This window comes from Henckelia pumila, chromosome 3 (assembly GCF_033568475.1).
Source record: "Henckelia pumila isolate YLH828 chromosome 3, ASM3356847v2, whole genome shotgun sequence".
NCBI lineage: Eukaryota > Viridiplantae > Streptophyta > Magnoliopsida > Lamiales > Gesneriaceae > Henckelia > Henckelia pumila.
In genome coordinates, this window is record NC_133122.1 from 142,053,277 (window position 1) to 142,114,224 (window position 60,948).

The following is a 60,948-nucleotide window of genomic DNA, read 5'->3' on the forward strand; positions in this document are numbered from 1 at the left end:
GCTAAAGATCGTAATGTCGAGGGAGTCGTCAGGAACTTTTCTTATGTAGATCCTAGCTTTGGATCGAGTACCAGATGCCAGAGGCAGTGGCAGAAGAATGGTTGGGACAGACTTGACGCTTGAGTCTATACTATCTAGGCCATGATGACACACCTCTGAAGATTCTTCACTCGTAGTTGGAGAGATTGTCATTGAGATCTTATCTCATATATCGGGAGTTGCACATATATCAGTGACGCATCCGATCAAGTGATAAGAAATCTCTAGGTTTGAAGCATGAATAAGTACATTTTTCGGAGTTTGCTTGCATTGATGCAAAGCATGGCTGGATGCTTTGACAGATGAGAAACTTCATGTTCAAAATCAAGATGAGTTCGCTGATTTTAAATACTGTATTTTGTTGAAAATAGTATTTCAGTTGAAATGAATCATCAGACTCTGGTTGTATCATTTCAAGTTATTGGATTGTACATTTTTATTGTATTTTGGAAATACTGAATTTGTATTACATGAAATTGTAATAAAAAAATTGTCAATGACTTGAAACAATGATACATGTATTATTTGAGATTTGTCCAGCGTGGATAACTGCAGTGAATTTTGCTAAGGTTGGCTTGGCTGTTAGTTGATAAGTGTTCGACTGATGTTACTCATTGGTTTTGAGTGGGCCGATCGTAACTGATTTTCTTGTGCTTAGTCTAGGTATTTTCCTAGGATGACTTAGTTAGTCAGTGGACTAAGTTAGTGCCAGTGATGAGGTGATTCATCAGTAGGCATGGGTTTTGTTCTAGGTTGTTACCTTAGAACAGTAGTTGTTTGACCTTATTAGGTTGAGACCTTGTGATGATGGTTTTTATCAAGGAACCAGGTCGAGTATATGCCGAGAGTTGTGGACTATGACCATGATTAGATGTGAGGAGGCGCGACCCTATGTCGATGTACCTGAAAGCCTTTGCGCTTCGGGAGGGGCGGTGGGAAGGATACTCAGTCTAGGGATTTGGTAACAGTCACGACGGGGTATGGCCTTGGTGTAGATATCGAGTTTGATATCAGCGGTTTAGATATCATATGGATTTTTGTCAGAGATATTCTTTTGAGTTTCTGCTGTGAGAACCAGTCTTGGAGGGATTTTCTTGACAAGTAGGTACTCTGAGCAGATAGGTTTTGGCCTATGAGATACTGCTAGACTAGTAGATCTAGTAGGTAGTCGGATTTCTATCATTGTTGGCAGGAAGTGTCGACTGATGTCTTCAGGGATAAAGCATGGGGTTTCCATGGGATGGAAATGATCTACGTTGATAGATCGCGAAAGTTTCTTGGGTTTAGTTTGCCTTGGTGTTCGCTTTGAGTGAACAAATGCAGCGGGTTAGTAGTGCTTGGATGGCGCAGGACTTATGCCAATAAACTACTTTTAAACTGTTATCTGACGCCATCAGAAATGGATGTGAGACATCCGATGAAGATAAATTGTAAAAAATTAATATTAAACAGAAATTATTAAAAAAAATCTAATTTTTTAATTAAAAAATATTATTAATATATTCGGATCGGGTCGGAAATCTCGTCGGGTAGAGTTGCCTATCCCGATCCCGATCCCGAAATTGATTGGGTCAAAACGGGTCGGAAAAATTCGGGACAGGAAAAATTCGGGACGAAAACGGGTTGAGAATCGGAAAGGGTCGGGAATTTTTTGAATTTTGCAACCCCTAATGCCACGTAAGCATTTTCGAATAAAAATGGCCGAAATTACCAAAAATCGAAACATACATGACTAAAACTGAAATATAAAAACATAGATGACCAAAATCGCAAAGTGACAAACATACAGGACCAAATTTACAGTTTTTTTTATTTGTATATATAATATAATTCATAACTTTAAAATCATGACAAAGAACAACAAAATCTCAAGACTTAAATTTATGTTCACATATAATTAAAAATAGTTTTTTTAAAAAAATAATAATTAAAAATAGTTTTAGTTATGTTTGGTTGTGTTTTTTAAAAAATAAAATTTACTTACCTGTATAAAAAAATTATGATATCAGGCCTGTTCCAACAAGTTTTTGTTTAATGATTAGTTTTTTTATATTATATCATATTAGTATAAATAAATTAACGAAATACATATCTCACAATTTTTGCAATTTTTGCAATCAATAAAAAGCGAAAATGTGATCTTAGTTCTGATACCAATTATAGGATCAAGCGTTCGCCGTTTTACTAAAGTTATAACTGATGGTAATGGTACAATACTACAACTCAAATATTTTAAACATACAGTAGCTCAAGTCTCACGGTTCGATCGTTCTTCCAACAGGAACAATTATTGTACATTAACATAATTAAATTATAATTCATTTTATTTAACAAAATATGGGGGGAAATTGTAAAAGTTGAGTTTTTATGATAAAGCTATGAAGCAAAGATGAGAACACGACTAGGGGTGCAAACGAACCAAACCTGTTCGTGAGCTTTACGAGCCCGCTCGATAAATATTTGATTTGTATTCGAGCTTATCGAACTCGAGCCGAATTCGAACATGTTCGAACTTCTTTTCGAGCCGAGCTCGAGCCGAAATTACTCTGTTCGATAGTTCGCGAATAGTTCGCGAGCCTTAATATTTAATTAATATAATTATATAATAATATATATACATTTCGAGCTTTCGAACCATAATATCCGAATAGTTCACGAATAGGTTCGAATATTTCGAACCGAACTCGAACTCGAACTTCATTTCGAGCCGAACTCGAGCCAAAATATTTGAAATTATCGAACTTCGAATCGAGCTCGAACTCGAATGTACTCTTATCGAGCCGAATTCGAACCTTAAAATTTTATCATTATTCGGCTCGATTCGGTTCGTTTGCACCCCTAAACGCGACACCACGCATGTAAAAGATGAAATTTTTTTAAAAAAAAACATTTTTATAAATAAAAATAATTTTATAAGTATTTGTTCAAACCGAACTATTCATATTTCAAAATGTTTCCAAATTTTTCTTATTCGATGGATTAATTTTAAAATAATAAAGTTATGTACGTATGCATCGGTCCACTTATTTATTTCGTCGTGAATATTTATGTAAAAATAATAATTAGATCATAACAAAAATTACTGTGTTTAAATAAATATTTTGACGGGATAAACATGCATGTCACATCGCATGTGAAGAACATTAGTATATGTATAAAGTACATGATTTATTAACTAATTGACGCGACTTTCCGCGTGCTTTGGTTCAATAATAGCGGCTATATCACCCACGTTTTCAATGTATATTATTGATTTATTCATTTTTTATTTTTTTTTATTATTTGAGAATCTATAGTCGTAGCACGTCTAAGTAAAATTTTTGGATTAATACAATAATCTGTAAATTACATTAGATCAATTATGTGTAACAAACTTACCAAAAAATTATTAATAAGGAGAATCGAAATACTGACTATTGATAAGAAACAATATGCATCCATGCTTGTTTGTTTGTTTTTTTTGTTTTTTGCTTCTTATTTTTTTTATTAATTATATATTTAGTAATAATTTTGTCTATCATTTATTTGTATTCAACCTTTGTAATTTTTTTAAAATTGAAATTTAATTTGCAATTTTAATTTTCGATTTGATGATCTACTAAAACATTATTAGGTAACACAAATAAAAACATGTAACATAATTATCTTTGTAGAAATATAATTACAATTGACACAAAAGTAATAATTTTTTTCTCTGTGTTGGATATATATTTTAAATCAAATTCATGAATTATCAATCATATTCTGACAAATATATATATTGTTAGTGTTTTGTTCTTGCACTCAACTACATGAATAACTTATAAAATGATGAAACGATCATTATTAAAATATTTGATAATTAAACAAGTTTATTTAATTTCGATTAAACTTAAATAGGTCTACTCGATTTTTAATTAGACCGATTTTTGTTTGTCCATATAATTGAGGGGCTTCCATAGGCTCCACATACCCAAACGAAATAAAATAAATTGGTAACCACACTAAAAAAATTTTAACTAAAAAAATCGAACCTGTATAAAAAATAGGGTAAAATCCCGGTTCAGTCCTAAATATTTGAACACATTCTCGGTTCAATCCTAAATATTTTTTTGTTTCCTATTTCATCCCAAATATTTTCCAAAAGTTCCTGGTTCATTCATAAATATTTTTACGTTTCCGGTTTCATCCCAAATGTTTTTCAAAAGTTTTCAGTTTGGTCCTTCCGTATACTTGTGGGTTAAAACTAACATAATACATCACGTGTCATTCATAGGTTTTAAAAGCCCCAAAACCCCAGATTGAAATCCCTGAATTTCGTTTCACTTGTTCCATATATAGTTTTGTTTCTTTCTCAAACAAGTCAAAAAATCTCTGGTTACAGATGGCCTTTTGCCTTCCGTCAAGCGCCATGTTGGTTATTGGTGGTCCCTCGGAGACAACATTCAAGGAATGCGAGATGAAATCCGTTATTTGAAGAAGGAAAGACACGATATGGATCAAAGACTTGAAGAGGCTCGGCTTCGTGCGGAGAAAGCTACGAATGTTGTCGTCGATTGGTCAAATGAAGGAACTCTGAAGCTCGAGGAGGTCATGGGGATCTTGCGAGGGTACGCTGATCTTAAGGCTTCGAGTATAATCGTGCGGTACTCGGTGGGCAAGAATGCCCGGAGGATTGCACAAGGCATTGAAAAACTCCGAAAATATGAGAATTTCATCGTTTATGCTTGTCCCGCCCCTTCACCACATCCATGGCGTCCATCTATGACAAACCATCTATGGAGTTTGAATCCAGAGGACAGTTCGAGAAAGAAATCATGGAGTTTTTGAATGCTGACCATGTCCATTTGATAGTCATTTGTGATGAAGGAGGAGCCAAAAAGACAACCGTGATATAGAGAATTGTGAACAGAGTGAGAAACAAAACTATGGAACAAGTGAGATGAAATTCAGGGATTTCAATTTGGGGTTTGGGGTTTTTACAAGGTGTGAATAACATGTCATGTATTCTGTTAGTTTTAACCCACGAGTAGATAGAATGATCAAACCAAGAACTTTTGGGAAACATTTGGGACAAAATTAAGAAAGTAAAAACATTTAGGACTGAACCGGAAACTTTTGGAAACATTTAGGACAAAACCGAGAAAGTAAAAACATTTATGACTGAACCGAAAACTTTTGAAAAACATTTGGGACGAAATCGAGAACGTAAACATCTTTAGGACTGAACCGAGAATGTGTCCAAACATTTAGGACTGAACCGGAGTTTTCTCCAAAAAAATATAATATAATATAAATTTAAAAAAAAACACACAGTGGAGATCCCTAAGTTCTATGGATCGACAAACACAAATCAGTCTAATTAAAAAATTGAGTAGACCTATTTAAGTTTAATCAAAATTAAATAAACTCGTTTAATTATCAAATATTTTAGTAATGATCGTTTCATCATTTTATAAGTTATTCACGTCATTGAGTGCAAGAACAAACACTAACAACAAATATATTTGTTAGAATATAATTGATAATTCATGAATTTTATTTAAAATATAGAGTTATTTGCACTCAATATCCCTGTAAAATATTGAAAATTTACGTTTTTTTCCCTGTAAAATTTTGATAAGCATCTTCAACTCTGACCTTTTATAAAATTAGTACACATGCTCCTTCATATAAGTGATTATTGCGCACGTGCATCTCATGCGACTGGACAAATATTTTGATTTTTTTGCACCAAATACCCTTATGAAATATTAAAGATACATGTTTGACCCCTTGAAATTATAATTTTTAAATATATTCAACCCATAATAAATAATTTTTATTAAGATTAACTTATAAAATATTTACCAAACATTTATCATTTTATTAATTTTTATTTTTATTCTAAATTTATTATTCTTAATTAATTTGTTTCTGAAAAATATAATTACTTTATCTTGCTATCATTATTTATTAAAATCACTTCGTATTTCTAATTTCTCGATTAAACATAAATTCATAAACAAAGATTTAAATACTAAAAGAACCAAAACATTAAACCATGCATATTACTTTTCGTGAAGATGCATTGCATAATTTGCAATAATAATAATACACAATTTTTATTAAGATATAATTATAAAATATTTATCAAAAAATTTCATTTTACTAATTTTTATTTTTATTTAAATTTATTATTCTTAATAAATTTATATTTATATCATTATTTATTAAACTCACTTCGTATTTTCAAGTTCTCGATTAAACATACATTCATAAACAAGAATTTAAATATTAAACGCACCAAAACATTGAACCAAAAAATGATAAGTTAATGCATATTACTTTTCGTGAAGATGCATTGCACAATTTGCAGTAAATAATAATACAAAATTTTTATTAAGATCTAATTATAAATTAATATTTATCGAAAAATTTCATTTTACTAATTTTTATTTTTATTTATAATTGTTTCTAAAAAAATATTATTACATTATCTTACTATCATTATTTTATTAAACTCTCTTCGTGTTTCCAACTTCTCTATTAAACATACATTCATAAATAAGAATTTAAATACCTAAAAGTACCAAAATATTGAATCAAAATATGCATGAAATTATCATTTTGTTCAATTTTTGGTATTTTTCCGTATTTAAATCATTGTTTATGAATACATATTTAATGGATAAATATGAATATAATTATGGAGTTACTATATATTTTATTAGATAGTTTTTTATTGCACATTGTTTTAATTTCTTGCATATGAGTTTATTCTCAAATTTATTTGTTCTTTATTTAAATAATAATAATAATAAATTTTAGGAATATTAAATTTTATTACGAATTAGTGTATCTATACTATATATAAATAATCTGCTCATGAGAGAAAAGAGGACACTATATTTTCTTCTTCTTCTTCTTTTTTCAAAATTACCCTATTGATATTACATTTTTGTTCTTTCTTTTGTTTTTGTTTTGTTTTTTTAACATTTCAAATTTCAGTTTAGTACATCGATAATTTTTACATATATGATATTACTACTATTTGAATATAAATCAAATCAATCAAAAAATATTGTAATATTGTAGAAGCACGCAACTCGTGTCCATACTAGTACACTAGTATTATAAGGATTATGAATCGTTTTTTTTTTATTTTTGCAATATTTTTTAAAATAAAAATTAAGAATAAAGATTAATGAAAAATAAAAAATAAATATGAGTAAGAATAAACAATAATATATAAATTAATCACATAATAATAAATAAAAAAAAGAACCAACAATAATACAACGGTCAACGAAATCAATTTATTTATGTACCTTTGTGTTTGTGCATTTCTTTACCAAGTTCATTTACTATGCACGTTCTAGTTAATGGTTTTAAAAAAAAAAAAAAAAAAAAAAAAAAAGGTTACCGGCGAAGTAAGGGCGTCAATATTGAACACAATTCATTAATCCAATTTGAGTCAACTTGAAAAATATCAGGATTTAGAGGTTTTTGGGTTCAGGTTAAATCGAATTAGACCTGAAAGTTGACCTAAAAAAAGTAGGCAGGTTCAAATTGAGTTTGAATCAACTCGAAATGATCCAAAAATTTTATTATCATTATTTATATATATAATTAAGAAATATTGTTTACATTTTCATATTGTATGTATATAAAAAAAACACATTATTTTAGACGATTGTTTTTTCAGTAAGTACGTTTTAAATTCTCTAAAATTAAACTTCCGAATTTAAATTCTATGTAAGCTAGATTTTGTGATGTGTTTAAATTAAATATTATTATTTATATTGTATGTTTTGAATTTTTTACTTAGTTATTTTATTAAAAGAATTAAATCAGGTTGATTTAGGTTGATCGGTTTAATGAAGTTCAAGTTAGTATTTTTGGATTGATTCAAGTTTGGGTTAAAAAAAATTTTAATAGTGTATTTCGTCAACCGACCCATACACACCCGACTCATCCGAATATTTTTTTAAAAAAAAAAAAACAGAGTGTTGTATTTGATCATTTATTGTGCATAGCAGCATAAGGGTTTTTTATGGTCTTTTTGGTTTTTTGAGGAGATAAATGGAATTTTCTCAAAAAATAGTGAGCTTTTAATACTTTTGTATTTAAAAATTTTCCGCTGAAACGGTCTTTCGAAGAAAGAAGAAAGTAAAAATCCCATATGTTTTTTTATTCGTATTCAAAATTCCCATGGCCATGACTAAATGAATGACCTAAAATATTCAATGCATCACTGAATTTGTAGTCAAAATTTCTCGGGAAATTTCACCCTATTTGTATAGGGACTGTTTTAATAATGCATCTAATTTCACCCAACTTGTACTGCTTTAATAATGCATATAAAATTAAAAATTTATCAATATCCACTAAAAAAATAATGAACCTCACATGTATCCAATGGCGGAGCCAGAATTTCAGTTTCACCCAGGCTAAAATTTTTTAGCGAGAAATCCAAAAATCATGGAAGCTGAAAACACCGATTTTTGTAGAAAAAATAGTAAAATTTTTTATTTAAAAGAACCAAAAAAAATCGCATCAAAATTAATTACAAAAAAATTAAATATTTCTCAGCGTATATACAAATTTCATAATTATTTGGTCGATATATACTTTATAAAATTGGGAACATTATAATGTCAGAAATTTTATAAGATGGAGAATGAAGAATATGACACTAACACAATAGTAGATTTGAAAAAAACTCATTTTTTAATTTTTTTTTGGATTAATTTTGAGAACTAAAATATGGGCTACTTCATTTTTTTAATTGGACAATCCGGACTAATATAACATTAGCCCCAAAAATAACACTTCAAATTAATTTTTTAAATTTTTGGGCCATATAAAAATTTTAAAAAAATTTGAGCACGGGGCTTCGCCCAAAGCCTGCCTCCGCCCTTGCATGTATCGATAAGTTTCTATATTTAGATGTTCATTGGGACAGTGTGTACAAGTATGATCTAATACCAAATTTATTTATGTATATAAACGATATATGGTCTTTAATCCCTAGACATTAAACTGAGACATTGAATGCACTTTAGACACTACTTCCTTGGAGTAACATCGACAAAACCCTTAGGCACATGACAAGACGCTTATGTACTATGAGATATTTAGTGATTTAGACTTGATCGACTTTTCATTAAAGAAAAAATTACCATCCGATGCATGCATTTTACCCATGTAATACTTTCCTCAGAGGCTCGACACGCCCAATTCACAAGAATAAGAAAAGATTATTACCCCCTAACTATCTTCGCATGAAATGTTCTGGCCAAATGTGAAGGGTGAAATACAACATTCGTCAAAGGAAAAATTGAATAAATTCCTCACATAATTACCAAATGAAGGTTATGTATGGTGACTCCAAACACAAATTTTGTATCGTCAAGGACTTTCGATTTGGCCGCGGCCATCTCCTCGTTCTACCGACATCATTTGTTCGGTTTTTTTTTTAACTTGATCCAAGTCATTGAGTAAACTTACTAAAATATTAAATACCCCCACCGTATTAATTAACAGAATTTTCGTCACCGCAGTTCAAGATAACATAGGACATGAGACTTTGGAGCAAGTTTTATTACATTGATTTAGTTTCGTCCACCTTGGAAATTTTGGGATCTCAGTAACATGCGACGTTGCCTCCTCCTAGCATAAATTTATCGTTTATTATTACCTTTCCCACTAAACTCTCTACAAAAGAAAATGAAGGACCAAGAGGGAGGAACCGAGTTTGGGAAAGCGTACAAGCCTAAAATTTTATCCCAGAATGGATGGCGACGACTCCGCCGACTAGATTTTCATACTCAACATTTTGAAACCCGGCCTCTGCTATCATTGAGCCGAATTTTTCCTGCGGGTTAAGAGTAAAGATCGTAAAGTATACACGTAAATAAAAAACCACCAAACAAAAGGGCACTCAACGAGCTCTTGTACATCAACACAAAACCAGTAGCGCAATCGTGCATGCACTCTACCTGAGTGGGGAAACGGCGAACACTCTCGACCAAGTACTGATAAGATTCACGGTCACCTGCAACTAACTCTCCTATCACCGGAATGACTGAGAATGAGTAGAAATCATACCTAAACAGAGGACAAAAGAGAGCTCATAAGTCATATCATTGACGATGGCAACATATGCACTAAAACAATACTGAATGGTAGTCCGACGGGTCGACCTTTTATCAACCAGGACATCGATGATTATGCCTAAAATTAGACTGGTTCTTGCTTCACACAAATAGTTTTGAAGGATTCATCGCACAAAGGAATACTCCCCAATTTACTTTATATATGTTAAAAATGAAAAAATATATCAGGGGAGACGACCTTGAACAGGTTATCGATTTTATAAATGGTGTGTGGAAAAGGGATCCTTCTTTAAGCAACAAGCAAGATCGAAATACTTACAACTCTTTAAAAATTGGAAGTTCTACATGGCTCAGTTCAAGGCAAAGAAATCTTCCTCCCCGTTTCAGGACCCTGAAAAACACACCAATGACGTAAAAAACCAGAATGGTTTCAATTTTCATAGCACAGAAAAGGAAGATCATCCAGAAAAGCCATGACCTACTGACCAGCACCTTTCTTATGAACAAGAATAACTACACCTGATTGGGTATAGTTTTAAGTTGAGCAAAAAAATTTGATAAAATATCAATAACAGCAACTCATCAATGATAAATGCAGATATACAGTATACCCCACTCAACCACCTCACAGTGGTAGAAAGTTGTCGCCGCTAAGGCAAGAGATTGTTATGCATTATCAGGATATGACACTAGTTCTAAATACGTAGAAGAGGAAACTAACCTGAAAGCTTCTGCAAGAGCTTTTTCTATGTGTGTAACATTCCTAATGCCAAATGCAATTGTATAACCATCCATTGAGTTGTCTTCAAATTTTAACTCCTCTGCATCTCCTTCAACCCAAACAAGAGACTTATCCTCTCCAAAACCTGAATGCATATAGGCAATGCTGCTTTAGAATGACACACATAGTTCAATCTTGGAAAAAACTAGGCCAAAATGGGAGCATCTCGATTTTTTATATGTAATCAAAGGGAGTTGTATATTTATTTAATAAGTGAATATTATATTGTGGAAACATAATAGTACGCAACACTGCAACCCCGAGTCCCCAGGAATGCAAATCCTTCAATCAACTGGAATTTCAAAAGGTTTTGTATATGGTCCATCATATCCAAGGATAGATCAAGCAGGAAGCTCGGGGAGAAAAACGCTCACCCCACAAACAAAAAAGTTAGAATTTAATATATATAACTTTTATATGACTACAAGGTTTTTCTCCTAATATATATTTTCCTTGGTGAATCATTGATTAGTTTCAATTCATGAGTCACCTCTCCTTAAACCTAAAAGCATATAATTTTGCTTAAACATTTATTTTGAAATCCCATCAGCCGAAACTTTTCCTCATTGTGCACTGTGACAAGTAAATAATAATCAACGAATACATCATCACTCACCTCTCTCTTGAGCTCGCTTTTTCCCAACAGTTAACATATTGGAGTTTATATCACAAACAAAAATTTGAGTTTCTTCAGGCACATTATCATCTTGATCTCTCAAGGCTCGACGTCCAACATCGTTGATAGATTCCAGGATCCTGAAAGCAACATCCCCTGTAAAACAAGAGAAACTTTACTCGTGTCTTGGATATAATAAAAAGTACCTCCAGGTGATAAATAAATTTAAAATTCCAAGAAAATACAATTTTCTCTTCTCCAAATGATTATGCAACTAGCTTAACATTCAGCAACGTCCACAAATCTTTGATGTATGACGAGATATTGCTACACAGTACCATCTCATTTTTATGAGGTTCAATCAACAACAAAAAAGAAAAAACTTGATACAGGCAAAACCTCAAAATTAGTGAGTGAAACTTGCATGCATAGATGTAATGAACGAATAACACCCATATCATAATACAAGATTTACAAGCAAAAGCAGGTGGTCAATTGAGACCCATGGATGTTTCGACCCTTCATTGATCTTTACTGGAATCCCATGTTAATCTGCTTCATGCACGTACAAATCTACCTAACAGCACCCATCAAACACTATTAACATATTTGAAGCTCACCAGTCCCCCCCGCCACATCAAGGTGCTTCATCCCCGGAAATGGATTCAATATGGAAACCAATCTACGATCACATTTGAACAATAAAAACTCGATAGAGTCAGAATAAATACGATAAAGTATTTAAAGAAAGAGTGAACACTGTAGCTCATCCTACAATCAAAAGAGAAAACAAACTTTTCTTTCCATAATCTATGCATTCCACCACTCATCAAATCATTCATGAGATCGTAGTTTGTTGCCACGCTCGTGAAAACGTTACCAACCAGCCTACTTTTTTCCTCCTCCTTAACTTCCTTGTATCCTGGAAAGAACATCAACAATAGCAAACATTCAAAAATCAAGAGTTACTGAGTGGTTCCACATTCAATATGCACTTTGTTTCATTGCATAACACACATACATAAAGTCAGAAACCAAGTGCAACAGGGAAGACCTGGGCGGCCACCCTGTCAAGTAATTCTTTTTGAAATTTCATCTTATTTAACTTCATATCTCCCTCAATTTAGAACTTGACTTCTAGCCTCCCCTCGCCCTTCTGGGATAAATTTTCTGGTATGCCCATAAAATGCTGGATTACTAACTTTAAAACAAGCTGGATTAACCCATTAGCCATTTATTTCAAAAGGTTCAATGTGGAGACAATTATTTCGAGATAGCATATCTACAAGATTTTCGAGACGTCAACAACTGAATTTTCGAGATAAGCATATCTAGCTTAACGAGCCATCAGCAACCAAAATTCGAATTCTTGATAGTATATCTAGATCGCGATTTTCGAGATAGCATATCAATTCTTCTCAGCATCTATAAATAGCCCTCCAAGGCTTGAAGAATATCACACCAAAATTCGAGTTACACACTCTCTATGGTACTCCAAAATTTTTGAGCAAGAGGAAGGCTATTTCGAGCAAATGGCAGAACTCGAGAGACATTGCCCAAATTCAAGCAACAGTTCTCACGTCTTTCAAACACGTATCTATAAGTGGACTTTTCGTGTTAAAAGAATAAGTATGTTTTAAAGCAATCGAACAGGCTATGCTTCAATTGTTAACCAATCCTTTTGTTTCATTTCGTCTAGTTAAGTTTTGCTCAATTGTTTTAATTTAAGCCACTGTTGAGCACGTCTTACTTTTTTATTATGGCCTCGACCGGTTGATCATGCATGCCTTCAATTATGTTGAATACACCTTCATCCAATAATTGATTTTTATGAAAAGAAAATATGATTTTCAAGCGCTGTTATGATTCAACTTGAAATGAGAACGAAATTACAAAACATGATAAGATATGATATGACCTCACACTGTGAGATATAATAATCGTTATGTGGCCCTCACACGGTGGGATATAATATGGTCTCGTCCCTAAGAGGTTCAAGAGACTGCTTAGTATATAATGTTAAGATAAAATTTCAGTGCTATATGATAAATATTTTATCTTTATGATACGCTTTGATGTTTTGTTTCGAATTATGTTCATCCTATATCTTGACCTTTGTGGCCATATGCTATACGACATGACATTTTTGAAAACTTCATCTATACGTATTAAGTATTTGTCATGGTTGGTCAGCCCTCAGTTGCTAAATGTTTTCTCAAGCACTCACCCCTTGCATCGCTGCTGCCCAGATAAGAACAAAAGATCGGTTAGACGAGGAGGAAAGACTATGTTTTGGGGATGGCAAAGAGCCAAAGAAGATGATTTCAAACTCATTCATTTTAAGTTCTGCTGGATTTACCTTATTTCAGCCGTAGATGCTTCCACTATTTTGCTTTTGGATTTTTGCATCGTAAAGACAATAATTTTTATGAAATGAACTGGTTTTGGCTATTTTATCTACTACGAGACTTGTTGTTTTCGATGTTTAATTGTTAAACAAAACCTTAGCACGCGGGACATGACACATTTAACATAGGCGGCGAGCATAAAAACAAAAATACAGGCTTCCCAAACCAAAACACACGCAATCAATCACCCTTTCCCCCGGCCCATTGCATCAAGTCTTCCTTCGCAGATAGTATTTATCACAAATTTGGTAAAATTTGAAGAAAAAAAAAATCAGCCACGACCCACCAAAAGCAGCAGAAAAATACATTCCAGCACGCAAAGAAGATGGATCAGAGCTCACATAAGAATTTCCCCCATCACAAAACTCCATTCATTGTCAAAGTAAAACAGAAGAACGAGTCGTTGATCAGTAAACAAGCACGAACACATACACAAAGCTGAATTAATTAATCAATAGCTCGAGCAAAAAAGAGACTAACCAAAACTGGTCGAATGCGTGTGTAAGAAGGAGCAAGAATTATATAGCGGAACGAATGTATTCTTCCTCAAGCCGCGAGAAATCAATCTCAAGGCGGTCGCCATTGCCGGAACAGAGCAACTAAGTTCTTCTCCCCTCTTTTTCTTTCTTCTTGTTTAGTCAATTTATTTGGGCCCTTTGAAGTGATAATTTGAAGCTTTTAGCCCAAATGAAGGCCCATTTGTATTCTATATTCTTAGCATTCAATAAGTGGTCTCAAAAAATGGTGGTCCAATTTTTTATGCAATAATTATGAAAATTTAAATTAATTTATATTAATATTATTTTAATTGTTATTTTCTGATGTTTGAAATATTTTTATTCAACAAATTAAATATAAAATCAATAAATTAAACTATTCAAACATAAATATTTGGTGAGTGTTAGTATATTTTGCATGGTTTAATTTAATGAACACTCATCTTAATGTAGACAAAAAAAGCAGTATATCCGAATTGCAAGCACTTCCCTTTTTGAGGGACCAAATAATTAAAGCATTAAAAAAAGTTTATAACAGCGATTTCCATATAAAAGAAGTAGTCGTGGTAAAAAAAAAATCAAATGATCGGGAATAGCAAAAAGTATTTGAGATTATTTGACGTACTGAAATCATTCATGTGATCTTATAATATAAGCTGGTACCTTCTTGCTTTTTTATATAAAAATCGTATAAAAATTTACGTTATCAAATAAAATAAATCATATATTACATATATATATATATAATTTTTTATCTTACACATTAATTTGATGCGACATTCCATCAGATGTTCGCCCAAATATCTCAATAAATTTTTTTAAAAAAAACAGATATTCACATGTACATCTTAAAAAAAACTTTTTTTAAAAAAAACATATATGCACATGAATGTCTCTGAAAAAATTTAATAATAATAATAATAATAAATTGAATGATGTTCATATTTACCCAAACCATATCCAAAGATAACACATACAGAATTCAACGTAAATAAATAAAACTTAATGGTTAGCCCTACATTTGAGATGTTTTCTCAGTAGGGAGCTCGTGGACTCCCCAATCTTATAGTACGGGCCCTACCTTTTATCTCATGGGCCTCACTTTTACTGCACATATAGATTTACTCTTAATTCGATCCAAAAATATTAATCACCGTATGAAAATATTATAATAATAATATTATTATATAATATTTAAAAAAAATTTGAAGAGTATAATATTTAAATTTGAGTTGCATTGTCATTGAAACGACTCAGGAATCAACATCGCATATTTTGATTATCAAAGAGTTACAAACATAACTGCGACATCAATTATAAATAAAAAATTTACTTAAGTGTCATAATTTAAAAAATTAATTAAGTAAGAAAGCTACACACACTTGACTGGAACTTGACCATTGTTGGACACTTGAGTCTAAACACTCTTAATCACCAATTAAAACCTATACTTATCCATCACTAGCCGTAGACTTTTCGTAGGCCACAATGATGGGGGCCCTGATTTGGTACATAATCATTTTCGAATTAAATATATATCTTAAATTTATAATATTTTTCATTTTCAAATTAAAAAAAAAAAATCATCCCAATTTCAAAATATTACAAATTTACCAATTATTAAGAGTTAAGGCTCGGTAATTTATCAAATCAAAACATCGAAAATGTTCAAACGAAATTCTTGAATGTTTATATGATTTTAAGAAAATATATTATACTTAATTAAAAGATGTGATAATTAGTTAATTCAACAAAAAAATCAAATCATTAAGTTATATCTATTTAGTTACTGAGATAAATAAAATTAAATATTAACACCGATGTACATTCTTGATATGACCTTGATCATAATTGTTTACCTTATAATTAATTATATTATGTATCAATAAATCGAAATGGCCCTATCCGCTTTGGGAGTTGGGAAGCCATAATTATTGCACTTCCGTCAATTATTAACCATAATTATTAAGTTTAATATTGTTTATGATGATCACGTTTATTTTATTCATCCACTGCTGTAAAATCATGTCATTAAAAAAGCAAGCACTTGGATTAGTGCTATTACTGTGGATGGCTCAGGAATTTGGAAATATTTATTTAATCATTTAAATAACTAATGTATTTGGAATCGCGAAACTTCGGTTGTAATAAATACATTTTTTGGACAAAATTCAATATAAATTTCTGCTATTTTATTAAATAAATCAGTGAAAGGGACGGCAGATATTTACCCTTTTCAAATTATTTGATACCAATATTTCTTAAATAATAATAATAATAATAATAATAATAATATACTTTGTTATTCACTATTGAAGCCACAATTATTAGTGTGGTACTTATCCATTGATGCCAACTGTTGCAAATTTATTTTAAAAAGTGATACCAATTGTTATTGAACACACATTTTTATAAATAGTGATGTGTGAAAATGACTTCATGATCGAAGGGGTTATTAGGGCCAACTTAGCGCCATTTAAACTATTTATTATAACTTAAATCACACGACGTAAAATATATTTCACACGAATTATTAAAATTTTGAAAATATGGATCTGGAATAAATATGCATATATATATATATATATATATATTTTCTTTCAAGTGCCCACCTACCATGCCCACCAATGATGTGGCACTATTCTATTGGACCTACAATTTATCACATCTTTATCACATCCAATAGAATAGTGTCACATCATTGATGGACATGGTGGTGGACATGATAGATGGGCACTTGAAAGAAACTATATATATATATATATATAGAGTTTCTTTCAAGTGCCCACCTACCATGCCCACCAATGATGTGGCACTATTCTATTGGACCTATAATTTATCACATCTTTATCATATCCAATAGAATAGTGTCACATCATTGATTGACATGGTAGTGGGCATGATAGGTGGGCACTTGAAAAAAACTATATATATATATATATATATATATATATATATATATAATGGGATAGTGTGTAACATGATATATAAATATTATATATGATATGAACGTAATTTCTTTACATTTTAAAATTATTTTCATATAAATAATATTTAACATTAAAGAATAAAAATCCAAAACATTATATTTATGTAAAACTCTGATATCAAAATAAAAATGTTAAAAATAAATTTTTGTAATATTTTTATGGTATATAGGATAAACCATTTAAAAATTCAAAAGTGTAAATAAAGATGAAAGAATATTTTGTAAGATGGGGATAGATATGATAATTATAGATAAATAAATAAAAATTGACCAGAATAGGTTTTTATGAAATTTTTTTATTAAATTAAGATGAAGTGTTTTGTCATTTTATAAGGTATTGTTGGTTTATCAAAAATTATACCATGACATCAAATTAATTATTTTAGGCTCCTCCTGTATTATATTAAATAATATAGATTTTATAACTAAATGGTAAGAGCAATCATTTTATCAAAAGTTTAGTTGATAGTAACGATACAACTCCAATATTTTTTCATGTATTGTAGCTCAAACATCATTTGTTAACTTTATCTCAATAGAGTCAATTTTTGAGGTGCAATAATTGTTCTTGCCGAGTAAATGAAACGTGACGCTTGAGCACAATTAATTATCATCAGCTATAACTTTTGATAAAACGACAAATGTTCAATCTTAAACCCAAATATAAATAAAAATGATTGATTAGATTCGGCATAAAATTTGACGGTGTTGCCTAACAATATTGGTTGTTGAGGAGTAGTGATCTTCAATTATATGACAGCAATGCTGTGCCCGCCAAATTTAAACCTTAAACAGAGGCGGCTGATTTAATAACACGGTGCTTAATTAGTGATAATTAATTTGTATACAAAAGTTAGTAAATCATGCGCCTAATTAATATCTACCCTCTTCAATATACATATCAATTCAAGAAATAAATCTCTTAACGATATTATTAATACTAAGAATTAATATTACAATGCAATTAATATATAGTCCTAATCGTGGTTATACGACCACAAAATTAAATTAAAGTTATTGGGTGATTAAAATTGTCGGATTATGCACGACACATATATGTGATATGTATATGCATTAAATCATCTAACAATGCATGTTATATGGAGTACTTGAATAGATATGAAAATACATGCATGGAATCGCCAGTTGTTTATGGCCCCAACTGGATCCAGCAATTAAGTTTGTAATTAGATCACAATGTTGAGACAATTAATTCAAATTAAGTCTAATGTCGTATTTGATCCAAAAGTTGATTAAATTTATATCATCACTTTCATTTAGCCGCGTAAGTAAAATCAAAATAGATAATTTTGGAAGAGAGCAAGTTATTTGCCTACCTCAAGCCTAATTAATTAGCTAAGCTCTGATTATTTGAAAAGCTCGTGATCCGGCTCATGTGTAGTTCGTGAATGTTTTTAAGACACCTTCTGTAGAATAATCATAATCATATTATTCAGATATTACAAACTGTGTCGCAATACGTGAAAAATATTTCAACCAAAGTTATGTCCTGTATAATATAATAACAATAAAAGAAATTGTTGAAATCTTCCTAAAAACTGTGATATAGTCTCATGTATAAAACTCGTGAATCTATTGATAAATCAGAACTCGTGAATCAAAATCATGGCTCGGAGTTTGGAAGCATACATATGAAGCGAAACTTATGCGTATTAATTCGAGCTCACTCGAAGCTCGATTTTTATAATGATCGTGTTTGAGCACAAATTCGATGTCAACCCGACTCATTCACAACCCTATATATCAAGGTATTCTATTTATATTATAACTTTCACCTTATGAAATTTATGGAGATTCATTAAATAATTTAACTCCCAATTGCATGCATGACGTTAGTATTTGGATATATTCTTGAAGCAACGAGTCCGTATTGAAAATTATGAGTTTTAAATCTAGAGTGACGAATGATGCTATCAGTCCATCTGTTACCTCAAAACAAACTCATCTCTCTAGCTGTGTTTGGTTCCCACAAAAATAATGCATCTGATCACATATAAATGTACCTGAAATTATTATTGGAAAAATACAAATAACCATTATATTTATTTTCCAATAGTGCCCTTGGTGGGTGTGGGAAATGAATTATTGTATTGTAAACGTTTTGGGGAATTTGCAATTTTGGCTCGATATATTTGTTTTTTTTGATTTGGGTAGTTTGTGTAATCAAATTCTAATTTTAGATTGTTATCGTTATGTTTTTCATTTTTTTGACGTAACGTAAATATGAAGTTAACGTCGATATACCGATTATATATCTAGTAGCATATAAATACTTTTGATAAAAGAAACTAAAATTACTACAAATCAAAAGATTTAGGACTGTAAGTCTCGATTTTGATGATACTGAGAACCGATATTGCATATATAAGTAAATACCTAAAAAAGTTATATACTAATAAAGAAATAACAAAAGAAAAAAAATTGATGGTTTGAATTTTTTTTTTACGGATGACACTAGACAAGTAAATCATATCGGACAAATCATGTGCGATAAACTCGTTTGAGAAGGTGTTAATAGAGAATATCGACTCCCGACTCTTTATCAAAAGTTTATCTACTTCATTAATTCAGACACTTATTTGGGGCGATTGTTTGAATTTTATTGGCATAAAAGTAGTTTGGTTAAATGTTTACAATAAAAAAATAATAATAAACCTTTGTTTTTCAAATGAGATGTTAAAAAAAAATTCGGTTTTTTTATGATCTCTTTTATCTCCTACTGTAGCCCATTAACTTATCTCCATTACATTTTATATTTTTTTAGGGATGAGATACCTAAAAAATATATCGGTTATCGTATGTAGGCTGTAGCAATACATTTTCTTTTGTTAGCCCTAATTATATTTAGGGATGAGATACCTAACACTAATTATGCAACTTGCATGTACTAAATCTTCAATAAAGTTTACATGATAATATCTATAGCTAAAAAATTAATCTTATCTTGAAAACATTTTTAGTTATATATTCAGAGAGTAGGTACCAATAATTTTTTAAAAAAAAGAAAATAAAAAGGAAAATCCAGTAGTAATGCAACTTGTTGCAAGGCAATTGAATAGCGAGGCCTAAAAATCAAATCAACCAATTAACAAACAGTATGGTTACATCCAGCCAGCTGTGTCACCAAAGGATGGGTGTCACCCATTTATTCTTCATTTATTTCAATAATATTAAATTATTTCTATAATTTCAATTCCAAAAATAAAAATAGAAATTATATAAATTAAATTATTGAGATATGTTATGTAGCATGCATGTATGTAGTAAATATTATTGATAACTCTCACGTCATTGCATAATTTGCATTAGCTGTCTCGTGGTCCCTCTTCTTAACAAAATCCAAGTCAACATTAACATCCCCTATCAATAGCTACACATGTTTCTTTTTTTCATTATTTCTAAGTTAATTGTGTTATGGGAAATTAAATTATATTAAAAATTAACCCAGATTAATTTCTAAATCACCCCTTAATGTCATGAAATTAATATCTAAATAACACAATTTTAAAAATTATGATTTAATCATGCTAATAAAATAATGTACTAGTTTCAACTTTGAAGCATATCCACCCAAGCTCAAACCCCACCAGGCTCTTGCCAATTTGACACATTATATAAACCGACACATTTTTCATGCACAACACAAAAACTTCAAGACACCTTTCCTAGTCAAGTAAAGAACAAACTCTTTACATGCACCACATAATGAAGATGCTTGCGATTTTTTTGGCGTTGTTTTCCTTCGTCTCGGCTGCTTTTGCCGGGAATTTCTACCAAGATTTCGGGGTAGCGTGGGGCGGGGGACGGGCCAGATCCTTCGACAACGGCAACTCGCTCACACTGACTTTGGACAGGGAATCTGGCTCCGGATTCAGGTCCAAGAAACAGTACCTGTTTGGGAAAATCGACATGAAGATCAAGCTTGTGCCCGGAAATTCTGCTGGCACAGTTACCACATACTATGTAAGTCTATATCCATGCATATATATGATCCAAATTAACATCCTTAAGAAACAGTGGATATTGATGCATCAGTTCTTATACTAACCGTTTTCGTTATGTGTGTTTTTACTTTTTAGCTATCATCACTTGGACAATTCCACGATGAAATCGACTTCGAATTTCTTGGTAATGTTACGGGGCAACCTTATGTTATGCATACAAATGTATATGCACAAGGCAAAGGCAGCAAAGAGCAACAATTTTATCTCTGGTTTGATCCCACCAAGGACTTTCACACTTACTCCATCCAATGGAATCCTCAAAGCATCATGTAAGACTAATATATAATAACATCCACACGCACACGCACATGCACGCGCATGTATTCGAAAGCAGGGGCAGATCACGTGGCCGAAGAACTGGAAGTTCTTATCCCCGCCCTCGTATAAAACTTGATCATGAATCTTTTGTCTAATTAGGATGTTCCATGAATTTGAACAGATTTTCGGTGGACGGGACTCCGGTGAGGCAATTCAAGAATCTTGAATCCCGAGGGATACCGTTCCCGAAAAGCCAACCGATGTGGATATACGCGAGCCTGTGGAATGCAGATGACTGGGCGACAAGAGGGGGACTAGTGAAAACGGATTGGTCCAAGGCTCCTTTCTATGCCACTTTCACTGGATTCAATGCCCTCTCTTGCCCCAGCTATGCTTCATGTTCAGCAAACTCTTGGTTCTCACAGTCACTGGATTACGCTGCGATCGCAAAAATGAAGTGGATACAGAGGACTTATATGGTTTACAATTATTGCACTGACTACAGGAGGTTTCCTCAAGGGTTCCCCCCAGAATGCTCCATTGCATGATGTAATAGATTTTAATCAAGTGTAAGATCTTTAAATTTTCTTCTTTTTTTTTTTCATGTTGTTTATGTTTTATGATTTTCTTTTCCCTTTTTGTGGTTTTGGGTTTTGGCTATAGGGGGTGTTCTGTTCCTTTTTATGTTGTTAATCCTTCTACCAACCCCTACGTATGTGTCTCATCCATATATAGGTGTGTAAAAAGTTTGTATATTTTATTCTTTGGAAGTGTTTAAATAATAATAAAGAAGAATGGTGTGCTGAGAAATGTTTAAATAAATTTTTTTGACTTGGGCTGTTCAAACTTCAAATAAAGAAATTTATCCATTTACATATGTTTTTTTATGGACTTTATCCACTTATTTTACATGCACGTACACAATCACTCTTGGAACCAAATCTTTGAGGTCCAAATAGTGAAAGAGCACCGACAATGGGAAATAAACAGTGAACACTCACCTTTCACTTCTGTCAGACAAATTAAAGCAAAATTGGCCAATGTATCCACAAGATATTCTTCCATCCCATTTGCTGTCAAATCCAAGATTTGCTGTAACTTCCTAATTTCAAGCCTCTCAATGAGTCGGTCAATAACTTTAGTGCAGGCCAAGTTTAAGTTTAACAACCACTGATTCAAATCACTTTAAGGTGATACGTTGACCAACTTTATCTTCTTTCATTAAAAAAATAGTTCAAGTATCACGTTTCGATCAATGCACTATACGGGTGAACATGCAGAAAGGTGGGGAGCAATCGTCGATCCCTAACACATCCTCTTTCAACCATTCCATAATCCAAGATTTGCCACTACATGTCTGGGGTTGTTAGATGTCATGTTTTGGACACTTAGGGTGGAGTAGTACACCTAAACGGATTGGAGTGTGTATCTAATGAAGCCAGCAGGGCGAAAATTTAAGTGAACCAGTGACCATAAAACCACTCTTTCTGTGACATAGAAGAATCGAAATGAAACGAGAACATAAGCGGATTCCTACTACAAACTGAGTTCATGTATAAAACAATTATGTAACCAGGAAGAAAAGCAATGTCGTCTCTTGTAAACTGAAGTAATACATTGTTAGCCTTTCTTAGTATATTTTAGAGGCACTAGTCTCTAATGAAACAAACTCCAGTTTACTACCTTGAATTTTTCCCACAGATCAAGTCCAACTTAGAAAAGAACAGAGAAACTTTCTCGGTGACACCAATAATCAGCGTTTACAGTTAAAAATTTAAGGCCTGTTGTTTGATTTAAAATAAAACAACTTAAAGAAAGGTAGTAAAATATTTTAAAGCCACCTCTTGTAAATTCCATTATATTGAATCTGATCCCAGTAGTTGGTGTTTAATACATGCTTAGCCTTCCGTGGTATTTTTTTTTTTTAGAGAATTAGAGGCACTGGTACTCTATAATTTAAACATACTCCAGTGTTCGACCTTGAATTTTCCCACAGACGAAGTTCAACTTAGAAAGAACAGCGAAACTCTCAGTCGCGCCAATCGGTGTTTATATCTAAGATTTAATTGTTTAATTTAATATAAAACAACTCAAAGATAGTAATATAGCTAGTTTAGTGAATCAAAGCAGTCTTATTGAAATATCAGATCAGTATAATTAACCAAAAACGAAGTGAAGAAAAGTTTGATCAAGAATCCCAGTAAAGAGTTAGACAACTAACATGAAAATGACTGAGATTGAGGATCATACCCTATAAGAAGCCTCTCGAAACTCAAACCCCAGAAACTGGTGCAGCTTTTTCTCTCTTCGGTCCGTCAGACGTGGAAGCACTAGGCAAGTATAGTATATGTTTTTCTTTCGGCAATATTTACCTCAACAATGGGAAACTAAAAATGTCATCACATTAACATGTCTGAAGCAATAAACTCCACCACATATTGATATAATTATATTGTTAGATCTACATGTTCCTTATCAGCAATTAAGGGGAATCTTGCAGCCAACTCAATATCTCAAACATAAATAACAAGATTATTAACTCAAGATTGCCCGGGCATGTGAGGTGAAAACCACAGGCATCACCAATAAATAAGCTTTGCTAGCTACATATATGGAGGTGAGGAATTACATCATTTGTGTCAATTACGGGCATGCTGAGGGCGTTCATATGCAAATAATGTCTGAACTTGTAAAAAGTTGTCGGACAAAATTGCACTCACAGATTAAAAAGCAAGACAAACTACTTATATATCAACATATAGATAACACGAACCCCCACAAGGCAGAAAGTCATATTAGTGACTGCGAACTATGTGAAAAGAGAGGAAAAATAATTTACTTCAGCCAGAAGGAGAAGCTCATTTGCATGTGGCCGCCATAAGAGTCTAAGACATAAGTAAAATGCAATGTGAATTGAAAAAACGTATTAGAAATTCCACCAAATTAATTTCCATTTAAAATGTTTTCAAGATCATGTCACACCTAGATATCACAATACAAGCAAAACATCGATTTTATCTGCAGACCACAAGACATTGTCTAAGGAAAGCTACTGAAAAAAGCGCTTGAAAACTAGCACATTCTCTGGTTGACGTAGTGAAATTTTTTAGACAATTTCCTTCACAAAACCTCAAAAAGAAACCAGACAATACAATAGAAAACAATAAAATGGTGAGAGTCATAGGCAATACATGAAATTTAAAGAAACTGACACCACATGACAAATCTATCTGGCTCCCTATGAAGAGAAACTCTTAGCATAACGACAAAGCCATGTCCACTCCCCTGCAATCAGATTTTGAAGTGCTTTCGTATATGTCGTGGCAATCAAGATAGACCCGCTTAGCATCCGTCATAATTTCCCAATTATGATAATCCAATGGGACACTGGATTTGAGAAAGTCTTTGCTGAACCTTTTCATGATAATTCAACATTTTCTCATTCTTTAAATACTTCATCACCCAAGTATCTATTGTTAGTAGGGGCATGCCACATTGTCCACCGAACACAATTGCCCTCCCAATTCCACCAGCGACCAAGCACCCTGAGGGTCGAAAACGATCGTCATGCAGAGACAGAGACATAATAGGTAAATTTTCATTCTCAAGAATAAAGGAAAGATAAGCCAAGCCCCCTCTCCTAACTGATTTTACGCATCCCGATTCATCAAATATACACATTTTGAATTAACATTCTCCCATCAGCTATACCATAAGCCCAAAGCAGGGTCCAAAATAAAAACACTGGTATACTAAGTGAGAGTGAATCTCAAACTTCTTAATGAGTCCCCAATTACATGCAAAACCAACGTAGAATTGTAACATCGCCTTCCTCTTAAGATGACGATGCCCAGGACGGCTAACTCTAGAGGCTTTTAAGTTTCACCCACCTACAGATATGCAGTATAAATGCCTCAACCAAGCTTATAACATAAACATGGGCCATATCATCGACACTAACCCGACCGAGCCCTTTCCCTTGCCGGTTACTCTAAAGGGCTTTCATTCAACTGTCAATTAGGTGCATACATATTAATCAAGCTCATTACATAACATGTGCCACATTGTGGACAGTAACCTGATTATAGTTCTTTTTTCCAAATCCAATGCATCTTTGGACGGAATTTACTCACTTATCAATATTCAGTCCACACCGATTGGTGATGACCATTTCCAATTTCGCCCCTTCCACTGGTAAGATCCTCAGTGATAAAGCATCTTTGGTATGCCATAAGTCCAATAAGGGAGCTCAACACACGAACTGGCTAGAAGCGATCAGCCACAAGACCCATACGGCTTCGTAACACCACTTTCGAACAAAAAACCAAACAATTTGCCTCCGGCTCCTTCCACTCGCTAATTGCATTCATCCCACCATCACGCAATCTCAGAAGCTCCCACCGTAATCCACGTGCATTTTCCATTTTGCAAGCTCCTATCGGAAAAAAGCAGCAAAACGTCCTCACCTCACAAACCCGTTCCCTGCATTAACCTCTCCGGAAGTACTAAGATTGCAAGCATACAACCACCCTAAACCACAAAAATAACATCCCATTTGGAAAGGTAGCAACGCAATGTTCTTTTCATCGTTCTTTACAAAATTCGAACTTCCCACAAGACGACTGAAATTCAACGAACAGACATCGATCATTCCTAGCACATTTCCTACATGGGTTTATCGTAAAAGACAAACCTTTTTTACCAACACGATGTTTGGCTTCCTCAAGTGCGTAAAAATGGACGACAAAACGTGGTCAAGTGAAGCCATTGCCATTGCCATTGCCGTGACACGAATTTGAATTTTCCCGGAGTGCGACTCAAAAGAGGAGCACGCTTAATTACTCTCAATTCCTTCCACCACCACCATTTTACTTTTTCCAATAGACTTTGAAAAATGATTTGACCAAATTTTTTTATTTATGACTTTTAAAAACGATTTGTAAAATAACTTTTAAATACAAAAAAATGCAAAAATAAGAAAAAAAAATGAGAATGTTATATTTTCAAATCATGGTGGAAGTTATTTAGTTAAATAAATCCTTAAAAAATAATAATAATGATTGCACCAGCACCACCATTATCTTAGATCAGTGTTACACAATTATAATTTTTGTTTGTTCACTCTTTTAGTTTTTATTAATTATTAATAATAGTAATAATAATTTGTGAATACAAACTGATGCGATTATCATAAAATGGTTCTCTGGATGGTGGGTATAAGACCTGGATAAAATAACAGCAAGCTTTCTCGTTTCTCAGAAGACGAAGTCTACGCACCAAGAAACAAGAAAACTCGTCACTGGGGGCGCCGGAGGGGTTCTCCGGCGTCGCCACTCTGATGCTTAAGTTAGATTAAGATGTATGGAGTGAGCTTATGAGATTTAGACAAATTGAGTGTGAATGTGAAGATGTAGATGAACGTAAGAGAACATGAAAAACATACCATGACCAGGACATGGAGTTTGGTATTTATAGGAGTTCTGGAGAGATCCCAATAATTGTACGTTATGGATTTCTGACATCTATTAAATGTGATTAGATGTTTTCCGTGATTTCTGGACAATGCTCATGCTTACTCATTATTATTCTTTGTCACTTCTACATGGTGCCCATGCTGTGGGACCCGTGTTATGATTTGGCCTGGCCGCCTGGGAAGGGTCCTCTAGCCTGGATGATGGGATGCTCAAGGCCAGGGTGCTGGGAGCTAGGGTGCTGGATGCCAGGGGTGCTCCAGGTGGCCAGGGTGCTGGACGTCAGGGTTCTCTGGCAGGAAAGGGAAGACTCCTCCTGGCAAGGCAAGAAACCTCTTGGCAAGGCAAGGCAAGACTCCTCTTGGCAAGGCAAGGGAAGACACCTCTTGTCAAGGGAAATGACTTCTTGGCAAGGGAAGGGAGGACACCTCCTGTCAAGGGAAGGGACCTCTTCCATACTTCGTTTGGGCTCTACTTCCTCCCTGTCTCTCTTCTATCCACCAATCTAGAAACCACTCCGCATCCGGGCTCTTGACAACTACTCGAGTTTGGTGATAACCCGGGAAATTTCACCGGATATCACAAGCTAATTTATATTTAGCAAGTGTTTAACTTCTCTAAATACAAATGATTATGTTTTTATATATATATATACAAATTTGTTTTAAAAAATTTATAATCACTACTTGTTTTTAGAGATTGCAAACTCTACGTTAATTTTGAATGAGGAAAAAAGTAAATGGTTGCGACGAAGAGTAGCGGGAGCAATAGTTCAGCAAAATCGAATCAAGTGACTGAAAATAACTAATTCGAGAATTCAAATTTATTTTTCTAGAAAATCGATTAGGTTTCGGTTTTTGTTAAGAAAAATAAAATAAAAAAAAGAAAATTGTTAAACGATTTTTAGAATAATATTATTTTTTATATAGATTTAATATTGTTTAATAATATAATTTTCAATTGATATTTTTATAAGTTTTTCTCTAATTTTTAAAACTAGTAAAAACTCGATTTTGAAATGTTAGTTTAATTCGCATAATTTTTTTCTTGCTTTGTAATATCAGTAAAGCAGCGGTGACCACTGGTTTTCTGTCACCATTTTTGTATAATAGACGAGCTCGAGTAGCTCACGGGGATCATGTAGTCCAATTCCTAGACGGTATCCACGTATGTCTCTTTTGATCATATTTCCAAAATCTAGTATCACCCATATATTGTAGCCATGGGAAATGGGGGTATTGAGAATCTCTTGTGTTATATATATATGAGATAGGCAAATATTCCAAATAAGTAGCTCACATCGTTGATGGTTAGTGATCAAATAAAGAGCTTACTTGCGCACCCTCTGGAAGCTGAACACTTTGGTGGCTAACGGAAATGTCGACGCCAAGGTGGCTTCGACTTTTCCGTGGCTAACATGGGATTGCAAATTGGGTATCCATTTGTCCTTGAAATATCCGATGTTTGACCATCTTCAATCCTTCAATACAAACCGATACCTAGGTGTTCCTTCTTCCATTTTCATTACCTCACCAATTTGCACACTTCCTCTCAATGAAATCATCACATGTTGCTTTCGAAATGCCGCATGAAGTATAGATTTAATAAGAACCTCTACACCTAATCCCCAACCATTGATCTTTCGTGACACTTTCTTTTCGAGATAACCAAACATGACTCTTTTGCTACGAACAGAGTCAACCCAAGGGTTTAGTACATGCCGCCCGCAGGACAGTGCCTTGCGGGTGATGTATAACTACATGATTGGTCAAAATTAGTGGGTAACACACGGGGCCCACTGATTTTAACCAATCATGCGCTGCCACATCACCCGCAGGGCACTACCCTGCGGATAGCATCTAGTAAACCCAAACCAAGATACAAGTAACTCTTTCAATGAATTAAAATAATATATTTGTTTGTAGAACCTTTTTTTTCCAATGATATCCTTAATATGTGCAAAGTAAACCAATAAATTTCTATATTTGAGACAAAAAGAGTATTATAACACATTAGATATTGTATTATAATAAATATTATTTTAATAGTGGACCAGATTCCGAAAATTCAAAAGAGTCGGGCGTGAGATCTGCGAAAGAGGTAAACAAAATATCGGTTTGACCAAAATAATCGACCTAACTGGATGAATTTAAAAAATTAAATCAGTTCATTCAGAAGTTCGGCGTTAATTTTTTAAAATATCGGTGAGCTCAATTCGGTTTCGGTTTTTGGTATAAAAGTTCAGTTTAAAAATTAATATTATTAAATTTTATAATAAAGTTTGTTAAGACATAAATATTACAAATCTATAATAAAATTTTATTGGATAATTAGAATTAGACATAAAAACAAATTTTGAAATAAATAAATATTAAATTTATTTAATTCAATTTCATAATACATTTTTTTAATTGAAATTTGAATTTGAAAAATAAATCTAAAAGTTCATTTAGGGAGTGTTTGCAAAAGATTATGTTTTTGTAGAAGTGATTAAATTTATAGATTATAAAAAAGTTACAAAAAATCAAAAGTTGCTAGTGTTTAAAAAGAAATGTGAAAATCTAAAAATCAAAGTTGGGTGGTGTTTGATAAATAAGTTATTAGAATGATTTTGACCTTGACATTTTTATTAAAATCACTTTTGGAGAATCATCATTACCATATGACTAGTTTTTGAATTTCAATGAAGTTAAACACAAGCTAACACATAATTTGGGTTTAAAAAAACACACAAAAGTGATTTTTTTATGTCAAAATCTAATAATCGATTTTTTTAGTAATTGTAAACACTCTCTTAATCCGATTACCAACCGAAATAATTGTTTCTTTCGGTTCGATTTATTAAATTCTAATAATAAAATTTGGTCGTTTCGTTCTAACCGAATAGTCACCTCTACCGATCTACGATAAATATGTGGTGCGAGAATTTAACGAAGTTTGACAGCTTTGAATTCAAATATTTTTTTCAAATAGAAAATTTCAATAAATTTCCATCTGTTTGTTCTCACACCGTCACACGCTACACTAGCACTTGAGTCCCGATTGACAATCTCTTCATGTTTACCTACATGTTAAATTTGGACCATTCAAATAATTTTTTTATTTGAGATAAGCAAATTTCGAATTCACATTCAAATCTTATCTATAGTACAAACAATTACTTTGTATTTGTATAATTTACATATCAATATTATACTTGTACTTTCTAAGAAAAAAAAAGTTTGGACCTTATTCACTATTAATAAAAAAATATTATTTTTTTTATTTTTAAAGATATAAAGAAACTTTATTTATAAAGTTGAGAGTTCACATGTAAGATTCCAAGTCAAGTAATACGTAGGAATATCAAAGTCACGTGTCTTTATCAACTTGATCACATCTTACCGACTTAATAAATATCACTAAAGTAACAACCTAATTTGTAAGTTACTCACGTATTACGTACGTAAAATAATACGCGAATATTATGAATGGTATGAAAGTGATATAATTATATTTTTGAAGTATTTTGATATAAATAGCTTCAAAAAAAGAAAGTATTTTTATAAATTTAATGTGTATTTGGGAGATTGGACTCGTTTTCAGCTGCCCATAAAGAGAAGAACAATCTCAAGAACACAATCTTGATTAAAGATCGACCGATTTTAGTCGAATACAAATATTTCTTCACCTTTGCTTAATTATTCAATTAGCAAATAAGTTTTTTAAAATAGTATTTCTGTTTCTGGTGCCATTAAAATTTATAGTCGGTTTTGGCTTAATGGGCCAGATTGGATTTGACTAATGACTATGAATTGGTCGACAGATATTATAAACTTTTTCTTTCTTTATTCTGTTTTTGGAATATATATATATATATTGATTGTCTTTCTTCAATCTGAATTAATTAAACAAATGGTAGGTTTTGTGAGAAACACGTCGGTAGTGTAAAAATTAATATTTTTGTTATTAACGAAAGATTATTGTTTTTTGTTTTCTTTTTTTCGTTGCAGAAAATTAAGGCAGATATTTAGATGATAATCATCATACCAAGAATAGTGGAGACGCAAGCACCAATTACCAAAGAAAAAGGTGAAAAGATTCTTATTGCACAAGGCACCCAATTCGTGAAGAACTTTCATTTCTGGCCCAGCCGTTGGTTTTTATGTTATTTGCAAAATGATGTTCACATAATCACATTCTACGACACAAAATCGAAATATCCGATCCGAGTAAATCGCTAGGAGGAAGACCAAGAAGGGTCCTTTCCTGTCTCCCATTTTCTTGATTTTTTTGCAACAGCCCATCTGCACATTCTCTCAGGTCCACCAGATTACACAAAGATTTTGCAAATTTTTTTATGTCACATTTCTTGAATTCTTGGATCAGGATTTCGGCTGGTTTATATTGAGTGGATACATTCGAGATTAGATTTTTGTCTGAAACTGACCCTGTTGATTTTCTTGCTTTGTGCTGATTAAACTCATGGTTTCATCTTATGTAATCTATTATTGAATTACTTGTCTGTTTTTGAGTTGTTCTGATGCGATTCAAGGATAAATATAGGAAAATTCAATTTTTGATTTTCTTGCCCAGTTTATTTCTGTGAGCCCCATATTTATTTTCCATGATTCTCGTATTTGATCTACAAAAAAATTCTTCATCCCAATAAATTTGCTGGATTTCTGACCTAAAACTCATTTTTTATGATAAAAAGATTCGTTTTTCTGGTTTGTTGCATTGTCTGGCATTAATATCTTCTTAATTGTCAATTTCGTTGCGGTGTATCTTCAGGGTTCGTGTCTCCCTTCACATTGATTAAACAAGGCCTATAAAGGGCCTTGAAGATCAAAGAACGAAGAGGAGCCAGATGGAGCTTGTGAGCAGTAATTGGATGAGAGATGGGGTGAATTACTACCCACATCTATTTGGTGGTATTATGCTTACTTGTGCATTGCTGAGTTTCTCGACAAGCTACTTCGGTGCGATCAGTGTTCCGACTGTGCCTTTCTTTATTCCTCAATTGAGGTTTTTTCATAAGAAAAAGATCGCTAAGAAACATGTTCGCGTCTATATGGATGGATGCTTTGATCTGATGCACTATGGCCATGCAAATGCTTTGAGACAAGCAAAGGAATTGGGGGATGAATTGGTTGTGGGAGTTGTGAGTGATGAAGAGATCATTGCAAATAAAGGGCCTCCTGTTTTATCCATGCAAGAAAGGTATTAATGTGGTGTAAGCGTACTGTGTATGTTTTGAAATGTCTATTTTATTTCTGAACCGCAATGAGTGTTTCATAGATTTTATGTGTTTTGGCTCGGTGAAATTAGAAAAATGAGTGCTCGCGATTCAAGAGCATGATAAGCTTCATTAGTTGGAACAATTGTATCATAGATTTTATGTGATCTTGGTGAATTGAATTTCATCATTCTGTTCAATTATGCTTAGTTCAAGAGCCTCGGTCAGGATTCATTCAGCCTTATCTAGGATTTTGTCTTTCATCTCTCTCTTCTTATCTTGAGTTATTTTCCTTCATTGGAATGAACAACGAACTGGCGACTTAAGTGAAAAAAGATGCTGGTGCATCAGCTATTGTGGGTAGTAAAGTGTATCTCTCGTGCTTCTAATTTTCGCAACGCAGCATTGAAGATTATGAAGACTTTGTGTTTTCCGGGTTTTGTCATCCATATTTTGATAACATTTTATGCAATGATAAATATTTGAAAATCTTTCATCCTGAAAGGCTGGCCAACATTGGAATTCTTTTTCCCTGTTTGAAAACTTGAAAAATTTTGGGTTATTTACCACTCCTTTGCTTTATATTTGTATTTGTACTTTTTCGATTTTAGCATGCACATTCAATGCTATAATGAGACAAGTTTTTGGCTGCTACCTTTTTCATTTCTATAAACAGATCAATTTTACCCCAAGTCAGATTATTTTGTACTCGATCTGATTTTCAGTTTTTTTTCAGGCTTGCCCTTGTTAGTGGGTTGAAGTGGGTGGATGAAGTAATTGCTGATGCCCCATATGCAATTACTGAAGAGTTTATGAACCGCCTTTTTAATGAGCATAAGATTGACTACATTATACATGGTGATGATCCCTGCACTCTACCAGACGGAACTGACGCATATGCTCTGGCAAAGAAAGCTGGCCGGTACAAGCAAATTAAGCGCACTGAAGGCGTCTCAAGCACTGATATAGTTGGTACTACGATCACATTGTTTTTTTTCATTGAAATTCGCTTTGAAAGATTTTAACTTGTAGTAGTAGTTTCTCGTTGCATAAACTCCAGCAGTCTCTCCAACGAGGGCTCGCTCTGACCTAAAAAATATCTCAAAATGAAGATTCTGGTTATCACTTAAGCATCTCCGTGGAATTGTTTATGATCTCATTGTTTTAATTGTCACATCATTATTTGTGCAGGAAGAATACTTTCTTACATGAAAGATGTTGAGGCCAAAAAAGCACACTCAGAATCAGGTGAATTCGAAAATTTAACTAGCCCGGGAGGTGAAGAGCCTCGGGTAAACGGAGGACACACCTCTCATTTCCTACCAACGTCAAGACGAATAGTGCAATTTTCAAACGGCACGGTATATTATAATTCTTTATGCAATTTCATTGACTCATCATACCGCAAACTGGGAAATTCCTTCAGATGAACCAGTCTTCTGCCCCAAAAAGTGTAGATAGGTTTTCATTTCTTATTTTGTAAGCATTGATTTTGTGTGTATGTGGTTGAGAAATAGCTACATCATTAACCAATTTGGCTGGAGAAGAATAACAAAATATTAACCTTTATATTATCACAATTTGTTTCTTAATATAATGGCTTCTAATCAACATTACAAACTTGAAAACCATTGATTAAGTTAATGTTACATGTTTCAAAGTCATACTTGGTTTGTGTTTTCATGGGATCTCTTACTATATAGTCTATATTGTTAGTTTGTATGTAATTTTCATGCATTCTATTTAATCTTCATTGAGAACATCTTTATTTCTCGCTTTTTAGATTCATTTTGATGATAGTTGTAAAATATCTTAAAAATTTTTTTAGGGACCTGGACCAAATTATCGTGTCGTGTACATTGACGGGGCATTTGATCTTTTTCATGCTGGGCACGTGGAGGTATTTTTCTGAACTTCATGAAGCTTTCAGTGCTTGGGTCAGGTTTTTTGTTAAATGTTTTCATCAATAGAGCTGCTTTTATTTTAACTAGATATAGCTGGACTTAAACCTTTGTTCTCTTTCGTTAAAAATCAATATTCTCATTTAAGATAAAGACCTCTAGATTGCATTATGAAATTTTCAAAGATATTCATAATCAAAATCCTGCCTATGCAATGAAACAAAGCAGTCAAGTTATAGCCTTATGACGATGCTAAAAAAATTCAATTAATTAACCTAAATAAAAAAATTATTTCAAACCTATTTAAATATAAAATTATCCTTATATTTGTGCCTATAAATTGCTCTTTGTGATTTACAGATTCTAAAAAAAGCCAGACAGCTTGGAGATTTTCTTCTTGTTGGTATTTACACAGACCAAACTGTGAGGTATGATCTGTTGCTTCATATTGAGCATTCACTATTCCATTGTATGAACCAATAGTTGTAGTCTCATGGCAATTGTATCAACAAAAACAAATACTCTTCGTACAAAATAAAATTTGAAGTTGAAACAAAAGTATCAGCATCATCAATGATCAACCACACCGTTTTGGCCATATTTTTTTGTGTTGTGATGATTTTTGTTTTATAGTGAGCTCCGTGGGACTCATTTCCCATTGATGAATCTACACGAGCGTAGTCTTAGCGTTTTGGCTTGCCGTTATGTTGACGAGGTCATCATTGGTGCACCTTTGGAAGTTACTAAAGATATGGTGAGTTATCTTGTGAAGTAATCAAAAGAGATTTTGTCATTTATGTTTCCTGGAAATTGTTTTGCTTCAATTGATAGATGAATAAAGTAAATTAAATTCAGTTTATATGTTGTGTTGGTGAAAAACAGTAAATAAATTTCGTGCTGGTTCCCTTATACTATCTTGCACCTTTGTGTTTAAAGCATCTTCAAAATTTGGACTTTGAAAAGTTAAGCATGACTTTAGTGGTCAACATCTATTTCCCATGAGATTGTGAATTATTTTCAAAGTATCTCCTAAATTCTCATTGGAGCATTAACTTACCCGAGATATCCAAATGGTCACATTTTTTGTTAGATCAATAAAAAAAACCTATGGTTCATATATAGCATGACTATCTTTTCCTCTTCTAGTAATTTAAGCTAGAAAATAATTGAACAGTTGATGACATACACCTTCCTCAAGATTTGACTTTCATTATACGGATCTAAAATCCATAATTCATCCACCTCTCGAGGTTTACGAAGTTGTTTTTGTATTGGCTAAAATTGCTGTAGTTTTTATCAATTATCATTTTTTTTAGTTTCAACCCTGGACATTTATTCTTTTTTGGCTGGTCAATGTGTGAAATTGCTGCTACAAGGAATGCCAATTTCTCAATGAGATAACTGCTGAAATTAAGGAGTTCAAAGGCATAAAAAGAACTGGATTTAAAATGTAATGCATGCTTTAATTGTGTGTTATCAAAAGCGAGAAAAATCCCACGACAAAAACTTGAACAAGGTTTTAAATTTTGTATTCCATCTTATGTTAACGTGTGAATTGTATGTCTTTTGTCTTGCTGTAATTAACAGATTTATTGTTCTTTATTTGCTTTTTCTATGTTTGGCATAGATTACGACATTCAACATATCTTTGGTTGTTCATGGGACTGTCACTGAGGACAACTGTTTCTTGAACGTAAGTCCATCGAACTTCTACGCGGGATTTAACTATATTGTGAAAAGGGTGATGATATCTTAGAAAAAAATCGTTTTGCTTAATGCAGGGCAAATCGGATCCTTACGCCGTTCCCAAAAGCATGGAGATTTTCAAAATCCTCGAGAGCCCTAAAGATATTACGACCACCTCTATAGCCCAGAGAATCATTGCTAACCATGAAATTTATTTGGTACTTTTCTTAATACCATCTTCTTTAAGTTTCTATCCATCTTTTGAACATATAATCTATATGTATGTGGACCAGTGTCTTTTACATATCCTATCATGCCGGCTGGCCCAGTAAGACTTAAGAACGCTGGCAGGGATGATGGTATCAAAATCCTTAAAGGTCCCTAAAGATAGTCGAGATTTAGTTTTGTCTGCGAAATTTCTGGCTCCGCCCCTTCTTGCCATATGAATGCAAAAGCCAAGTTATTGACTTGACCCTTTCCTACGTTTGACAGAAACGGAATGCCAAGAAAGAAGCAAGCGAAAAGAAATACTACGAAGAGAAGAAATATGTTTCGGGAGACTGAGAAGCTTTTAGGAGACGACGACTGTGGTAGGAAAAATTTTTTGATGCTTCTTTTTCTTGATTTTGCTGACACGATTCAAGGGAAGATGGAGCCATGTAATTTTGTACTTGGAGAAATATGTGGAGAAAAGAACCAAGGCCATGGATGCAGTTTTAGGCAGTAAACTTGATTCTAGCTATTTTACATTCCTGTATACTATCAGCATAGAGTGCAGATCTTAAATTACATAGTTGACTTTGTAGGAGTTTTATCCTTGCCTTGTAAATTCGATGGTGACCATTTTTTTTTTTGTTTTTGTTTATCGCTGCATATGTTATTTAACGTCGAGGTCGGTTGAGACCCGACGATTTCGTGCGAATTCGACTCCACGCGTGGTACATCTTAAGTTTTCATTGATTTACTACATAAGCTTTTCTGGTCTTTCTGCATTGTGTGATTGGTAGGTAGTTAAAAGAATGAGTAGGCCAACTTGACAAAGCCGATGCGTCTTCTTTTATCGCATCTTCTTTTATCTGAGAGAAGTTTATGTTGTGTAAACTAATTCATATTTGTAATAAAGAGTTATATTTTTGACATAAAAAGTGATATAATTCAGATCGTCTTACATAAAAAAATTTTGTATTGAATATAGATATTTTTGTATTGAATATAGTTAAATCGTGCGAGGCCCAACCTATTCTTAGGCGCTCACGGACTGTGACTAGGAACACTGACCCAGTAATCGCATAATAAAGAATAAAGCTGCTATTTTTTATATGCAAATCTCTTTATTCAGAACTCCAGTATTTTTTTATTTATTAATATTATCTTATATCTATACTTATTAATTAATATTGATTTATACTAAATAATTTTTAATTGATTTAAGAAAACTTTATTTAAAGCTACAATAAAAGCCTTATAATAAAACTTTGTTAATAAAACATTTTTTTTGTTTGAGATAAGACAATAATAAATAGGGAAACTTCACCATATATTTGAGATTTTAAAAAAAATCAGATTACAATGTAAGATAGGGAATAAAATAATTTACGCGAGTTACGAGTTGCATTAATTTCGTGGACGGGGCCTGGTCGGCAGTAACGTTGTACGATGAATGTAAGGATTATATAAAGAGACTGCCCAAAGTCCTCGCAACGACCCAATCTTGGCCCGACTGATTTTTTAATTTTTAAGTTAAAAAATTCGTGATGAATATATATATTTATTTTTACGTTTGTATGAAAAGATTTCAAATTGATAGATTTCAACCATTATGAGTGTATTTTATAGTTAATAATAATAAAATAATATATCAAATCATAAATGTATGCACTATTTGTTTTATGACTAATTTTTATAGTTAATAATAATAAAATAATATATCAAATCATAAATGTATGCACTATTTGTTTTATACATTAGTCATATAAAGCAAGATATTTCAAATGATATCATTATGAGATTAAATTAAAATTCATCATAATTAACATGAAATACTATAATAAAAAATAACTGATTTCAAATTTATGATTTTACTTCTCTAAACAAAAAAAAATATCTTTGAAAGCTGTACATTTGAAAGCCTTCCATAACCTAATTGAAAAATGTAAATATAGTAGCAGCAACAATAAAATACGGAAAATTTCACCATATTTTTACATACTGCCTTAAGAGTGAATTTGAAGGTGAAAATTTATCAATATATGTGAGATTCACTAAAAAAATATTAAACTCCACGTGTATCGATAAATTTCCATCTTTAAATGTTCCTCACAATAATACATCTCGAGATATCAATGATGAATAGCCCAACCGACATATATTCAAATATGGAGCGAGTATCGAATTTCAATTATACTCATCGTCTCTGCTAACTATGATGATGATAATAATATCTATACTATATTATAATAGTTTAATTAAGGACTAACCGATTTTGGTGTGTCAAATTACACCAAAAATTCTTCCAGTTTTACCCTTAAATTTAACACACGTCTTTTTTATGTTAGATCTTAAATGACTAAATTATCCTCGTTTTTCTGTAACAGCTTTATCTACTTTTATCTTTATCTCTTTTTTCAAATTTCATCATTTATCAATTCCTATTAAATTATTTACAAATTTTTTTTACAACTTTTTTCTAATTTATATATCAAATTATCAAGCACGTGAAAATCATGTGTCACGATCGCTAATATATATTATATTACACACGCAAAGTGTGTACTACGGTCACTAGTAATAATAATAATAGTTCTCGAGATTTGGTATTAATAATGAGTAACACTCTTGTGAGACGATTTCATTCGTGAGACGGGTCAACCCTATCCATATTTATAATATAATAAGTAATATTTTTGGCATAAAATATATTAATTTTTAATAAATAACTCATATAAAAGACTTATCTTAAAAAAATGATCATTGAGAACGTTTCATATTAGTTTTTGTATTAATAATAAAAATAATAATAATAATAATAATAGTTCTCGAGATTTGGTATTTGAAAATTTCCGTATAAGGACTTCCGTATCTGTCTCCCATTGGTTTCCATGAAAGTACCAAACACTTCCTCTCACTTTCTGACTTTCCCCGCAAAAGCCCACGTGCTCCCAAATCTAATTTACGATTTTTAAGCAATTAAATAAGCATTTGTTTGGTCAAGCACATTCACCTCGTTCAAGAGAAAAAAAAAATGCTATATTTTATTTATTTATAATTTTTAAATCGAATTTGAATGAAATACAGAGTTTAGAACCTTCTTTCTTCGGTTTAATTTAGACAAATAGCCGAGTTGCGTGTGTAACATACTATTCAGATATTATATATGACATTATATAATATATTCATATAATATTTTCGTATAAATGTTGTTTAATATTAAAAACTAAAATATCAAAATATTATACTTTTGTAAAAATCTTAGATGTGATATCAAAATAAATATTTTATAAATATTTTTTTGTGATATTTTATGTTAAATAGGATGTAATTATTTAAAAATTCAAAAATATAGATAAGATGAAAGAATATCTTGTTAGATATGATACATATAAATAAATAAATAATTGACCAAAATATTTTTATGATATTTTTATTAAATTAAGATTAATTATTTTTGTAGTTTTATAAAGGTACTTTTAGTTTTGGTATATCAAAACTTATAAAATGCCCTCAATAGGTCCTTATGTACAATAGATAGTATAAACTAACAAAAAAAGTACACGTTGTGTGTGAAAACTATATAAAATATAATAATTAAAGAAAAAAATTTGAGCGAAAAAAAGATAAAAAACCATGAGATATTTTATGTTTTTTTTATCACATAAATAAATTATTTTTGGGTGAGTAGCACAACCAAATATTACAATGGTGGAGATAAACGTGAGAGAAGGGTTGAAAAAGTGGGATAGTTGGAATGAAATATTACTTTCTTACCCTTTTGTATTAGTTTTCTTAAAATTTCAATTAGTAAAATTAGGGGCATTTTAGGATGTTCACTTAAAATACCAAAGTAGTTTTTATGAGACTCTCTTCTATTATCTTATTATTATATTATTATAATAGAGACCCTTCAATTAACTAAATTTCAATTAATTGGTGAAAGTTGAGATGAAATTATGATTATATCCTGACTTAATTTCCAACAAAATCACAATTATTAGACAAATTAGTCATTTTATATAGTATCCTCTTTTTTTAGTCATTTTATATAGTATCCTCTTTTTTCAAAATGACACTCTTTATCTTTGTTTGTATTTTAAAAATTTTAGATTTAGATTAGATATTTTTTAAAAAAAATCTATTTAGATCATATAGTTATCACTCTTAAACTTTTGAATATCTAACTAAAAATAACATGAAAATCCAACCTGATCCAAAATTTGTCTCACATAATTAAACTTTAAACCAGTCACGAGCTTTTGTCTCGAACAAATTTAACCAATAACAAATAAGATCAGTGTTGCCCACAGGAGCATAGACGAGTTGGTAAGGCCTGAGGTGACGTAGGAAGAAATTCCCCAGCGTTGCGGGTTCGATCCTCGTATGAAGCATATTCTCTGCTGAAATATTGTGGGGGGTATGCTCTGGGAATTGGGTCATGTGCTCCCTTCTTCAGGTCCCTGTCACTCGTGCACATCCCTCGATTTACACTCCGCATGAGCCAATGGGCCTCTAACTCATGTGGAATGGGGTCCCCTTCGGGATCAACCCTTTTTTCTGAAATAAGATCAGTATTCACTCCATCGCGATTATCCAATATTTATGAGGTCTCATACATATAATAATAATAATAATAATAATAATAATAATAATAAAGCTTAACTCTTCTTCTTCTTATTTATTATTTATTTATTTATGAATTTGTTAGATTAACATTTAATTTTACATTTACAAAGGGAAACAGAAGGAAGGCACTATGCCAAATTTAACATTTGGTATTATTATTAATCATGCATCTACCCTATTTAAAACTTAACAAACAAGGCATGCGTGATCCATGCCTTGAATTTTGTTTGTTGAAATGTGATGTGCATGAAAATTGTTGTTCGAGACATGACTTGACGCGTAATTTTGTGTTTCAAATAAACGGGTTAGTTTATGCTATATCGAGAGTATTTCTCCCCCTATTTCAATATTATTAGATCACGTGAGACTCATATATTTTTATGGAAATTGACATATGTCTTGATGATCCAATGGTTGATATTTGACTACATCATGAGGGGAAAAGTAATCCAGATGTAGCATAGAATAATCCCAAATAAACCCAAGCAAACTATATTAAAGGCGACAATCACGCCTCTTCATGCTTCATGTTATATATTCTTTAATATTATTGTTCCAAAATTGCTTTACGTGTTTGATCACCTTAGTATTCTCAAAAAATCAAAATCAAAATCAAAATAGGAAAAAAAAAAAAAAAAACCTATAAGTGAGTGAAATAAATTGTTACACAAAAATGTAAAATGTGCATGCTACGTTACCAAAAATGTTGGTTTTCCTAACAAGAGAAATATAAGATGTGTGCAGAAATATAATTTCAAAGTAACACCGATCGCACGTCTCTAGCTAGGCTCTAGCCATAACTTCCAACCATAATCGATCCAATGTCAACAATACAAAGGTAGAAAATGAATAGCTAGATTATCTCATCGAGTAACATAAAGCTCGATCATGATTTTATAAACTTATTATGTTTATATACATTAATGCTTGAAAGGTATAAGAAATTAATTATGATAACACCCCTGTTATTATTAATCAAAACATAGTTTAGAATTCCAAACACTAACATCCATATGAAAAATTAAAACAAAATCTTTTACCCTCTATCGTAATAACAATAAAAAAATTAATGTCCACTGTACACGTACTTTATCGACTTATCACGTACACTCTTAAACATCGTTTGATTAAATTAATGTATAGGTCCTGCTTAAATATTTTAATAAATCAAAACATTACTTTCTAACAAATTAACTTATCAAAAATCCTACAAACCCAACTAAATCGACCCTTACGTAGCTAATTAATTATTTGTGTAGATTCTGGATATCTTGTAAATATATATTTTTTAAAAAAATCAAATTATAGCTCAATTAATGGAATCTCCTATAGAGGGGTACTTTATTTGTACGTACATTGCTTTTAGTGATCTGGCCAACAGCACTCCAAAAAAGAAACCATCAACTGGTTATTTACTTATCATTAACGAGGCCCCATCCACCTGTTTAATATGAATGTTTCCTTTTCCTTTCCATCACCTCTGTTTATTAAATATAATTTTTTATTTAAAAAAATAATTCTTATAGGTGTTATTCCAAGAAAGTTTATCCACGCTCGGGCGAATTTAGGTTTTAAAATGGAGCGATTGAGGTGGAAGTTGTGGACGATCAAATAGATTTAACGGATGATTAAAACTCAAAATCATCAAACAATTACACGATCTTATAAATATTTATATTTTCAAGGATTGAGTATTTTTCTCCCAACATCATTTCACTTATGTCAAGCGAGGTGACTTCACTTTTGGGACAGTGTTCAATTTTGTAGACTAGGTATTGCGTTAACTCGGTCGTAAATATTTTATCATCATTAAAAAAAAGAGCATCGATTCCATTTTCTAACTCCATTTTCCTATGTTTTTGTCCCGTTTAACTCATACAATACTCTCTCACCAAAAACACACTGATTATTCTTTTTCCCCTTAAACTAAAACATACACACACTGAATTTTAGTAGTTGGAAAGGGGTTCCATTCGTGTCCCTATATGCCATATGCATAATGGAGAGAAAGAAAAGAGCAGAACAAAGTCTCACTATTTTCTTATAAGTTCTAAAAAAGATCTTGTTAATCATTTCAATATATATATATATAGATTAAAATTACTTATATCATGCATATATGATACTTACTTTTAATCGGCATATATTTTAGAATCACATCAATGTAGAAAAAGATTATTTCATGACCATTGGCATGTTCCGTCATTTGAATGAATCCTCATAAAATATGAGTAGAACACATGATCTATCATATATATTTAAAGCACGGTGTCACGAACTTAGCTTTTCTAACGACCTCTTTGCTCCTTAACTTCGCCTTTGCTAGTATTCGCAAGTGTGTATGAAATTGTTTAAGTGAGAACACCAGAGAGGTTTGAGAATGTTTTTGTATTGCTTTCAAGTTGGTTATTTACAAAAAATTCACTCTTTTATAGTAGTGACTTCCTACAATTAATGGATAAGATCGTTTTGATCCAATAGTAGAGATTAACTCTCCAGAAGCTTCCTGCACCTATCCAAGTTTAGATGCTTCCATCTACATGATTCTATGCAAGTCTTATTTACAAGTGAATTCTACAAGTCTTATTTACAAGTGAATTCTAGATAAATCTAATATAGAATGTTCTAGTATATAAGCAACATCTACAATGTATCATACTTCAGAGATTTTCGGAATGCGCATGTTGGTGCTGGTTCGTGACAACGGAGTGAAATTCTCTAGACCGAAATGGCGAATTCTGGGTTTTATTCTACTCTGATCACAGTCTTTCGATTACATTTTTAACAATCCAACAACATAAAGATAAATATTTGTTTACCCTTCATCAACTACTATTTTACCCTTCCATTTTCCAGTTTTGACAACTAACAAGTGAACGAAATGAAAATGAAGATGATTTACCTTTCATATATCATATATGAGCCATAATTTTAAATCAGAGAAAAAAAAAAATATATCGCTATTTTGCTGATAATTTATTTACTCACACACGCACACACAAAATTTATGTATATTAAAAAAATTTATTATAACAATTTAAAATCCAGTGAATCACATTTAATAATTATTTATCATTGCACATCATTTTCGGCACGGACGTTGCGATTTACTATATGCTGACTACGGAGCATTAGCCTGCAGTATTTATTTAATAAATTTGCTTATTATTGTGTATATGTAACAGTAAAAGTAGTACAAGATACATTAATTCGATACATATTTATAATAAAAATTATAATAGAAAGTGAGATTGTTAACGTATGAGAGGTCAAATAAAAATTCCGTGCCATGAAATTTAACGAAAATTGATTCGTTGTTAACAGTCTCTTATAAGATTTTGTTTAATTTGAAAAGAGAAGTTACAACTTAATTACTACTGTTTTTACTTTCTTTTTCACCTTGAATTTAGTCTCAACTTTATGCAACACAAATAAATGCAGTATCACAGTTTGCATCATTGTGTAATTTACCTTGATTCTGAAATATCAAATATATACATATTTACAAATTAAACAAACTAATTTATTCAATTTGTCATATAAATGCATAATAATATTAATAACAAGAAGCCAAACAATACATATTCAAAAAAATATAAAAAAAAGAATGTCAATTAATCTACAACTAAAATTCAATCAATTGACGTTCCCATGATCCCATCGATTCGAAATTAGAATTAAAAAAAAGGGTCTAAATTCTTGAAAATGGGAGAAAAATAATAATAATAATATCATCTCGTTGAGCAGCCAGCAGACCTCCATTAAAACTAAAACTGTGGCCTGGCCTCCTCAAGGATGGTTCAGAAAAGCTACAGACTAGGGAAGGCGCAATGGACCACATTGTTCGCCGCCAATCAAAACCCTTTGCGAAAGAGGGGGAAAAAGGCAATTAGGCTCACTGATAAACCCTGGTTTTGTGCAGCAATGGCGTGAAGGCGGCGATGCCAGATTCCGACGCCGACGATTCTTTACACGAAGACTGGTCGAAACAATCCAGACCCATCTCAGAGACCATCTTCGAGAACTCATCCAGCCCCAGCCCGCAGAATCTCTCCTCGTCTTCCTCGAGAAACGACAAGATCTTGGTGAAGAAACCGGGGTCGCATGGGAGAGCCAGGCCGCCGGTGGTCCGGAACCCGAACTCCTCCTCCGCCATGCGGAGGAGGGATATGAACACCGGGAGGTTCAGGAACCGAGTCGGGATCACGAACCTGCGGCGCTCGGGCCCGACGTATACGGCGAGGGATCCGGGCGGCGTGGGCCGCCTCGAGGCCCCGGCGTCGTCGGAGCGGCGCGTGAGGCTCTTGTTCTTCCAGCGCTTGACGACTTGCCTGAGGCGCACGATTTGGGTTATCATGTTGACTTTCTTGATGGCGGAGGCCATTGCCGGAAGAAGAAATGGATAAATTTTGCAGAGTTAGTTGAAGAGTTTAGCAGAAGAAGAAGAAGAAACTGTGGGAGAAAGTGTGCTGAAATTTAATTGAGTGGGGAGAGAAGTCTCGAATGACTAAAATCATCATCGGCGGCTCATTTACTATAATACCCCTAGCTCTTTTCTTCCTTTATTATCCTTTCAATACCAATTTAATGGTGTTTAATTTTTTTTTTTAAAATTTTGAAAAAAATATCTATATTCGAATTAAATAAAAGCTACACGTTTATGTTACTACTAATCTACTACTAATAATGATAACAATTATAAAACAATTTCATGAATTAATTTTTACAAGACATCTATTTTATTTTATTCGAATCTTGAAAAATTATTATGTTTTAATTCAAAAATATTAATTTCACTCCACATATGGATCAGGTATTTTCGGGTATTAACTGATTATATTAATTACTTATCATATATTATCCGCTTACTCCATATTTTAAATCTAACACAGATAATTAAATAAATTTTAGTAAGATAATAACTATAATAAGATTATCATGTTTTTGTCGTGTGAAACAGGTCCAATTAAATGTGAATAAATTATTATTTATGAAAGCATAGGTAATTATGTTTCATTGAGTTAATATACAAAATGTTAGAATCAAATGACCAAATATTTGAAATTTGATTTTATCTAAACCGATTTATATTAGATTCAGCGATAATTTTATAGTATGATTTAATTATATTATTATGTTATTGTAATAATAGCTGAATCTTATTGTTAAAATTGTTTGAAAGACCAATTTAATTTTGTTTGTCATGATTAGCAATCTGATTACAAAATTCAAGTTTTAATGATATTTTATAATATATATAATTAATATTATGGTCTAAATAAGGGGTCAATATGACGCATGGCGTGGCTGAAAGGGTAAAATGGCCTTGACTTGACAAATTTTTTTCAATATATTCCTTGAATAAACGTCGAGACTTGTTTGGATTTAGGACTAATTTCTTTTTATTTCTTAGTTCAAGACTTTTACAAGTATTGTTTTTCAAGGCATACAAACAGTGTTACATTTGAATATAATAATGGTAAATAAATTTGTTAATTATTATTGAAACAAAAGTAGGAACACAAAAGTTACCTTTCTTTTAGCTTTGTGATTTTTAATTATATAATATAATATTGTCGCAAAAATTTGGAGAGATTTTTCTACCAATTAATTATGTGAGACGGATATTTGAATCAATCGAATTCATATAAATAATACTTCTCTTAAAACATAGATTGAATCAATCGTATTATAAATATAAATAGATTTGTCTGTAGGATGCTTTCAATCTTCAAACACCATGAATTCGTTTGAATAGAGTGTTTTAAAAACGTTTTTAATGTTTCACAAGTGAAAAAATTTAAAACATGTGTCCGGACAAAATATTTGTAAAACGTTTTTGAAAAATATTTTTAACAAATTTTCTCATAGTATAGTTTTAAAATAACAATGTAGATGCGATTTTTTTATGCTTTTAAAATTGAAGGTAATGCCAAAAACAAAACATATTACTTTTAAATTATAAAAATATTCTTATAAAATAATTATCCAACACATATTTATTTTTTAAATAATTTTTAAAATATTTTATAGAAATTCCGTAAAAACAATGTCATAAAAACTTGCCCAAACTGAGCCAAAATTAAACATCACCGTCTTTCTCAATTTGTCTATAAAGAAATGTTACAAATATCATTTTGCACACAATAATTAGTAATATTAATTCAATATTTTTTTTAATCACTCTGAAAAGACATTCTGTTATTCATACATAATAACTTATTTCCAAATACACTATCTTTAAAAATTTTAAAACTAACTTCCACATCATAAAAAATTATACATACGATATGTGGCATCACTTGCATAATACTATATATATTATAAATCGCATAATAATCTTACCAAACTAAGGTCTTTGGTACGAGACAAGATCTCGAATTCTAAACACAATTATAATATCACAAAAACTCTTGTAAAATAGTGTCAGAGGTCAATTTTGTTAAACGATTATCTCATTTAAGTTACATATAAAAATATTATTTTTTATGTCAAGAATAATATTTTTTATTTTAAATATAAGTATGAATATGCTGTTATAATAAATATGCCACGTGTTCAGGAAAAAGGAAAAGAAAAGAATAAAGAGCAGATCTCAGTAATTAAGATAGTTAGGTAGCAAAATTTTCAAACCAACAAAACTTTCGGGCAATTTTTACCATATACAAACAGAAAAACTAATAAATCATTCGAGGAAACAAATAATTAATGCGACGCACCTTTCTGCCGGATAGGGACCTCAAGCGTGATTCGAAGGCCTTTTGAATTGGGCTTCGAGTCAAAAATATCAAATGGGCCCTTAAGAAATAGCCCAGGTAGAAATATTACATTGTCGAAGGGCTCGTAAGTCGTAATAGTATTCCAACTTGGAGTCCATAATGTGTACATATATCTGTATTATCACCCGCTCTCAAATGAGTTGATAAAATTTTAACACAACACACTCAAAAAAGAACGTTTGGGTCGAAGTGACGGACCTTACCCAAATTGGTAACTTTATACCCAAGCAATTCGTCTTAACCCGCAATCAAATCATACCATGACTAAAATCGTCAGAAATCGGAAACAAAATCAAATTTTAACGATTAAATTAGGTTTCACCTTCTACTACATTTAGAACCGATCGAGATTCCAGAAGTATGTAGTAATAATAAAAATGATGGTTATATATGAAGGATAATCATCCATTTAATCCCATCATGTTAATCAGTACAATCACAAACCCATGCTGAAAATACAATCATGGTTGAGTTACTGAAACAAAATATATGGTGAAAATGTTGGGTCTTTTTTATCACAAAATTAGTTGAATTAAAGGTCAGAAGGAGTCGGGAGTAGATATTTTTTAACATAAGGCGTTCCTAGCCTTTTGTTTCCTTTAATTTGTTTAGTTTTTGTTTTTTTCGAACTTTTCACGAAACAAATACAAAAAACTGGCATTTCAAAAAATATCTTCGAAGATTTATGGGGGAAAAAATAGAAGAAAAAAATTAGTAATTGGGTACTATTTACTAGATGCTAAGCAACAAAGCAAGTGGCCACATGGGGAGTGAGACTTCACCACAATATAATAAACCAAGTGTGCATGTTACACCAAAATTACCCCTCCTTCCTTGATAAAAAGATAATTAACCGACAAAAGGACCGTGATTTCCTAAAATAAGTCTTTTATTCATTCCTCAAGCCTTTACCTTCTATTTGGATGGATGAATTTGAAGTTAAGAATTTCAAACTCATGATAATCAATCTATTGTTTCGTTTTTCAAATCTATCTGACAAGAGAATTGAAATCCCAATTATTTGTTTTTTTAAGTTATTGGGTGAATTTCAAATTCATCTTAAGATACAGTTATTTTAAATACTACTCAAATACTAACACACTCTTATTAAATTTACACACAATTATTTGGTTCGATCCGATTATTATTTTTATGTAAAAATATTAATTTTAATTGTAAAAATAAGTCGAGTCGATTTATCTCACGGATATATAATTTTACAAAAGATCTACTCTTTAATTTAATGTAAATAAGTTGCAATTTTGATATATATATATATATATAAATTTTGATATGCTCAACCAAGTGTGCCCACCTCATCCCCGACCACTAAAACCCGGTACTGTATTTTAGTTATATAATCTTACAAAAGATCTACTCTTTAATTTAATGTAAATAAGTTGCAATTTTGATATATATATATATATATATATATATATATATATATATATATATATATATAAATTTTGATCTGCCCAACCAATGATGCACAACTCGTCACCGACCACTAAAACTCATTACCGTATTTTAGTTATGCGAAAAATAAATAAAAAAACTAAAACCTGGTACCAGGTTTTAGTTGTCGGAAACGAGATGAACATGAATTGTTGAACAGCTTAAAACTTCTATATATATAGATAATAGATATATAGATATATATGTTTTTTTCTCAATTTTTGTTGTTAGTAATTCCAGGCGTGTTCTTCTCGTGATGAATTCAAACTGTGGCATCGGTGCCCTTTAAATGATTAGAGGTTAGCTCACACATAAATGCATACGTGATGAGACAAGATGTTTCGTGTTTTGTGTTTGCTATTCCAATTTTTTTAAGGAATAATATATATGTAAGTAGCTATTGGATGACTAAGAAAAAATCAAGATATTTTATTTTTTAAAAAATTTAAAATGAACATTTTGTGTTTGTCAAAATATATATTTTTTCACTTTAATTTCAAATCCAATTTCAACCAAGTCAAATGAATTCCACACATTTCAAATCCCCTTCATAAATGTAAATCCTTCCATCAAAACACAACACCTTATTCTGTGATGTGTATTAGAAAGTAGAAACACTCCTGGCTAATGCAATAATTTTCTCTAACCGAGCGAGCCTTATGTGACATACTTGTCCAAAAAAATATTCATAAAAAATCAAACTCTTGACCATTTATCAAGAATTTACCTACTCCACGGACTCATCATATACCCTTTAATGCAAATTATAACACAAAGTTATAGCCAATATTAAAATCATGGGAAAATCTCTCTCGGTGAGAAATGTGAAGCAACACAACAAAAAACTTGTCACGGGGGACATAACGAGACAACTACATACGTACCATTCCATCTGTCACTCCAATCCCTCCCCTTTCTTTAAGCCTCACATTTTCTGCATTTCCACTCTATAAAGTAATGAATCACTGGTTCTCGATTTCAAGCAAAAATTAAACAAAGAGCTTCCCTTTTTTTAATTTGCTATCTTCTCCAATGGTTGCTCATAATACAACTCCCTTTTGGTTCATTGCGTGTCTTGTAATTTTCTTGGGATTTTTTGTTGGCCCCGATCATGCCCTTAATGTCGGCCTTCGTGCAGATATAGGCCTCAAAATGGTAAGTTTCATTGTATATTGAATTTTACTGTTTTTGGGTGTTCGAAATTATTCTCAAGAATTACAGAATTTGACACCATTTTCTTTTTCAAAATTTAATTGTTTTGTAGAATAAAGAATGCAGTAGAACATGTGAATCAAAGTTCTGTGAAGGTAAACCGGCCCCTGCAGTTCATCCTATATTATCCAAATCATTTATTTCAATCAAATAATTTTATTATACCATAAAAGTTCCTATTTTTTTGAAAGCATATATATCTCATGTGTCACGGCTGATTTATATCAATGAGACGAACTTGGTTTATATCTAAAAATAAAAAGTAATATTTTTTTTGAAAATAAGATATCTGTCTCACAAAAATGGCACGCGCGAGTTTATATGTTTTTGACTCACAGTTCCACCGTTCTTGAGATACGGGAAATACTGCGGAATTCTTTACAGTGGATGCCCCGGAGAGCAGCCTTGTGACCGGTTGGACGCTTGTTGTATGAGGCATGATCAATGCATACAACTCAAAGGCAGTAAGTTCTTGCATTTAATTTAGCTACTCATTTAATTTCTTAGATTAGATAAATTTAATTTGCTAATTATTATGTCCAAATGCTACCAATCAATTAAGTATATATATATATATTCAGAGTTCTTTTATGGTGCCCAACTCATATGCCCAACTCCATGCCCACCATGTACAATATGTGAGTTGACCAACACAATTGATGAGTTGACTTATCACATATTGTACATGGTGGGCATGGAGTTGGGCATATAGAGTTGGGCACAATAAAAGAACTCTATATATTCATATTATAATGTATAATTGTGGTATGTACCTTTCGATGGGGACCTTTCAACTCCAGTCTTTTGTCTATTTGTTATTTAATAATTTCAGTTAGAACCCCTTCAGATCAGATTTTGTTATATATATTATCCATCATGCCAAAAACCACTTCACACCTTCTAGTCCATTAAAATACCCCAACCAACAATTGTCCAATTTTTTTTTTATATATATATTAAGGTAATTGGTATGGTGAAAATGGTCCCATCGTTTTGTAAGTTTGTCTTTTTGGAGTTTTGAAAGTTGTTTTGGATTAGTTATATAGTAATGAATGGTGATTGGAAATGAATTAAGCAGATGATTACTTAAGCCAAGAGTGCAATAAAGAGTTTTTGAGTTGTGTGGAGAGGTTCAAAAGATCGGGCGCACCGACTTTCAAAGGCAACACTTGCAAAGCGAGTGACGTCGTGGATGTCATAAAAAATGTTATGAATGCCGCCATTCTTGCCGGTAAAGTCTTCGGCAAACCATGAAAATTTTCTAACTATCTCTGTTGTAATTTTAATTAATTTATGGAACAAACAAATTATGTTTCGTTTGTGACGATCATGCATGTGCTTATCTATTTATAATGTTGTAATTGTGTTTGTCGTTGCGCAAATTTTGATACGACTGAGTGTTACTTTAATCCAATCAAATATAGAAAACAGAAGGTTGGGAATATTTTTTAAGAAAAGTAATGAATTTAAATAACTATATATATGTATATAATGAAAACCATTTTTCTCCCCTCTATATATTTGATTCTTTGCAATTTTCGTTGTTACGACGACTTATGATGCTATATCGAACTTTGGTCATGTAATTTTTTTCTTTTTTTTATTTTTATTTTTGGTCGTTTAGGTGTTCCGATGGTTTGTAGTAGTTCCTTTTTCTTACAAATGCGTATGTTGAACACGTCAACAACCTATATATTCATGCGGTCATGTTCAAAAAATTACTGAAATTAATTGCATAACAAGAACAAATTAAATAAATATAACGAAGTAAAATTGAAAGTTGATAATATGAAATGCACAAATCGGAAAGAGAAAAACGTCAAATTTACAATTTTTTTATATTAATAATTTTATTTTGTTAAAAGTATTTCTCTAATCTCTACAGCCTTTTTCCTTCAAATGCATACAAACAATAGTGGAGCCAGAAATTTAAGTCTACCCGAACTTATTTATTTTTTTTGAAAACAATGTATAAAAAATTGCCAAGAAAAACATTTAGTAATTACTCTTAAGAAAAAAATTTCTTATAACACCTTACATTATAGATTTTTTGGGATTCTATAATCAATCCATGAGTGGGTATATTAGTGGGCTAATGCATGTCCATGATTATTTTATTTGGATTTTTTAGTTATTAGTTTTGGGCTACCCGGGCTAATCCTAAAATGATCCAAAAAATAAACACAAAAAAATATATAATTTTTTTTTAAAAAATACAGCCTGGGTGGCACAATGAGTAGCTCCGCCCTTGCATACAAACTCACTGAAAATGGCTTAAAGTTTTATAGTCTATTGTATGGACGAGACTAAGTGTTTGACAAAACCTATTAAGATAGTGTTTGAGAGAGCTTCTAACAAATATTTCTCAACTTTTTTAATTTTCACAAAATTTTGAAATTTTTCTAAAGAAAAGTTGAGAAGCGATTCTTAAAATTTCTTCCAAACACTACCTAAAAACAACTTATAAGATGATTTTGGAGCTTATAATAAGTTGTCAAAACATATTTTAAAAATAAATTATTCAAGTGTTTGATAAACTTATTTTTAAAAAATTAAAGATTTTGATGTGTTTGTCGTTATGACATCTTTTAATTATCAAAATTAATAAAAAAATAATATTATGAAGAAAGATTTTGATGTGTTTGTCGTTATGACATCTTTTAATTATCAAAATTAATAAAAAAATAATATTATGAAGGTTATTTAAAATATTTTCAGAATTTTATCATAAGTAATAAACATATATAGGGAAAAAAACTATCCATATTTTATTCAAAAAATTGATATTTTAGGATTTTTTTAAAAATATTTATATTTAATACCTGGATGACATGGTGGGGGTTGTTAGAACCGAAAAATGGAAGTGTAATATAATAATTGATGAAGGGTAAACAAATATTTATTTTTATGTTGTTGGATTGTTAAAAATGTAATCGAAAGACCGTGATTATGGACTAAGTAGAATAAAACCCATAATTTGCCATCTTTGGTCCAGAGAATTTCACTCCGTTGTCACGAATCGACACCAACATGCGCATTCTAAAAATCTCTAAAGTATGGTGTATTGTAGAGGTTGCTTATATACTAGAATATTCTGGATTAAAGTTCTCTAGAATTCACTTGTAAATATAAAACTTGTATAGAATTATGTAGATGAAAGCATCTAAACTTGTGTAGGTGCAGGAAGCTTCAAGAAAGTTAATCTCCAACATCAGATCAAAGTGATGTTAGTCATTCATTTTAGGAAACCACTACTATAAAAGAGTGAAGCCCTCATTTTTAAATCACTAATTTGAAAGAAACAAAAAAGCATTCTCAAAGCTCTCTTGTGTTATCACTTAAACACTTGCACACACACTTACCACTACAACAAAAAAAGTAATAGACAAGGGTGAAAAAACGTTGTTAAAGGGGGGGTCTGAAACCGATGTTAAAAGCTATGTTGTTAAAAGTCCAGTCAAAGACAACGGTTTTTCACCGTTGTTAATTGAGTGAAAAACCGTTGTCGTTTGCTAAAAAGACAACGGTTTTTCACCGTTGTCTTTTACCACACTTTTAACAACATGAACTTTAACATCGGTTTTAAACATGCAATAGACAATGTTTTCCACCCTTGTCTTTCTTCAACTATAAAATAAAAAAATATATATACAATTATCCAATATTATAAATTACACAAATTCGAAAATAAAATTTATTATAAAATATTTTAGTATTACAAATGACTCAAAATTAAAAAAATTAAAATTTGAATCATAGTTCTGTACACACTAAAAAATAAAGCTATACTAATAAACATGGAATCGGATATAGAACAATAACCATGGCCTTCTTTAATCCCCTTCTTCAGATCAACCACGAACGACTTCTCATTGAACTCAATTTACTGCAAACTAAAAAATAAACGAGTATAAGAAATTCAAAATTAATCAACAAAATAAGCCAATAAAAATACTGTTTTAAGCAATGAAATACCATCGAGACAATGATGTAGATGCAAATGAGATAAACTTTAAAAAATATTTTATAATATGGGAATATGAAAGAATCGCGCAACAAAGGTTGCTTTGCTAGTACTCGCAAAGACGAAGTTAAGGAGCAAATGCCGCACGTGATCTTAGAAGGGCTAAATCTGTGACACCGTGCTTTCAATATATATGATGGATCATGTTTTCTGCTCATATTTTTATGAGGATTTATTCAAATGACGGAACATCTCATAGTGTGAAAGATCTAATGGTCCTTGTTTGACCATATAAGATAAATTTAACATGTGTAGTATGCCAATAATCATGAAATAATCTGTTTTTGCATCAATTAGATTCTAAAACATATGCTGATTAAAAGTAAGTATCATATTTAAAAATCCTAAATATTTTTTTGCTAACACTCGTAACAAACTATATGTATATATATTATATAATATAATTAAGTGGCTATAATTATTTGGATATTTATCCATTGCACATTATGGATAATTTTTTAATCTTTGAAAATATACGAATGAAAGAGTTTTTTTGTTAGTTATGAAAGAGTGTCCTACTGGAATTGCAAATTTAAATCAATATAATATAATATTAGAACTCCTACCAACAATATTCGATATATATGGCAACACCACGTACACATTAATTCCTAGTTATGTGCAAAAAACCCTTCAGTAAAAAAGCATTCGAAATGGATTCATATTTTATTTAATAAGAATGCTCTGCTTCCTGGATGGTATCACGACGAAGAATTCCATACGTTAATTCTGGCTTCGTCGGAGGAGATAATGGAAAAGTTGGATGATCTTGATGAATTCTTTGAGTTCAATTCAGCCGCCGTCTGGAAATATCCACTAGAAGATATTGTCTACGATGATGATGATGATGATGATCGCTCCGATGAGATGCCATCGCCACCACGTGATATTATGACGATGAGGGAGGAGGTGATGAAAATCTTGTTTGAGATCGCAGAAAGTCTTGATTCCAATATCTCATATCTTCACAATCAAGAACGTCCACCGCTCGAGGAAGAATATCATGAGAAGAAGACATCAACACGTGAATTAGAAGATCAAGAAACTACATCAACATTAATTAATAAGGAGTTTTTCGTGAAAATCTTGGGTGAGATTAATCCTGAATCCAAGATCGATACTAATTGTTCGGATCAAAGAAAGTCGAAATCGCAGCTTGGCGTCGAACAACAACACATGGTATAATGTGTCTGAGAAGATTGATTATTTAGACTTCACAACCATCGTAGAAGTAGAGGAGAAGATATCATGTAATCGTACGTTTTAATTCATATTTGCATGTTATTAATGAATAGTGAAAGAGTGGGTGCCCGGTTAGGCAACTTGTGGCTAAGGGTTTTTGTGACTCTATGTATAAACAATCTTTGTTTAATATAATTTACATTCATTAATGACATTTTCTTTGTCTTTCTTCATATTGTTATATTGTGATATACTATTGATGTTTTGATAAAGACCTTGAATATATTATAGTGTAAGTAAGATGATATAGTGAATAAAGAGAGATCACTATTATGAAACACATCTTATAATCACTGTATATTCTAAACAGTTTCTAGTCAATTGAGCCATCCACTAATAAGGATAAGGATCGCTCGAGATTGAGACTAGCATTTGTGATGCCAAGTACCACGTTTCATTGGTAATGGACATGAAGATGTTCAAAGCATGCAAATGGATATTCATATGATGAATGATCGAACTACCCTATTCGGACTTTCCAAGTGGTTATCACTTATCGAGTGGATAAAGTCCGCGGTTTTGGTTGTACACCATTAGTCCTTACTACTTGAAACATCATTGAGACTCTATATGCTAGTACTGTACTTTGACTTGTTTACCAACTCTATTGGGGTCATCAGGTGTCGGGATTGGGTACAGTTACGACACATATAGGAGTCGATGCTTTGTTGTCAAGGATTCACCACATACTTGCGAGTGTGGATATCCTATGTGATCTGAGGAGATAACAGCATGTACAACATGCCGTAGAAAGATACTATCCGCAGCATGCACCTCACGCTGTTGTTAAACTTAATATCAACATGCATCGCATGTCATCGAAAATGAGGCACTATTCGCAGCGTGCGGTGCACGTCGTTACTGATATTATTAACGAAAATATCAACAGTGTGCGGTACGCACTTTTGATGAGGTGTTTATATTAAATTTATATTAATCCCATATAACAACAATACTTTCTTAAATTATAACTTATGTATTGTCCAATATCCCAATTAGGCCAATAAACTCTAGAGATATTCTCCTGGTTAAATAACTATAGCAATACCGTGAGAATTAACTCTTGATTTCTCAAATCTCTTTTTAGAACATTGGAATACAACATCCTTGTTTGCACAATTTTCCAAATGGTGTCACAGCATTACTGCTGTGATAACTGATGAATATAACCCAAATCACTAAAACCTAATTCTGTCAAGCTGACCAAAATCCAAAAAATAGATATTATACCCAAACTGATCATCAGTCTCCCTATGCTCGGTTATATTTTAGTGGCAATAGTTCTTAAGACAAGCTGGAAAAACTCCCCCAGAATTTGGAGCAATTCTAAACTTTTTACCTCTGAAAATACTTACAGATAAACCATGAAAATTCACGATCTCTCGAATGTGTAATCAATCACTACCGTCGAAAGTGACATCTTTAATTATTACATAAAAGAAATATATTACCTTGGTGAGTCAATACATTCCAACCATAACTGTACCATAATTCCTCGAAAATACGGGCAATTAGTTCACAAATTCATTGTGATAATTCATATTTTCACTCAGGAATTGATACTCATGGTACAAACCTCTGGATTGTCGATGCTTAGTCTAATTCTGTTGACTCACTCATCATCAAGAAACAAAATGCTTCATTCTCTTTTTGTCAGAATCGAGTACACAAATCCTTGCACTAAGGACTAATATTATACATGTGACAACGTCGTTGTCCACAATTCTTGATTTCCTAAACTCTTCATATTCTCACTAAATCTTGACTAACTGATTTCGGATCTCATAACGTTCAAGCACATCATTTTCTAATACAAAATTCTTAATTCTGTTTGTATCGACTCAATCACACATTGATCTAGCTCATCCAATAGACAACCTGAAAAATCACTGACAACAATCAGGCCAGAAATATAAAGATCTCGGCTGCTGCCTTTCCTAGAAGACTTTGAATTTTACAAACAATTTGCAAAACCCCGATCTAGTTTAGGACTTATACACTGCCTAAACAAGAACTCCTAGGTACAACTCAGTTTCAGTCCTTGACTGATAAAATACAGATGTTTCCAACTCGTGTTAACTTGGCACAAAGATGATCCTATAATGATCAGAATGACAATTTAGGTGTTTGTGCTTCGAGTTCCTTAAAGTGAGTTTTTTTCTTCAAACTTTGAAAGCTCAGATATTCTCACAGCAAGAGTTCTTAGCCAAAAATTGATCTTCGATGGATTAAGGCTTTTATTTATAGTCTTAAGATGCTAAAGGTAATAAATTCAAAATAAATCTCTAAGATAATTTTAAATATTCCCGTTGCATTTGTCACTTTCATGGACAAATTCTGAAACCGACATTCTTTTGGATCGCGACAGTACCTTATGCAGAGTGTGTCAGAGTACGGAAAAATTTATCCAAATAGATCGCTCTAGGTAGATTGATGATAGTTTAGTATCTTCAGTTTGGTTAAACTTCGTGGGATCAGTCGAGCTAACCAGGAAGTCGTGCTTCTCATTTTAGCGCCTTATTCATAAGGACGCTCTTATCTGAAATATTCGATTGATCAATAAGATCACACTTTCAATAGTTTCAGTTTAGCTTGGTTGACCAATGAGACCGCACTTTCAATAGTTTCGATTTATCTCTTTTTCAGTTTATCTTGTAGTCAGTTTAGTATTTTTGTACTTTTGTTTATAAATACAAAAACTTAATTTCCAACATATCATAAATTTTTATCTTAAGAATAAAAACTATCTATTTCCTTGAATTCTGATATTTCTCAAAACTAATAAAAATAAATAAAAATGTATAGTCGGATTAGCCATGCAAATATTATTGTCAATTATAGATTTTGATGGAATTAAAGTAATTGTTGTTTGGATAATAACATTGTGTTTTCGATGTTTTATATATCTCATTTCTCTTATTGAAATTAAATTAGTTGCTATTAATATGATTATATATATATATATACAGTTGCGTTCGGGTGCAGGCAAACTTGGGCGCCAGCCTACGTGGCGCCCAAGTGTATATATATATTTTTTAATTTGTCACGTGGCTGCCTTAAATTATTTTACCTATAACAGGCTTCATCTTCTCAGAAGCCCCAAATACAACGCGATCCCTATTTCTCCTCTTTCACGTCTGCAAATGGAATCCCCGATGCCGCCCATCTCCGCCGTGGAACGACCACATCTCCGCCGTCACTAAGGTTAATCTTCCTCTCACATAGGCGATTCCATTTTCTCCTCTTCTCACGTCTGCAAATGGAATCCCTGATGCCGCCCATCTCCGCCGTGGAACGACCACATCTCCGCCGTCGCTAAGGTTCTTCGTCCTCTCAGGTAGGCGATTATTTAAGCAATCCCATTTTTCTCTTATCACGTTTACATAGTTTGCGACTTTCACGATCCCATTGTTTTGAATATTTTCATAATAATATACTCTCCGTTGCCGCCCATTCACGCCCAAATAATATACTCTCCGCTGCCTCTTCCACGATCCCATTTTTTTTTATAATAGTTCAAAGGAGATTCACGTACATTTTGGGCTCTTACATAGTCAATATTGGAAGCAACAGAGAAACTCCTTCTACTTCTTCGTCGTTCTCGGTCACGAGAACAAGAAGAAATCGAGGAGGCCAGCCCAGGTCGATTCTTGTTTTTTTTTATAGTTTGTTCGATAAATTGTTGTTTACCCATTTTCATAATTTGTAGATAATTTCATGTTAACTGTTATTATTATTATATGGTTTTATCTTCCGAAGCATTAGCACGTTGGGGATTTGACCTTGGCAAACTTCTAAAACCTCTTCTCTGGCTTGTGTTTTCCATTCAGGGTTCGATGCCAACAACATGAGACACCATGACGCAGCCACAGCAGATGTCTCGAATCCGGCTAAGTAGATGTTTCTGCAGTTGTCAACTATGAATTGATCCAATGCCTTTGGGCTCAAATCACTGGCTTTCGCACCTTCAACAAGAATTTGCAACAAATCCTTCTCACGTCCAGCTTCTTGTCTCTCTCTCACTATCTTCAAGATCAATGAGCATATTTTGGTGTCTGCCCAAAAATTTCTTGACCCTGGGCGTAACTACTGCCGAAACAGGCTTTGGATATAATGTCTCCTGAAAATCTTTTGGTGTCTTCATCAACTTTGATCTCAATAATTTCTCCTCCACACTCGAACTTCTGCTTCCACGAATTCACCAGCCCTAAGGATGATTCGGTGATGATGTCGATCATTCCCTACATTCATTCATCCATTTTTTGACATCAGAAAAATGAGTTATAAAATCCATATCAAATACCAGTGTACAAGTCTGTTAATCTGTTTTTAATTTGAGATACATGTTATATATATATATAAGTCACATGTACTCAACTAGAGATGGCAATGGACTAACTATAAATTTGTTTTTGATTTGTAGGGTCTATAAATCCGTTAGTCTATATTAAAGCTATTAGTCTATAATAAAAGCAGTGGGTCGTTTGCGTTCCAGAAATTGTGGTATCTTACATCGAACGATGTTAGGTATCTATCAATTATTAGTAATATTGTTAATTATTTGTTTTCTAAATTTATTAAAAATTATTATACTAAAATGTATGATCGTCATATTTTACAGAGATGGAAGAAAACAGTGGGGATGATCAGTCATACATCCCTCAAGTTGGAGAAGATCGAAAGCCAAATATTGGAATGGGATTCGAATCAATGGAGGATGCATATTTGTACTATAACCAATACGCACGAGAATCTGGATTTAGTGCGAGAATTAGCAATAGCAAGAGAAGTAAGAAGACGAGTGAAGTTATTTGGAAAAAAATTGTATGCTTTAAAGAAGGGCAGACAAATGAAGTTCGATGGAGTAAAGAGGCAAATAGTGATAAACCAAGACAAAATAGAGCTCGTCGAGACATTCGATCTGGATGTAAGACAAAGATTTCAGTTGTGAAGGAACAAACTGGTCCGGGATGGGTGATTAGTACTTTCGTAGAAAACCATAACCATCCACTTGCTACTCCTTCAAAAGTCCATTTGTTACGTTCACATCGCAGTGTTTATGTATCAAAGAGAGCACTAAGTCAACAATTTGCAGAAGCCAATATCCCAAATTGTCAACAAATGCGATTATTTGAGATAGAACATGGAGGGCCAGAGAACGTAGGTTGTACAGAAAGAGATTTGAGAAACTATCAGAGAAGTTTAAGGGAGGAGCACATGGGATGGATGCTGAAACATTTGTTGATTTCTTGCAATCTGAGAAAGACAAGTGTTCTACTTTTTTCTTTGATTATGAGACTGACTCAGAGAACAGATTTAGCAGGTGTTTTTGGGCAGATTATGTGTCAAGGAGGGCAAACATTGTCTTTGGCGATGTAGTGGTGTTTGATACAACATATAAAACCAACAAATATGGGCTGATTTTTGCACCT

General features: G+C 32.2%; 6 protein-coding genes across 9 annotated transcripts; 3 read left to right on the forward strand and 3 right to left on the reverse strand.

Annotated features, from left to right (window-relative positions):
* Positions 1 to 9,510: 9,510 nt before the first annotated feature.
* LOC140893586 (2-methoxy-6-polyprenyl-1,4-benzoquinol methylase, mitochondrial) lies at positions 9,511 to 14,562 on the reverse strand. Of its 3 annotated transcripts, XM_073302665.1 has the most exons (9): positions 14,404 to 14,562; positions 12,311 to 12,437; positions 12,136 to 12,197; positions 11,516 to 11,671; positions 10,840 to 10,984; positions 10,438 to 10,509; positions 10,002 to 10,110; positions 9,772 to 9,877; positions 9,511 to 9,672 (listed from the first exon to the last, which is right to left on the reverse strand). In XM_073302665.1, exons 1-8 carry the CDS (start codon positions 14,504 to 14,506, stop codon positions 9,776 to 9,778), a joined length of 876 nt encoding a protein of 291 aa, XP_073158766.1. In that variant the 5' UTR covers positions 14,507 to 14,562; the 3' UTR covers positions 9,511 to 9,672; positions 9,772 to 9,775. The 3 variants fall into 3 exon arrangements, with proteins under 3 accessions (XP_073158766.1, XP_073158765.1, XP_073158768.1); XM_073302664.1 differs by having other exon boundaries at positions 9,511 to 9,877; XM_073302667.1 differs by lacking the exon at positions 12,136 to 12,197 and having other exon boundaries at positions 9,511 to 9,877; positions 12,291 to 12,437.
* Positions 14,563 to 21,059: 6,497 nt separating this feature from the next.
* LOC140893587 (xyloglucan endotransglucosylase protein 1-like) lies at positions 21,060 to 22,565 on the forward strand. The gene is made up of 3 exons (XM_073302668.1): positions 21,060 to 21,393; positions 21,510 to 21,703; positions 21,874 to 22,565. The coding sequence occupies exons 1-3, from the start codon at positions 21,124 to 21,126 to the stop codon at positions 22,238 to 22,240; spliced, it is 831 nt and encodes a 276-aa protein (XP_073158769.1). The 5' UTR covers positions 21,060 to 21,123; the 3' UTR covers positions 22,241 to 22,565.
* An 8,524-nt stretch (positions 22,566 to 31,089) lies between these two features.
* On the forward strand, positions 31,090 to 36,946 carry LOC140887102 (ethanolamine-phosphate cytidylyltransferase-like). Of its 2 annotated transcripts, none has more exons than XM_073294145.1 (10): positions 31,090 to 31,465; positions 31,937 to 32,365; positions 33,118 to 33,353; positions 33,573 to 33,742; positions 34,210 to 34,281; positions 34,643 to 34,710; positions 34,916 to 35,036; positions 35,910 to 35,975; positions 36,064 to 36,186; positions 36,461 to 36,945. In XM_073294145.1, the coding sequence occupies exons 2-10, from the start codon at positions 32,013 to 32,015 to the stop codon at positions 36,530 to 36,532; spliced, it is 1,281 nt and encodes a 426-aa protein (XP_073150246.1). In that variant the 5' UTR covers positions 31,090 to 31,465; positions 31,937 to 32,012; the 3' UTR covers positions 36,533 to 36,945. The 2 variants fall into 2 exon arrangements, with proteins under 2 accessions (XP_073150246.1, XP_073150247.1); XM_073294146.1 differs by having other exon boundaries at positions 31,092 to 31,234; positions 36,461 to 36,946.
* A 7,423-nt stretch (positions 36,947 to 44,369) lies between these two features.
* On the reverse strand, positions 44,370 to 45,251 carry LOC140893432 (protein SMALL AUXIN UP-REGULATED RNA 16-like). Its single transcript, XM_073302499.1, has one exon. The coding sequence runs from the start codon at positions 45,186 to 45,188 to the stop codon at positions 44,700 to 44,702; it is 489 nt and encodes a 162-aa protein (XP_073158600.1). The 5' UTR covers positions 45,189 to 45,251; the 3' UTR covers positions 44,370 to 44,699.
* A 4,677-nt stretch (positions 45,252 to 49,928) lies between these two features.
* LOC140892545 (phospholipase A2-alpha) lies at positions 49,929 to 51,694 on the forward strand. The gene is made up of 4 exons (XM_073301469.1): positions 49,929 to 50,193; positions 50,303 to 50,345; positions 50,589 to 50,714; positions 51,329 to 51,694. The coding sequence occupies exons 1-4, from the start codon at positions 50,071 to 50,073 to the stop codon at positions 51,502 to 51,504; spliced, it is 468 nt and encodes a 155-aa protein (XP_073157570.1). The 5' UTR covers positions 49,929 to 50,070; the 3' UTR covers positions 51,505 to 51,694.
* Positions 51,695 to 58,647: 6,953 nt separating this feature from the next.
* On the reverse strand, positions 58,648 to 59,754 carry LOC140889648 (cytochrome P450 714B2-like). Its single transcript, XM_073297367.1, has 3 exons — positions 59,592 to 59,754; positions 59,299 to 59,481; positions 58,648 to 58,910 (listed from the first exon to the last, which is right to left on the reverse strand). The coding sequence occupies exons 1-3, from the start codon at positions 59,752 to 59,754 to the stop codon at positions 58,648 to 58,650; spliced, it is 609 nt and encodes a 202-aa protein (XP_073153468.1).
* Positions 59,755 to 60,948: the final 1,194 nt, after the last annotated feature.

Coding starts and splice junctions, on each gene's coding strand:
- LOC140889648 (XM_073297367.1), bottom strand. CDS start 59,754: ATGATCGACATCATCACCGAATCATCCTTAGGGCTGGTGAATTCGTGG. Junction 59,482..59,591: donor CGGCAGTAGTTACGCCCAGG/GTCAAGAAATTT, acceptor TTCTTGTTGAAG/GTGCGAAAGCCAGTGATTTG. Junction 58,911..59,298: donor GGTTTTAGAAGTTTGCCAAG/GTCAAATCCCCA, acceptor GGATCGTGAAAG/TCGCAAACTATGTAAACGTG.
- LOC140893586 (XM_073302665.1), bottom strand. CDS start 14,506: ATGGCGACCGCCTTGAGATTGATTTCTCGCGGCTTGAGGAAGAATACA. Junction 11,672..12,135: donor TGATGTGGCGGGGGGGACTG/GTGAGCTTCAAA, acceptor CTTGTTTTACAG/GGGATGTTGCTTTCAGGATC. Junction 10,510..10,839: donor GCTCTTGCAGAAGCTTTCAG/GTTAGTTTCCTC, acceptor TGTGTTTTTCAG/GGTCCTGAAACGGGGAGGAA.
- LOC140887102 (XM_073294145.1), top strand. CDS start 32,013: ATGGAGCTTGTGAGCAGTAATTGGATGAGAGATGGGGTGAATTACTAC. Junction 33,354..33,572: donor CTCAAGCACTGATATAGTTG/GTACTACGATCA, acceptor TTATTTGTGCAG/GAAGAATACTTTCTTACATG. Junction 36,187..36,460: donor CTAACCATGAAATTTATTTG/GTACTTTTCTTA, acceptor TACGTTTGACAG/AAACGGAATGCCAAGAAAGA.
- LOC140893432 (XM_073302499.1), bottom strand. CDS start 45,188: ATGGCCTCCGCCATCAAGAAAGTCAACATGATAACCCAAATCGTGCGC.
- LOC140893587 (XM_073302668.1), top strand. CDS start 21,124: ATGCACCACATAATGAAGATGCTTGCGATTTTTTTGGCGTTGTTTTCC. Junction 21,394..21,509: donor GCACAGTTACCACATACTAT/GTAAGTCTATAT, acceptor TTTACTTTTTAG/CTATCATCACTTGGACAATT. Junction 21,704..21,873: donor TGGAATCCTCAAAGCATCAT/GTAAGACTAATA, acceptor GAATTTGAACAG/ATTTTCGGTGGACGGGACTC.
- LOC140892545 (XM_073301469.1), top strand. CDS start 50,071: ATGGTTGCTCATAATACAACTCCCTTTTGGTTCATTGCGTGTCTTGTA. Junction 50,194..50,302: donor CAGATATAGGCCTCAAAATG/GTAAGTTTCATT, acceptor ATTGTTTTGTAG/AATAAAGAATGCAGTAGAAC. Junction 50,346..50,588: donor TGAATCAAAGTTCTGTGAAG/GTAAACCGGCCC, acceptor TTTGACTCACAG/TTCCACCGTTCTTGAGATAC.